At 39.1% G+C, this 60,948-nt stretch overlaps 4 protein-coding genes and 1 pseudogene across 5 annotated transcripts; 1 reads left to right on the forward strand and 4 right to left on the reverse strand.

Annotated features, from left to right (window-relative positions):
• Positions 1-7,702: 7,702 nt before the first annotated feature.
• On the reverse strand, positions 7,703-9,366 carry LOC136671655 (granzyme K-like). The gene is made up of 3 exons (XM_066647424.1): positions 9,309-9,366; positions 9,008-9,158; positions 7,703-7,842 (listed from the first exon to the last, which is right to left on the reverse strand). Exons 1-3 carry the CDS (start codon positions 9,364-9,366, stop codon positions 7,773-7,775), a joined length of 279 nt encoding a protein of 92 aa, XP_066503521.1. The 3' UTR covers positions 7,703-7,772.
• Positions 9,367-10,620: 1,254 nt separating this feature from the next.
• On the reverse strand, positions 10,621-14,711 carry LOC136671652 (mast cell protease 1-like). 2 transcript variants are annotated; one of them, XM_066647421.1, is made up of 5 exons: positions 14,636-14,711; positions 13,116-13,263; positions 12,687-12,834; positions 11,479-11,709; positions 10,621-10,943 (listed from the first exon to the last, which is right to left on the reverse strand). In XM_066647421.1, the coding sequence occupies exons 1-5, from the start codon at positions 14,691-14,693 to the stop codon at positions 10,791-10,793; spliced, it is 738 nt and encodes a 245-aa protein (XP_066503518.1). In that variant the 5' UTR covers positions 14,694-14,711; the 3' UTR covers positions 10,621-10,790. The 2 variants fall into 2 exon arrangements, with proteins under 2 accessions (XP_066503518.1, XP_066503519.1); XM_066647422.1 differs by having other exon boundaries at positions 10,625-10,943; positions 12,687-12,831.
• A 9,438-nt stretch (positions 14,712-24,149) lies between these two features.
• On the reverse strand, positions 24,150-27,764 carry LOC136671654 (complement factor D-like). The gene is made up of 4 exons (XM_066647423.1): positions 27,525-27,764; positions 27,103-27,241; positions 25,386-25,607; positions 24,150-24,424 (listed from the first exon to the last, which is right to left on the reverse strand). The coding sequence occupies exons 1-4, from the start codon at positions 27,614-27,616 to the stop codon at positions 24,278-24,280; spliced, it is 600 nt and encodes a 199-aa protein (XP_066503520.1). The 5' UTR covers positions 27,617-27,764; the 3' UTR covers positions 24,150-24,277.
• A 4,309-nt stretch (positions 27,765-32,073) lies between these two features.
• LOC136672196 (mast cell protease 1A-like) lies at positions 32,074-34,520 on the reverse strand. Its single transcript, XM_066648164.1, has 5 exons — positions 34,462-34,520; positions 34,161-34,311; positions 32,855-32,999; positions 32,388-32,636; positions 32,074-32,281 (listed from the first exon to the last, which is right to left on the reverse strand). The coding sequence occupies exons 1-5, from the start codon at positions 34,517-34,519 to the stop codon at positions 32,126-32,128; spliced, it is 759 nt and encodes a 252-aa protein (XP_066504261.1). The 5' UTR covers position 34,520; the 3' UTR covers positions 32,074-32,125.
• A 5,427-nt stretch (positions 34,521-39,947) lies between these two features.
• On the forward strand, positions 39,948-58,659 carry LOC136671361 (granzyme B-like; annotated as a pseudogene).
• The last annotated feature ends 2,289 nt before the right edge of the window (positions 58,660-60,948 follow it).

The raw sequence follows: 60,948 nt of genomic DNA on the forward strand, positions 1-60,948 counted from the left end.
TCTGGCTTTGCTCATTTGTTAAATGTGGGCTACACACGGTCAAGAATAGAACTGATCCAGGGCAGGAATGCAGATATTTTGGCAAAACCATTTGGACCCTGGGGTTCCTCACACGTACCAGTAATGAAGGATGCAATACCCACTGCAGTGTTCTTAAACACTAAAGGACCTCCGGAGTCTCCCTGTTAACAACACACAAGGGCATTAGTGTCCTACTAGTGGTCAGAGGTTAAATCACTGCCTATGAGTGTTACATTTAGGGTTAAGTTTAAGGGTTTTAGATTTAGGTTTTAGATTTAGGTGCTAGCGATAGCATTTAGGGTTATATGGAAATTTATAAGCTTTATTTTTCATATTTTGTGGTGCCAGAAATTCACATTAACATTCACAAATATCATTAGTACACAATTACAAGTGTTAATTATATTTCATTTACATTTTATGAATTGTGTAAATGTTTTGCAGTAAAATATGCTCAAAGTAGCCTTGAGACCAGCAGTAGTTCAGAAGGTGTGGACAACAAGTAGACGCATGATTAATTTGCTAAGTCTGATCAAAACAATATTTATGAGAAGAAACGCATACATCAGCATTTTTTACTTACAAAGCATGCTCCTCCTGGATGAACTGCACACACTCGCTGTTTATTTACACTGTGCTTCTTACAGTCTATGACTCTGATACTTGTTTCCATCAGACGGTTACTTGTGGACTCATTGTCCCCATCCAGCTACACTGCAGATCGTACCGACTGGGATGTCCTTCTCTTTTTTGGGGATGCGGATTGTTGTGATTGTTGTGCCCAGTGGTACTTTTTCCTTGAGCTGTAGCAATGCCAGAAAGTTTAAACATTACACTGCAACTGTCTCAGTGTCTGTTCACATAAATAGTAATACATTGACTGAACTGTATTTAGCAATGATGAATCTTTATCTTAATGAACCAAGGTCTACAAGTGCACTGCGCCAGTCCAAACCATTAATGTCCCCACAAACCAAAATATGACACCAGGCTGGTAGTGTGAGATACATGTTTTCTGATTCATATATATATATATATATATATATATATATATATATATATGAATATGTATAGCAAGCCAAACAGGAAATATTTAATGAACTTTGATATATATAGAATGAACATTGATATATATAGAATGAACATTGATATATATAGAATGAACGCTGATATATATAGAATGAACATTGATATATATAGAATGAACTTTGATAAGTTCATTCTATATATATCAATGTTCATTCTATATATATCAGCGTTCATTCTATTCTATATTACTAGACAGCTCAGCACCCTTGGACAGCACTAACAAATTTGACAAGGCAAGTGAGGACTCCTGGACTCCTGATGCCTGAGTCATCACAAGGGGCTAAAACTGAATTCTGGATCCCTAGTTTGGGAGTTTATGTTGTGCTTGGAGTTGTTATGGAGGGCTGGTATGTTTCATGGTACTTGCTTCTGTGTTGGGCTCAAATACTGCCTGTACCCTTGCTCAATTACTGCTCACATGGCTGTGTCTCAATACCTATCTTTCTTTCAAGGTCTTTACAATATTTTTTGTTTTGGTGATATTTTTAATCATTATTAAATACCGGTATTAATCAGTTGAAAAGAGAGCTGGAGGAAAGATTATGTCAGGCTGAAGTAGAGGTTAGTAAGGCTAGCCTTTTTCAAAGACCTAAGGCAAACAAAAGTTTGAATATAGCCAAAACGGACATTGCGGAGCTTCAAAATTTTAAAATGGCGTTTCTCAGTCTCCTTCCGCAGCTCGTGGTATTGAAAATACCAGGTCCGTCACCTTCGAGCGCTATATCACTCACTGCCGTGAAGCCGGAAGTGGAAATTGCCTATACGAACCACAAGGGGGAGGAGCCTACAGCTCCTACAGCTCCGCCTCCCCCATATAACATAGGTCACGTCACACCAGTTTATAATGTCCCACCAGTTGATAATATCCTCCCTGTTTTCAGTGTTGATTCCGGCAAAGTGAGCGTACAGACAGACACAAGAGACCGGGATTTTGCTTGTGAGCAGCCAGTTCAAAGTGACAAACACACAAACGCACACACAGACGACCCATTCCAATTGCGAAAGCCACATGAGTCAATTTTAAATACACACACGGATATTAATACCGACTGTTATGACATTATAGATACCACAGGAAATTATATAGAACAGGATAAACCGTGCCTTGTCGATAAACAAACACTGACAAATCCATTTGAGAACTAGATGCCACGTAAAAATAAACAAAACATCAGGCTTAAAGCAGATTTAGAGGGCCATGTCATAACGGCTGACTATGATCAGGATGACGGACATATAGCAGATGATGAGGACAGTGCGAATGGACGACGTGGTGCTAGACGGATTACTGATTTGAACAAAACATTGCGTGCCATGGAAAAACTTATACTAGAAGAACAGAGACAATTGGACTTAAAACAACAGTCTTTAGAATGCGACATGCACATCTCAGACAAAACGGACATTTTGAGACGTAGCACCGGACTTCGACACCCGCCTGACAGATATACGTCTGACACTAACGTTGACACTATGTTTCCATTAGTGGCCACTTGCACAGGAACATATAAATATGTACCATTATCATTAACTGATGCACAGACTTTGGTCGATCAGCTTCCGCCTTTCTGTAGTGGAGCGGCTGCTTGGATTAGAAAGCTGGACAGTCTGACTGGTGGCATGACTCTAGCACTTGGGGATTTTAGAAATATTATTAAAAGATCAACTACTTCCATGGAAGCAACTGAAATAGAAAAACAGGCTTTGACATTTATTAAACCTAACTATGATTTTTTCTATATGAACAATTATAAGGAAAGATTTGATAATAAAGACAAGGAGATATTTAAGTTACAAAGAGACCTACTAACTGTTATACTAGCAGAAGCCAGGAAATATATAAATGATAATAAAAAGCAAACAAAGTCTGACACCATGATGCCTATGACTGCACTGCCACATATGCAATCACCACAAATATTTATGAACAAAAACACATACATGCTTACTCAATCTGGGCCACCACAAAACCCACCATATAATTACATATTTCTAATATCAGCCCTACTCATGGGGCAGGGGGCGTGGTAATGGTAGGTGGAGGGGCAGGGCCCGCCGTCGGACAGGGGCGTCTCTAAGATGTGGAGCTTTGGACCACTGGGTAGCACAATGTGAGGCACCACACCCACAGGCGGCACCAAAACCGGAGCCATCACATCTTCCTGCTGGCCAATACAGCATGGAGCCGTGGGGTGGACATTGACGGGGCCAAGAGGAGCACCAGGACAGCAGGGCCAGGGCAGAACCCATGCTGTCATTAACTGTGGGGGCCTATGAAATCATTTTTCTGGTAGACACGGGAGCCACATGGTCAGCCATCAACACAGTATTACCTGCACATCTGATGAGCGAACACACTGTGCAAGTAAGGGGCTTCTCGGGGACATCTACATCACTGCCAAAAACAAGACATTTGCCAGTCAAGTACTGGTACACAGACTGTGTCACATTCATTTTTAATTGCACCACAAGCACCCTTGAACATTTGTGGTAGAGACTTGTTGATGGAAATGGGAGTCTGTATTTTATGACAACCAGATGGGATCACTCTTACGTGGTTGGACGGACAAAAACTGTGGCAGTGGTGGGGTACACTGATGGTATGTACCTGATGAGACCTCAGCAGGATGAGTCGGTAGACATTTATTGGGGTTTAGTGACTGGACAGACGGACCCGTCACCACGACTCATTGCCTTGTTCCACCACTGGTCGACTTGGATTACAACCATGGCACCCTACGTTCCTCTGCCCGACCCATTCCATGTCACCCTGTTCTATGATGTAGGGGGAGATTTAACTTATTATGAATTTTTCAAACAGAATTAGAGGGTACACAGTGGTCGGTTGACACCACAGGGATTTATGTGGGTCCTGAAGGGGTGGCTTCTCCTGTTTCACTAACATGACAACAACATTATTGGTAAAAACTGTCTGACAAGGCGGCACCACACATTTCACTAGCTCTCCATCAGAGACAAGAGGCCAAGCAGTTGGGCCCTATGGTAAAAAGAGCAAATGAGGCCACGGATTGGGTCTGGACCTAGCTGCCTGGTGTCATGTTTTCAAAGTCAACATAGACATATCACATCACTGATAACTCACCCATCTTAGTCACATTGCACCATCAATTGCTGCCTAGACACCATGGTTGTGAGGACTGTGATTATCTACAGATGGAGGTATTATTAGCATCACTACCTGACACATTGTGGTCCACAGGACCAGATGATGTATGATAGACTAATCAGACACTTGTCTATTTTTGTATGAATATTACACAACCAATTTGGATTGCCCAATATAAACAAAAAACCAGAGACTGTGTAAGACATGTTAGCATTTTTAGAACTGACTGGTTACAGCAGACAATACATTACTGACTTTGTCGGACGAACATAACCTTTTAGGGACATGGTGAAATCTATAGGGATGAGAAATTTGTCTGGTAAGCTGAATTGGACAGTGGAGTCTGAACAGGTGTTAATAGATGTTAAATAAGCCTTATCCGTTGCAGTTGACTTAGCCAGACCTGACTATTCATTACCTTTTTACATGGATGTTTCTGAAACAGACACTGTGATTAATGGTGTACTGTTTCAGAAAAAGGGGGATGGTAGAGCAGTACTAATGTATTTAAGTGTCCCATTGGACCTTATAGAGAGGAGACAACCACAGTGCACAAGACATGTAGCAGGACTGACTAAATTAGTTCAGAAAACAGCACATTTAGTAGCAGGATATCCATTGCGCATTCTAACCACACATGGAGTAGTAGCGTACATAAACTCACAGATGTTCACACTCACTCCATTGAGACAGAGACGCATTCACAAAGCATTGACTGCACCCAACATCACCTACACACAAAGGAGTTAATATGGCAGATGGGATGTTGGAAGGTCCACCACATGAATGCGAGGAACAGGTGGAAAGGCAAGGAAAAGTAAGACCAGACTTACAAGCCACACCCATTCCAGGGTCATGGAATTTATGGACGGATGGGTGTGGGTACAGGGCAGATACAGGTGAAGTCAGAGCAGGATACGCAGTAGTTCAGGAAGCAAAGGGGGAAACACATGAGTTTCAGACAGTTATTGCAGACGAAGTGAAACAAAACCCATCGGCGCAGAAGGTAGAACTGCACATATAGGAAAACAACAAAACACTGGAAAATTAAAAACAATGGTGGCACCCATACATGTCAGCATTAGTGGTTGATTACATCACTAAATGTCAGATTTGTAACACTCAGAATGTAGCAAAAGCATTTAAACTAGCTCCAGGAAGGTTTCCACTGCCAGATTCTCATGAGATTGAGATTAAAATGGATTACACAGATATGATTGACCCCATTAGGAGATATAGATATCTCCTGGTCGTGGTAGATAGATTCTCGGGGTGGGTAGAGGCATTCCCCACTCTGAGGGAAGATGCAAAATCAGTCTGTAAGTTTCTGATTAATTGTTGAATTTCTAACCATGAGTTTCCTAGGAAATTTTTATTTATTTATTTATTTATTTATTTTTTTAATATTTTTTCAGATAACGGGAGTCATTTCACGAGTAAAACACTGCAGTGGGTGGAGCAGTCGTTGGGGCTGCGCCATAGCTATGGTTGTGTGTATCATCCTGCCTCACAAGGTCAGGTGGAGAGGATGAATCAAAATTTGAAATCTAAATTAGCAAAGATCAAACTGGCCACGGGCATGAATTGGCTTGATGCCCTTCCAATTGTTTTAATTAGTGTCCGTAGTTAAGTGAACAGAAATACAGGGTTCACTCCTTTTGAATTAGGGAGGGGCATACCTTTTCAAGGCCCCTCCAGCGCACTTGCGTCCCCCCAGAAACTACCTCAAGCAGAGTACCGACAGCTATATGAGAACTAAAAGCTGTTTGTAAAGATTTCTCTATACAGGTGCAGGAAAGGAGAGAAGGAGAAGAAACGGAGGAGAAGGATCCAGAAGTGACAGTCTCACCTTGGGTCCTCCTGAAGGTTATCAAGCGGAAGTGGTATGAACCTCGCTGGACAGGACCTTACCAGGGGACAGAGAGAACCAGTTGTGCAGTCTGGCTGAAGGGTAAAGGCTTATAGTGGTACCACCTCACACAGTGCAGAGCCGCACCGACAACTAACATCAAACATTCACTGAAGGAAAACAACACCTCAGAAGAGGCTGATCAAGCAGCCTCAACCAACATAGGGGCAGAATAATCCCCTGAGGCAGGGGCACGACAAGGAAAGTCTATCCTTGCCCCCAGCGCAGATCCCTACCAGCGGATGAAGAATACACTTTAACACATACACATATAGGGCTCATTGTAATCTCTTAGTCCAGAGAGTGAGTGGTAGGACAGAGGTGTCCACTCCTAACAGGAGCGGTGTAATTGCCCGCTACCACCACAATCTGCCATCACGCTCTACCTAAGTCACTCGCCAAGCCGGGGGTGACCTAGGCAGACCAATTTAACATTAATTGCTTACCATTTATCTAAATGTATTGACCTGTCAGTTGGACAGGTCAAAAGGGGAAATTGTTGTGAAAAATAATTTTATTACTTTGTATTAGTGGACAAATATCCTTAAATGATTAGTTAAAATTAGAAAGTATAATTACATATTCATTGTATGAAACCTTGTATTCATATGAATGATTAACCAGTATTTTAACCATGCATTTAAACAGTTTAGAATCTGCACACTAACTGACATGCTGACTCAGTGTTTACACCTTTCTAATTTCTTAGATCTTTACCAGATCTGCACTTAGGCTTGTAGTATAAATTCCAAGTGTTAGTTAGGACAGTTGAACTTTAGGGCATCTCAGTGACCTTAAGTCCATTAGTGACCCCTCTGAATCTTGGTGACAGAAAAGGAATGTGGGTAATAAAACCTACAGAGTCAGAAGGGCATGATGAGTGTTTTGGGGTCATAGGTGCATGTGAAACATGCACGCAGAAACCTGAGTACTAACATGTCTAATTATGCATATTAATATATGTTAATCAGCCAGAAACGCCTTGCCAGCAGGGTATACGTCATTTGGGGTATAAAACTATGGAGTCAGATCCCAAGAGTCAGAACTTTGCGTGGAAGGGCACTAGGTTGCGTTTCTTATGTATTAGTTCTCCTGGTTCCAGTATTAAAATAAATACTTTGGTTTGCTTTGAACTTCACTCGACTGGTCTTTGTGAAACTTCCGGAACGAGCACGCCTCCCTCAGGAGAGAGGGTGTATTTTGGATCTTTTGGAGATCTTCTAAATTTTAATTACTTTGGGAACGGTCCAAAAAGAACATTTAATTCTTCAAGATCCACTTCACACTCTTTTTAACAGTTCTTTTTTGACAGTTCCTTGTAACTATGAGATAATCAATATTTGCTGAATTATCATCAAGGTCAAACAGATATATATATTATATTGCATCAATGTGACTCATATGATACAAAAGGCCAATTATTAGGCTATTTGATTAAGACAAAACCTTGACAACTCAATGCATGTATTTTTATAGTTGGAGTCAAGTTTTACTTTGTTTAGTTACTTCAACTAAAGTAGCTATTAAAGATGAAGTGGCTGTTTACCTCTAAAGTCAGGATATCATAGTCAAATGAATTATCGTCAAGGTACTTCGGATGCACATGGTAACTCTTCACTTGCATTGTTATAGAGCGTTCTTTTCTTTTCTGTCTTTCAGGTTATGAGCACCGAGGACAGCCGTGAATATCAATTTCCTGTTTAGATGAGCATACCAGATATTTAGATTTAATTGGTGTCACTGCAACACATTAAAAATTTACAGAAACACAACATACCCTGGAGTAACAAATTCTTCTAGCAAAAAACGCCTAATTGGTATTAAACTACCACATTTTTACTACTTATTAAAGAGTAACTAGGATAAATAAGGAATGACTAACAAATTTATTTGCTCATGACTATTTCAGTATAAAACCATATGCAACAAATAGCTGCTAACTTATTATCAAGCTGAAAATATTTAAATAGCTGCTTATTACTACATAATTAAGCAGTAAAAAGGTTGAATTTACTGTGCTATTTATGATTTTATAATACACAATAGGCTACTGAGAGGATTAATGCAGAGCACAGAACTGTTTGAAACTCATTACAAAAAAGAAGTAAATACAAGTAAATAAAAGAAGAATATAAGTAAATAAAATATTGTTTACATGTTACACATCTGTAGTAAATGTTTAGAAGCAAAATGTTATGTTAGATTTCTTGTTACTGCTTTATAACTTTGTGGAATATTTGGGTTATTACCTCAAAAACTAATAAGTAGTCATCAAGATACTAAGAATGTACATGCTATCAGTGCTATCAATGCAAAATAAAAATAGTTGTTGTTACTGTATCTCACATTAGGTGATAACAGCTTTTTCAGAGTAATGAGGGTAATTTTCGTAGGAAGTTGTTACTGTATAAAGTAGAACGCATTGATTTTACACAGTCCCCCAACCACATTACTAGGGTTAATTTCCCTGCTTGTTAGAATGGTACTGCTGATGTTAGAACCTTATCTGAGATGCAGTAAATATCTCCTTAACTGTAACCGACCATTGGACTGTTGCTGCTTTGTCTCTGATCCATAAGGTGTTCATTGTTATTTTTTGTTGTAGATTGTTCATATTTTATGCACAATTAACAAAGCATTAATTATTTTGACTTCTGGATTCGAATAATGGCATTTTAATGGCACTTAATATTCATCGAAGTAAGCACTCTGGAGATGACTATATTCACCTTTATTACTACTTAATAACATAGTAATAAATTGTCTACAAATATTCTATGGCTATTAATATGCCTCTTGTATGTAAACATTTCCAATTATTATCATAATTAGTAAACATTAAACACTTAATTCAATCTTACTTGTTCCAGCAGTGTGCTGCTGTCATGACAAATCTTTTGGACACAAGGAAGCCCCCACATTTGTGCCCTCCACTTGTCTGGACAGACACCATATACGGCCTAGAGTGGGGTTTAGCTTCTGTGCCATTCACTATACCAACATCAAAACTGTCTGAAAGAGAAAGACATGGAAGAGTTGTAATCGGAATGCAATATTCACCTTCATACATCCAGGCCATTTGAATCATTCTAACTCCTGTCTAACACTAGCTAGTGTCCTTGAATAGAAACTTGTGTCTCACTTTGTTCAGGCAGCACTTACCAGAGTGGATGAGGATTGGCAGCAGAGCAGCCAGCAGGAACACAGAGAGGAGAGCCATGATGCACTGCAAAGTGTTCTCTTTGAAGAAGAAAAAGGGTTTAAATAGCAATGTGGAAATCTTCAGTTCCCCAAAACCAGTCTTTCTTATGGTGTGCTCCTTGTGTTTAACACGGAAAGGAGAACCAACAGAAAGCTTACCAACTTCTGTGACCTTCGCAAACTGTCACAAAAATAACTTTATATTACTTTATATATATATATATATATATATATATATATATATATATATATATATGACACTATTAATGAGTTATGGGCCTGGTGTTGGCTCCTTGAAAAATATAAAAGCAACACATTTTCTGGGAATTTCAGTTGCTGCCTGGGCTGGTGCAGGCTAACTCAAATTAATAATAGTAAGGACTTATTCTTAAATAAAGTAATCATGTGTATTTCTGCAGCCAGTTCTGGTGTCAGAATCTAATTATTTTTAATCCTGAGTTCAGAGTAAACTGCTCTAGATTTAACCATGACATGTAGCAAACGACTTGCCACGGTGATTCTTAAACTTTCTTACCTGTTTGCAAAAGCTGAAAATGGTAAGGGCCTACACACACACACACACACAAACACACTTTTTCTCTTGTCATTACTCCTTACATGTCATTTCATATTGTGATGAGATCACACACTCACCAAGTCAATCAGACTCTCACAGCTATGAATAATTTCCCACAGACTTTCCACCTAACAACATGGGTTTTTGGACCGTGGGAGGAAACCGGAGCACCTGGTGGAAACCCATGCGGACACAGGGACAACACACTCCTCACAGACAGTCACCCAGAGTGGGGCTCAGAACCCACAACCCCAGGACCCTGCAAAATGTGTGACAGCGACACTACCTGCAGCATCACTGTGCCGTCCCTCCATTATAAGTCTAAATTCCAAAATTGTGTTGATTTACTTTGTTGAGTTATTTTGAGAATTAAAACGTATTATAATTTAAATAGACCTGTAATGAAAGGTTACAAATATTCACCCCTCCTTCTAGAAATGTAATGTACCTTAGAGAACACAACTGGACTTTAAAAACACTGTTGTATCTTTAAAAGTATATTTTAATTTGTACTTTTAGTGAAAATAATGTACCTGTACATTGTATTTTTTTTTCTGAGAGTGTAGAATTGAGCACCATGTGCCACAGTGCTGCAATTGTACTGTGAATGAAGTCACTAAATAGGTAAGTCCACTTTTTAGACATCATTTAGACATCAGAATAATCAGACATACAGAAAACCTGCTTGCTTCATATTTATGTTTTATTTAAATGTTTAAAAACATTGTTTGCTTTTTTGCTTCATTTAGTTCATTAGCTAAAAAAACAACAACATTTGAGACAAGAGAAATCATGCTTGAGAAAAATGCTTTTATTGAGATAAAATCTGCCAAATGGTCTGGCTTTGCTCATTTGTTAAATGTGGGCTACACACGGTCAAGAATAGAACTGATCCAGGGCAGGAATGCAGATATTTTGGCAAAACCATTTGGACCCTGGGGTTCCTCACACGTACCAGTAATGAAAGAATCAATACCCACTGCAGTGTCCTTAAACACTAAAGGACCTCCGGAGTCTCCCTGTTAACAACACACAAGAGCATTAGTGTCCTACTAGTGGTCAGCGGTTAAATCACTGCCTATGAGTGTTACATTTAGGGTTAGGTTTAAGGGTTTTAGATTTACCTTTTAGATTTAGGTGTTAGCGATAGCATTAAACAAACACAAAATGTAGCAGTTTCCTAATGTTTTGGAGCTTAGATTTAGGTTTAGTTAAATTTAGGGTTAAAGCCAGCATTTGGGTTAAGTTTAGGGTTATAGATTAGAGTTAGGGTTATATGGAAATTTATAAACCTGATTTTTCTTATTTTGTGTTGCCAGAAATTCACATTAACATTCACAAATATCATTAGTACACAATTACAAGTGTTAATTATATTTCATTTACATTTTACGAATTGTGTAAATGGTTTGCAGTAAAATATGCTCAAAGTAGCCTTGAGACCAGCAGTAGTTCAGAAGGTGTGGACAACAAGTAGACGCATGATTAATTTGCTAAGCCTGATCAAAACAATATTTATGAGAAGAAACGCATACATCAGCATTTTTTACTTACAAAGCATGCTCCTCCTGGATGAACTGCACACACTCGCTGTTTATTTACACGGTGCTTCTTACAGTCTATGACTCTGATACTTGTTTCCATCAGACGGTTACTTGTGGACTCATTGTCACCGGTTTGTCCCCATCCAGCTACACTGCAGATCGTACCGACTGGGATGTCCTCCTCTATTTTGGGGATGCGGATTGTTGTGATTGTTGGGCCCAGTGGTACTGTTTCCTTGAGCTGTAGCAATGTTAGAAAGTTTAAAAATTACACTGCAACTGTCTCAGTGTCTGTTCACATAAATAGTAATACATTGACTGAACTGTATTTAGCAATGATGAATCTTTATCTTAATGAACCAAGGTCTACAAGTGCACTGCGCTGTCTGGACATGGATAAACTAAAAAGTTTACCTCATGCACAATATTTATCATATATATATATATATATATATATATATATATATATATATACATATATCATTTTTTTTATTTTATTTTTTTTTCTCCTCAACATAGATGTTGCCAGTCCAAACCATTAATGTCTCTACAAACCAAAATATGACACCAGGAAGTTAGTGTGAGATACATGTTTTCTGATTCATATATATTTTTTTTTTTTTTTTTTTTTTTTTGTGAGCCACTAGACAGCTCAGCACCCTGGGAGTACAGCACTAACAAATCTGACAAGGCAAGTGAGGACTCCTGGACTCCAAGCCACGGATGCCTGAGTCATCACAAGGGGCTGAAGCTGAATTCTGGATCCCTAGTTTGATGTATTAGGAGTTTATGTTGTGCTTGGAGTTGTTATGGAGGGCTGGTATGTTTCATGGTACTTGCTTCTGTGTTGGGCTCAAATACTGCCTGTACCCTTGCTCAATTACTGCTCACATGGCTGTGTCTCAATACTTATCTTTCTTTCAAGGTCTTTACAATATTTTTTGTTTTGGTGATATTTTTAATCATTATTAAAATATGTGTCTTGAGGGATTTACACTGAAGGCAAACATTTATCATGTAATATGATTCAGATTGTTGTAAGATTCCTTGGCATGTTCTGATTAAAACTTGGTTGCTATAGTCATCATTTTTGTGTTGTACCTTAAAATTTTTATCTATGTGCCCATTTTTTAACTTAAGGGTCTTGTCATGGGCCTAAAATGTGCCTGTCATCTCATGGTGTTTGAGTTTATTACTATCATTGCTGTTGTTTCTTACCTTTAAGAGCATGATATCATAGTCCACGTTTTGCCAAGTTTGGTAAATTGGATGGACATAGTAAGTCTCCACTTCCCTGCGCAAAGCACCTTCTCCTTTGTCTGACAGATCATGAGCACCAAGCACTGCTGTGATCTCCGAGTTTCTGCTGACACCAAAATGGTTGACGCTTAACTGACTGAATATATTTGGTAATAGTAGCATGTAATGATGAACAAAACATTGCATTAAATATGACATTTTACAATTAATAATATGGGGCCTGCGGGGGGCTGCCTTCGAAGCATCTGTGTTGTCTAAAATTTGCCAGACAACCAGCTTGTACATTTTTGAGATGTTCTAAATTTGAAGCATTAAAATGCAATTTATATCATTACATTTGTATTTACATACAGTGATTTAAAAAAAAGAAAGAAAACAACAACTCACTTATAGCAGTGCGCAGCCGTCATGACAAATCTTTGAGACACAAGGAAGCCACCACATAAGTGTCCTCCATTTACTTGGAGAGACACCATATAGGGTCTGGAGTGGGGTTTAGCCTCTGTGCCATTTATTATTCCAACATCAACACCAGCTAAGTGTGAAAAACGTGGAGAGCTTATGATCACACATTCTACATGACTCTTAAAATATATGTCAATTTACAACAGTTATATATAGATTATTGTAGAAATTGCAGCTGAAAACTGCACACTAGGATTAACAAGTTCAAACAACATCAGTAAACGCAATCAAATTTGGAATTTGGTTTGTTTCTGGGATATAACCCCTGTTTTCAGGATCGTTAGAAGTTCAACTGCTAAAAATTACAATAATGAAATACAAAATTGTTTAACTAAAAAAGAATTGAGCATATAAATACATGACAACGTTTTAGGGCACATTAAAAAATCTAGAATTTGTATCTTTATATATTTATTTAAACAAATGTTCTTAAAATGTCACTGGGATGGTTCAAAATATTTTCAAAAGTTGCTAGTTAAATGAAATATGAATTAAGAAGCTTGGATTCTAATGTGGGATGGCACGGTGTTGTCGCAGTCACACAGCTCCAGGGACCTGGAGGTTGTGGGCTGAAGTCCCGCTCTGGGTGACTGTATGTGAGGAGTTCGGTGTGTTCTCCTCGTGTCTGTGTGGGTTTCCTCTGGGTGGTTCGGTTTCCACCCACAGTCCAAAAACACACATTGGTAGTTGGATTGACGACTCAGAAGTGTCCGTAGGTGTGTGTATGTGAGTGAATGTGTGAGTGTGTGTCACCCTGTTAAGGACTGGTGCCACCTCATGGGTGTTTTCCACCTTGCGCGCAGTGATTCCTGGTAGGGTCCGAACCCACCGCGACCCTGAACTACAATAATCTCTCGCTACTTCGCGAGTTTTTCAAGGGGGCTTATGGCTGCTATATCGCGGATATTGAGAGACAATCTAGGAAAACCGTGAAAGATGAATAGCCAAAATATTTCTTTAAATCCATTAAAATTTCATAGACTAGGCCTGTAGGTGACATAATATATCATTTATTTCATACAGTACATGTATTGTTCATGTCCACATCCGAGTGAAACTTACTTACGCTAAATCACAGCTTAGGAATTACTCTATTAAAGAAACTGGTAGGATATCACATGTAGTTCCAGCTGAAAAACATTATAGAATGACTGTTTACTGCAAAGGGTGGGTTGTTAACAGCACAGGGAGGGTTTTAAAAGTCCAAATACTCATTAAATACATAAAAAAATATCTTTCCTCTACTTCGCGGAAATTCGTTTTTCGCAGGTGGTCTTGCAACGCATCCCCTGTGAAAAATGAGGGATCACTACATAAGCAGTTTCAGACAATCAATGAATGAAAAAAAGGATTCTAATGTGATATCATATATATATGCTGCTGAAATTTTCTGACCCACTAAACACTTTCCCACATTCCTGTTTTGTTTAAACAACTCTTACCTGAGTGACTGAGGTTTGGCAGCAGAGCAGTCAGCAGAAGAAGAGAGATGAGAGCCATGGTGCGATAAGGAGGGTGTGTATTTTCCCTGGAGAAGGGTTTAAATAGCCCGCTGGAACACTTCATTTCCCAATAACCATGATTGCTTATGGTAAATGTGGGGCATTTACAGAGAAACAAGAACTAAAGGAAACCGTATTAACCTCTGCTAAAAGACACGTGTAAAAAATGCACCGTACAAAATTTCTGAAGCAGTACTATAGTTGAAAAGTTTCCCCCAGATCAATATGCATATATCACTTCATATATCAAAATCATATGTATTTCAGCAGTTTTTCATATTGAAATCAAACAAAAAATGAAAATACACAATGCCTTATACCCAGTTTCAAGCCCCATTTTCAGAAAACTTTGAGTATTTGTTTTATTTTTTAATTATAGTGAAGCTTCATTAATTGACTTTCAATTACTAAACATAGAGGTGTTTGTCAATATAAAACAGTTTTAAAATTTAAATCTGCAAAACACTAAATAAAAGTTAGGACAGGGGCAAAATGATAGTGAAAAATTTATTAAGTATCACATCACACCGTTTTGAAGAATTATGGTCCAAATACCAAAATGTGCTATGGTCAGAGGAGTCCATGTTTCGGTTTGTTTAAAGAAAAACTAACATTGTTTTTTCTGTAATAAAGATCAAATGAAACATCCCGACTGTTATCAGTGATAGGTGCAAAAGCCTACATCCCTCAAAGTATGTGGGGTGCATCTGTGACCACAACATGGGTGATTTACATATCTCAGAAATTTCCATTGATGTGGCGGCAAACAATGGGGTTTTAGAAAGTTATATGCTGCCATCAATGTAATGTGTCATTCTGGGAAGTCCATGGTTATTTCAGCAAGACAAAGTGAGGCCTCATTTTGTACATGCTACAACAACATGGCTTCGTAGTCACAGAGTACATGTGCCAGCAGTTCAGATCTGTCTTCTATGGCACATCATGAAGCGCAGAATCAAGCAGCAGTGACCACCGACTGTTGAGCAGCCGAAGTCTTGTCTCAAGTTAGAATAGGTGAAAATTCTACTTACAAAATTTTAACAATTGGTATCCTCAGTTCCCAAATGATTAAGCAGATGTTGTAGCACAGTGAAAAGCATGCCTCTGTCCCACCTTTTTTGGAGTGTGCTGCAGGCATCAATTTCTAAATCTGTTAATAATTGGAAAGTTAAATCAAGTTGTTCAGTAAGAACATCGGAAATATTTTCTTTGTACTTCTGTCAATTACATAAAGCTTCAAGGAAATTAACCAATAACAGACTGCCTGTCTAGAAGAGGCATTTGTGCTTACTGACTGACTGACTGATACTAATGTTGAAACGCACATGTGCGAATAAGAACTGTTAATTCAGCTGTATTTCACAGACAGAACTTAAGGTGGTGCCACTACACCACTACACTGTCTGTTGTTAGTTCAGCCATATTTCACATTCCAGTTTGTGAACTAAATTTGGAACTGTTTGGCGGTAATCAGAGGTCCTCTTTTCCCTGGACAAGTACTCTTTTTGGGACCTAAAAATGTGGGTTTAAGTGTTCAAGGGGTCTGAGAGTTGAGAGTTGAATTGGGACACAGTCGCGCCGCTGACCTGGCCAGGGGTTCGTTTCCCAAAAGCATTATTGCTAACTACGTTAGCAGTTTACATAGTTGGAACAATAAAGTTGCAATGCAAGGGTTTCTCAAAACAGTCGTTGGAAATATCAAGGTAACTACATTGGTAACTTGCATAGTCCGAACCATCGTTAAACGACACAGGTGTTTCTCAAAACCGTAGTTCCACCGAACGTTCGCAACACTGTCGTTGAGTTGTGTAGTTGGAATTACAACTTCAGGCCTGTGGTTAGTGGTGGCCAATCTTCATTAATACTGTCATCATTTAAACCCTGTTTTTAAATACCTCATCATGATTTTTTTTTTATGTATACCTGATGTTTTGAACTGTGAATGACCATTACGAAATACATTGTGTGAGCTTAGAGATAAGGTTTAATAGAAAGAACAGGAGAGCAATACGTAAAGATTAGCAGCTTTCATTCGCTCAGCACTGTGTTATGGTACTGTTTTCCAGCAATACTCTTTCTAATTTAGACCCACTTGAAGCAATAAAGACATTACATGTTTAAGTTATATGTTGGGGATATAATAACTTTAATGTAGTAGTTCAAGATGGATTTGAATATTATTTAATCTTCAGTTCACTGAAGGAATGTCAACATGTCTTTTAAACAGATAGAGATTTATAAATTCATTTGTCACTAAATAAACCACACATCACTTTCCCTGCAGAACTGTTGGACAGAATACATCTATTTCCTACACCCCACCTCTAGGATGAGGAGTTGGGGCAGCATATAGGCCTGATTTACAGGCCTTTTTTGAAGTAGGGAATGGGTAGAAGGGATTGGATGGAGAAAGGAACAATCAACGTCTATAAAAGTGGAAAAAATCTACTCTTCATACAATCAGTACATTAATGCAAATAAAGAGGTATATTACTATATTAGCTATATTACTTTTATTAATCTTACTATATTAATTATTGTTGGGTGGGAGACACTGGGGATCTGAGGAGCTATTCATTGTACTGGCAGCAGATGCTTCAAAGGCAGTGGGTCTCGGTGTGAGGGCCTCTGTGTTGAGGCAGCAGGGTGGGCAGATGAGCTTCCAGACTGAGGGGATTCTGGGGTCCACGGAACAGCCCAGCCCTGGGGGGGGGGATTATTATATATAAAACACTTGAAGAACCTGTAAGATTAAAGGTTTCTTTGTGTCATGAAAGTGTTCTTCAGATTGATGGAGAATGTGCTATGGCTCTATATAGCAACATTTAGAAAAGGGTCCTATATGGCACAAAAAAGTGTTCTTCTACTATAATGATTTCAAACTTGTAACAATAAAGGAACCATTTATGGTTCCATACAGAAGTGTTTACTACAAGGTGCTCTATAGAACCATCTATAGCACATTCTCCATCAATCTGAAGAACACTTTCATGATGCAAAGGAACCTTTAATCGTGCAAAGGTTCTTCAAGTGTTCTATGTAGAACTGTTTTCTTTACTAAAAGACCCTTGTAGAATGATTATTTTTAACTGTGAGATTAGGGTCATAAACATATAGCAGATGTTTTCTCACAGATTTCCCCCCTCTCCCTCTAAACTGTTTAATTACTACAGGACTCATTCACAGGTAAAAAAAAAAAGTTCAAACAAAGGATGAAAAAGACAACTTATACAACTGGCACTTTAACTGTACCATTTGTGTGTGTGTGTGTGTGTGTGTAAAAAGATATTATCATGTTGGTATATACTACAAATATATATATATATATCAGAAGCAGAAGCGGATGATGGTCTTTCAAGGAGGGGAAGTTCAATTTCGGCCTACGTCATAAAATGTGTCGGTTTATTTATACGTAAATTCTACCCTCCGTTCCTTTTTAAGAAAATGATATGTGACCCTGTCGTACCAACAAGGCGTCTTTTCCAGGGACTTGACTAGTGTCCTCTCAATGGCCAGCAGAGCTAGGCTGCTTAAACGGCCTTGGCCCATGTGAAGTGTGTCCGCCTGTGAGTGCTTTGTGACGGTGGAGGGGCTCAGCGGCACCCGCTGGACAGAAACTGCAATAGAAGTCAGAAAGAGTGATAGAAGTCAGTCTCCAAACACAAGCAGCTACAAAAAACTCCACCAGAAATAGAAGCTGGATTTGTCGCTAGTCATTTTTAACAAAGAAAATGTTGCTAAGAGGACTTACAAAGTCTCCGGTTCAACTAAGAACAGAATGAAAATGTAATGCTCCCACGGATCTCTACACCAAAGGATCGCTGATTCGCTCATTTCGCTGTCAATCAAAAAGGGATTCAGCCTCAGATAGATCATCCAATCATCATGCAGAAGCTGAGCGTCCGGGCCAGCCGAGGCCAGCCCACTGCCCCATAGACCCCCAGAGACGCTGAGCGTCCGATGGGCGGGACAAAGCCCAGCATTTATCCAATGACTCATCTCGTTTCGCTGTATTTCACTTCTTCGCTATTGAAATCTGTGGACGCTCAGCGTCCTCACTGTTTAAAGCACCGTGAAGGGATTGATTGAGAGAAAAGTCGCATATTTACCAGTGATAAGAAGCTGAATCTGAACAAAAATTGAGCGCGTTGTAGTGCGTATTTATTCAATGACATGTACACACAACAGTATATATTTGATCACTTATTTTTTTACATTTTAGGGGAAGCTGAGCTTCCCTTGCAGTCTTAGAGCAATCGCCTCTGATCAGAAGAGGCAACATAAAATACTTTACACAACTTTAGTGAATCAATGTTTCATCACTGAGAGCTTTAGTTGCTGTTATAAAAACAACACAATGAACTCTGTCGGGTCTCAAACCCACTTCTGCGTGACACAGAACTGCAGGGTTTTCACATGTAGCCCACTGCGCCACTGAGGAACACTGCTGAGAGTTCTCGCCGTCATATTTATGAAGTTTTCTAATATACTTAATATCTATTTTTTATAATAATAAATACACAGAAATATTATTTTTTGTTACAAAACAATCTAAACAGTCTATTATCACTGTTACAAGGGTTAGACAATGAAACTGAAACACCTGTCAATTTAGTGTGGGAGGTTTCATGGGTAAATTGGAGCAGCCTGGTGGCCATTCTTCATTAATTTCACATTGCACCAGTAAGACCATGTGCATCCAATGGTTCAAACATTGTGTCCTGAAGGCGGTGCCATGTATCAGGATGACAATTCACTAATACACACAGCAAGACTGGTGATAGATTGGTTTGATGAACATGAAAGTGAAGTTGACTATCTCCCATGGCCTGCACAGTCACCAGATCTAAATATTATTGAGCCACTTTGGGGTGTTTTGGAGGAGCGAATCAGGAAACGTTTTCCTCCACCAGCATCACGTAGAGACCTGGCTACTATCCTGCAAGAAGAATGGCTTAAAATCCCTCTGACCACTGTGCAGGACTTTTATATGTCATTCCCAAGACGAAATGGCGCTGTATTGGCTGCAAAAAGAGGCCCTACACCATACTAATAAATTATTGTGGTCTAAAACCAGGTGTTTCAGTTTCATTGTCCAACCCCTGTATTTCTTTTGTTTTATTTTAAAACATGCATTTATTTTTAATTCAAGTAACATTACTCTTTTTGCTGCTGATTATATATGATAACAATATGAGAAATTTCTAAAATTTTCACATAATTTTACAAAATGCATGAGTTTTTGCAAGTTTCCCGCTGTGAAAACCAGACCAAACACGTCTGGAACCATTGTAGTTTGGACTACGGTGGTTTAAACCAACATGGTTCCAACTTCTGTGGTACTAACAAAGTATGACGGTTTTGGGAAACTAATGTTGGTTAGTTTAATGATGCATTGTACCACATCAGTTCATTGCTAGCTCCATCATTGTATGGGAAATGCACACCAGGCTTAGCCTGAAAAGGCAATGTGGGAAGATCATGTGGGCCCACCAAGATCCAGAGTAGAGGTGCAATGCAATGCCCATTGGGCACGGAACAGGGGAGACAGAACCCTTGGCATCATAGAGAACCTACCCCAAGTGAATGAGTTTAAATATCTTGGAATCATGTTCACGAGTGATGCAAAGAGGGATTGTGAGGTTGATTGTAGGTTAGATGCAGAGGCTGCAGTAATGCTCTCAATTTACCAGTCAGTCTATGTCCCCACTCTCACCTATGGTCATGAGCTCTGGGTAATGACTGAAAGAATGAGATCAAGGATAAAACTGGTCGATATTAGCTTTCTCTGACAGGTTGCTGGGTGAACTCTCCGTGATTGGGTGAGGAGCTCAGTGATTAGGGAGGAGCTCGGAGTAGAGTCACTGCTCTTTCGCGTTGAGAGAAGTCAGCCGAGGTGGTATGGGCATCTGATAAGGATGCCTCCTGGATGCCTCCCACTGGAGGTATACCAGGCATAGGCAACTGGAAGGAGGCTGGCTTGGGAATGCCTGGGGATCCCCCAGGATGAATGGGTGGAAGTTGTGGGGCACTAAGACTTCTGGGCCTGCTTGCTCGACCTGTTGCCACCACAACCCTGAAATGGATTTAACGGAAAAGATGTGGATGATGATGATGATGATGATACTCATCCATTTGTTTGTTAAATGGACATTTGAATTCCACCACAATACGGTCTCAGAAATTGTTGAAGTTCCAACCTCAAACATTGCTCCATTACTAGCTACAGAAATTGCTTAAGGTTTACTGTCAGAGTCTTCTCCACTTCTAGCCTCAGAGATTGCTCCAGCTCCAGCCTCAAATTCATTTTTCTAAACTTGCACAAAGATGAATTTGCATTTCTGTGGATTGTTATTTTTCACACTGATATACATGAGGATGTGTCGGTAAAAAATGCATGAGAACTCTAGAAAGAGAAAATCTCTTGGTCTTTAACAGTTGTAGCAGGTACTTTAAAGAGGCTAGTGTTTTACACTGGAAATAGTGAATGAAAATCTAAATATGAGTCATTACAGCTTGCTTGTCCTGAGATAGTTTATTATAGCACTAGTATCCAGCTTTTAATGCATCTACCATATTTAAATAGACCTTTATTGAACAATCGTTTCAGGTTCAGTATCACTGAATTTAGTAGTGAATGCCTGAGAGTACAAATACAACAAATCTTGTCAAATCTGGTTTGTACACATATGCTAGGGGTGCATTTCTCATCGTTGATTTGTAATTTCTACTGTCACTAGGGGCACGCTCCCATTAAATTTTTCTGATGCCTCAAATGTATTGATTAGATAAATGTATTGAACACACTAAAAGCAGGCTATAGAGCAAGGCGTTGGCCAAAAGGAGAGATTGCGCCAGTACAAACCTCAGATATTGCTCCAGCCATAGCCTCAGAGATTGCTCCAGCCATAGCCTCAGAAGTTGCTTCAGCCATTGCCTGAGACACATTCACAGCATTTGTCAGGCACTCTTGTCCAGAGCAAGATAAAGTTCTATTCATATTAAATGTGGTGGTCAATTGTAGTGTTATGAGTCTTGTATAGTCATTTCTTGCACAGTTTGCTGCAATGAATCTGGATTGATGGCATTGTCCCTTCTTAAGTCTGAAGCTTTTTATAATGAATGTATAAATGTAAAGTAAACACAGTTGAATTATATTTATGTTATTTGTGTCAATCAATAAAAAAAATAAATAACAAAATTACATTTAAAATGCTAGCACTGTTATTTTGAGAGGGAGACGTGTAGTGTGATATGCATGACAAATTGAATAGAGGAAACAGTGCTTTATTACTATAATTTCTCAGTGTAGTTTTGATGATTTTGAATTATTTAATTTGCTAAGTACATGTTTCAGCTTTAATGGAGAAAATTAGTGATACAGTGCAGCTCAGACTCAAATGAGGTAAGAGATGAAACAGGAGCCCTGTGTGTGTGTGTGTGTAAGGTAAGTGTGGGTTTACAGATGTAATGCTAATGCTGGAACTCTGTGTCGGACTTTGGCTGGACCAAACACTGAGGCAAAAGCTTAGCCATTGCCTTAGGCTATGCCTGGAACAAGCACATCAAGCTATGGCTGTAGCCATCTCTGAGTTTGGACCATTTCTCAGACTACAACTGTCATGAGTTCGGCCATACACCCTGTTAAGAGAGTTAACTTATCTTTTATTTTTCTAAACCACACACAACATATAGTCATTATTGTTCACTCAAGGTTTTTCAGTATTGTAGTAGGGATACTTATAAAATACATATGTCACCACAGCAGCTAGAGCAATATGTGTGGTTAGGTCTGAAGGAAGGCCTGCCATGCTGGCTCCACGGTGTGTTCCCGCCATGCGCCCAGTGATTCTGGGGAGGCTCTGGATCCACCGTGACCCTGAACTGGATAAGTTTATTATTTTAGAATTAATGAAGGCCTAACATTTTAACATTGTCAACAGTTCAGCAAAGTCATCTGGACTGGGAACAGAGAAATGGATCAGGATCATTTTCTAACATTCAAGGCACATATACAATTATAAAAAATGCCAACATGTTCAAAAGGCATTCTCAGAGGAGATTAACTTAACTGAGAAGAAATTAAGCAAAAATACCGGAATAACCTTGATTTAATATGATACAATGCTGTAAAAGAGATCTGAAATGATCTTACAGCGGGTAGGAAATTTATTCACAGTGATTTTATTGAAAAATGGGGTCCTAATTGGAACCATTCCAGTGAATGATATACAAAGAGGTTTCATTACATTTTTAAAATGTCTTGATAGACTTTTGTTAAAATGCAAACTAATAAGAATATACTATATAGTATGTAGATTAAATAATCACAATGTACAGAATATCTAAACAATTAGTGAGAGGGGTAAATATTAAAGAGCATTATGAGATCAGTATTGAGGGTAACATTATACATTGTAACACACATGCAAATATTTGTAAATAATTTATTAAAAATATTATTTAATTAAATGCAATTTTATATATAGTGCTTTTTACAACTGGTGTTGTTATAAAGCAGCTTTCCAATTCCAAAAATTCCAAGTCTTAGCGCCAACTGAGCAAGCCGAAGTTGTTAGGATCACGGGATGCGGACTGACGGAGGGCGGACGCAAACACTAAAACACAACAAACTTTATTAACAAGAGATAGACAAATCAAGCAACTGGAAACACAACGAGACTGGGAACTGGAATCAAGGGAAAACGAGAATGACGGAACACGACGAAACAAAGGTGAACATTACAAAGAACAAAAGACATAGCAAACCATACGAAGAACAATGAACGACACCAGGAAGTGAGGGAAGGGGACTTAAATACACCAACAAATGAGAAACACCTGAAACGGACAACGAGAGTGATGAACAAGAAGGCGGAACAAAGGCGGGGCGTGAACGACAACAAAAAGCCATGTGCTGAGATCAGGAAAACAGACGAGAAGAGGGCGTGACAGAAGTGACAGTGGATAGAACTAATTTTATCCCATGTTTTAATGTATTAGGTAGCCCATAAATAACTGACTGTTCTTGTTGTTGTTATTTTCACACTTTTCACGTGAGAGTCCATATCCCCATATTAATATGCACATACACCTAATAAAAGATTTTTGTTCCATAATGTGCCCGCTTAATTATATTTATTTAACATTTATTTATTGTGTTTATTTTTAATATGTTTAATTTTTGCACTAGAGTTGGCTAATAAGCTAGTTTCTATCTGCTGTGCCTGGGCAGGTACAAATGTATCTACCCCAACCAATCCAAATGTGTATAAAAACAAACACATAAACAAACAAAGAACTTGTAGAAGGTGTTTAATTACATAAGCAAAGGTCTTACAGTAGAAGCTCATCCAAAAACATGTCCTTCGTACATTCATATTCTTACATTAATTGTGTGGCTGTTGTTCTGAAATTCAATAAAAAGAAAAGGAGAAACAGCCAGGAATATGCTTGAGAAATGCTTTTTTTGTAATTGTAAAATTAATTATAAATATATAATTTATATATTTATATATAAATTGTAAATGTAAATGAAATTATAAAATAAGGCAAGTGCTTCCTTTTAGGTTCTCTCTCAGACTAACCAATGATGGACCTGATCCAAGGAAGGAAGGCAGAGATTCTGATGTAAACATTGGGCTTTTCTTTATGGTCACATATACGCTCACCAAAGGAAACAATACCCTCTGCTCTACCTCCACAGACCAAAGGACTCCCAGAATCCCCCTGTTAAAAAACAGATGATTGTATTAGTGGAATGGGTAACTGTCTGAATGGAGAGAGTACTGTAGGTCATTGTTTAAAAGGCTACATGACAACTCACCTAAACCTACAAAACATATGTCTAAAGCCTTAGTCCACAAAGTGACAGATGTCATAAAGGTTGGTTTAAAATGTTATGGAAAAACAACTTCTTTTAGAATAGAGGTCTCCCCCCCCCCCCCCATGAATCACAAAACATTACAGTTTGAGATATATTTAAAGTGCAACATGTGACATAAACAAAAAGATGAAAATACACTGTGACAAAAACTGGATAGTGATGATAGTGATGTAGACAAAGAGACAAAGAGACGTGCGATAGAGTGTATCCCAATTCTGCTCTCAGCTCTCTGAATAGGCGAACACTTGCACCCCTTTTGCACACCCTTATATGTCATCAGCACACTTGAAAGAGGGCATTAGATCTGGACCTGGGACAGAGGTAAGACAGCTCTGTCATTGGTGGCTGTGACGGGGTAAATTCTGCATTCTATAACTCTGTGGACGTTTACTTTTCCTGAGGAAACTGTGTGGTTGACTTCAGGCCTAGATTTTTATTTTTGAGATCTGAATTTGAATTGAATTTTGAATCTGAATATTTCACCACCTCACAATTTCAAGTTTATCAAATGATGTATATATATATATATATATATATATATATATATATATACAATGTTTAAATGTATTTTTTTAAATGTAATTTACATGTATGTCCGTTTCAGTGATTTTTCTCCATAGTATTACATTATAATTTACAAAATAACATTTGTTCTTCTGTGAGTCTACAACTGACGCTAATGGTAATAATCATTAATGAAGGTTTATGTAGGTTTATTACAGTGTCTTGTACTTTTAAAAGTAATGGACAATAAATTGTTGTCTTTTTTCTTACATTACATGCTGCAGGAGATCTTGCACACACCTTCCCCTCGGTTACAGGATACGTAGAATTCCATAGCTTACTGCACATCATCCTGTTCATGATTACAGTGTGTATCTCCAAAAGACAATCACTTGGATGTCTATTGCTTCCTCTTTGCCCCCAGCCAGCTACACTGCAGACTGTGTTGACCGGGATGTCCTCAGGTTCTTTAGGGATTGAGATCCAGTTCACAGTGCTGCTCCTTGACAATGTTACGCCCAGCTGTGGGAAGATCATTGTTGGCTCTGTCATAAACAAGGCTGAAAAATGTGACTGATTAACAGTTGTCTGTTAATTACACTTGACCTAACAATAAATGTAAAATTATTCAGAACAGCTAAGAAAAATGAATGCATTCATTCATTGTATATAAGCGCTTATTCAGTTCAGAGATTGCAGTGGGTCCAGAGCCTACCCAGAATCACTGGGCACAAGGTGGGAACACACCCAGGAAGGGGGGACAGTCCTTCACAGGTTGAAACACACTCACACAATCACTCACACACTCACACCTATGGAGTCACCAATCTAACACGTGTTTTTGGAACGTGGGAGGAAACCGGAGCACCCAGGAAAAAAAAACATTTTTATTATTATTTTTTTTTTAATGACTGTATTTGGTAACAATAAACATCAGTGAGGTTAAGTGCCAGTGTTGAATAATTATCTTTATTCATAAATGCCATGGCCTAATGTTTAGAGAAGAGGGCTTAGGACTAAAGAGTCATTGGTTTGACTCCCACGACTGACAGGAACATTAGGGGCAGTGGGAGTGAAGGAACAGTAGTGTCCTCCTCCCTCATCTGAATCCCCCAAACTCTCACAGGGTGCTGGGGATGGCTGCCAGCCGCTCTGGGTATGTGTTCACAGCGCCTAGTGCACTATTGTGTGTGTGTGATCACTGCCACAGATGGGCTAAATGCGGAAGACACATTGTAATTGTAATTGCACATTTCAATGACCAGTACCCCCATAGAGCAGGTATGTTTTGGGAGGAGGATCATTCTTAGTGCTGCAGTGTGATGGTAAGCCCTCAGTGTCACTGCAGTCCACCAATCAAAAATATCCACCCGCCAGGGTCCTGTGGGCAGTGTCCTGTGATGAAGGAGAAATGAGGTGGCCACATCAGTGTTACTGCAGCACTGGGAATAATCTACCACCCAAATTGTACCTGCTCTCTGGTGGTCCTAACCATTAGGAAATAGGGTAAAATGGGGATAATAAATTTTGCAGAGAAACCCGTAGACTACAGTCTGTAATTGTAGAAATACAGTGTGCTCTTCCATGGCGAGTTCTTGGGAGAGATTTCATGCTCACCTCCAAGAGTTACATAGCGCAGTTTCTACTGAGCCAAGCCCAGGGTAGCAATGACAGTTGCACTATGCTCACTGTTTATGCTTTAGGGCATTAAACAAAGACAGACACTGAAAATGCTTTGATGGTTTTAAAAAAAATGAAAAAAAAATTACAATTTGTGAAAATATGTTATAACTATATGATCTCTGATGCTATTTTTTTTGTTAAAGTATATTTATTAAATTATAATTTTGTGTTTTATATATATATATATATCATCTTCTTTTCTGCTTATCCACTTCAGGGCTGCGGTGATATAGTATTTATATATATATAGTGTATATATTCCACAAAGTCGTCACCTCCACTAGGGAATAACTGGCCAGAAAAGTATTTGAAATGTTTCAGCATAGTTATTTACCTTCAAAAGCATGATATCATTGTTCAAAGTTTTTGCATTGAACTCGGGGTGGAGATGGTAATACTGTACTTCAATGCGGCGAGAACCTTCATTGTTGTTTGTCAAGTCATGGGCTCCCACCACTACCGTAAACCTCATTCTGGTGTTTAGAGTAAACAGAACAGATACTTATTAAATCTGAGCTTACAATAATTACAATATATTTCATATCATGCAACATATCAGCTATATCAGAAGCTGTAGTACAGAAGCTAAAGTCATGGCACAGCAGACAGGGTAAAGACATACTGGTTGACATTTTTATCACATTTATCACAACTATTTTATATTTCTGGCAAGGCTGCAGGCGCACTGGGTCCCTGATCCAGATAAAGCCGATACAGAATGCAAAAGAATAAAAGAACTGTGAATAAACATCTTACCTCTTATAGCAGTGTGCAGCTGTCATGACAAACTGATTGGACACAAGGAAGCCACCACAATGGTGTTTTTCATTAATCTGGACAGAAACCATATAGGGCCTGGAGTGGGGTATAACCTCTTTGCCATTCACTATGCCAACTTTAACACTGGCTGAAAAACAGAAAACAGAGGTTTTGTCATTAAACTTCCTGTCAGTGATGCACCAAAATGAAAATTCTTGGCTGAAATCGCAAGCAGAATTAAGGTCACAATTGGTTGAATACAGAAACTGAAATCTGATCAAATAAATGTTTAAAAAGCATTAAACAAACATAGAAATGTTACAGTGTGATATAGGTTACAGTATATGCCACCAAATGCAATGGTTGAGCACAAAGAACAGTCATTCAAGGATGTGAATTGCATCATTTTCCAAGCTACTGTTTAACTGCTTTTATACATTATTCATTCAACTAAAATGTTGCGGCAGTTATATTCTGAGCTGCATTTCAATTCCAATTGTCATTTGATTTGCCTTTGCCCACTTCCACTAACCACTCAGTTAAGCACTTAGGTCTTAATTGGATATAACGGACGGTCCAATAACAATGGACTGTCTACACTCTCATTTCAACAAAAAGATGATCACAAGATTTTAAAGCATGATCACCAGTGCGGAAGATATATATTTTTCTATGTTTATAACATATCCATAGTACATATCACTCAAAAAAATAAAGGGAACACTAAAATAACACATCCTAGAGCTCAATTAATGAAATATTCCATTAGAAAATCTTTATTCATTACATAGTGGAATGCGTTGAGAACCACATAACATAAAAACGATCAATGTAAATCAAAATTATTATACTTGGAGGTCTGGATTTGGAATCATACTCAATCAATCAAATTACAGGCTGATCCAACTTCAATGGAAATTCCTCAAGACAAGATAAAATGAGGCTCAGTGTGAGTGGCCTCCACGTGCCTGTATGACCTCCCTACAACGCCTGGGCATGCTCCTAATGAGGCGACGGATGTTCTCCTGAGGGATCTGCCATTCTTGGTGTTCTCTAGCAAATGTCAATCACCCTGCACAGTGTTGGGCTGTAAGCACAAGCCCCACTTGTGGACGTTGGGCCCTCATACCACCCTCATGTAGCCTGTTTCTGACAGTTGCTGGGTTGTTACCTTCCTACTGCCCCCTCCATGTCTCCTGGTGTACTGGCCTGTCTCCTGATATCTCCTCCATGCTCTGTACAACTGTACTGACAGACACAGCAAAAGTTCTTGCCACAGCTTGCATTGATGTGACACAGCCAGTTCTGCAACTATGTCTCTGCTGCTTTAAGATTCTGTATAAGAGGAAAGTGCAAGATTCTCAACTGTTAATTTCTGGTCAATATTTTCAATATTTCTCATTCTGAGAAAAAGTGTTTTATAAGATTGTTCAATCTGCATTTTATCAGCCTGGTCTCAACGGGAATTGGTAAATACTTGACTATGAGAGAGTTCCCAAGATTTATACAATGTGTATGAAATATAGCTAATACTTTCTGAGAGTTTAAGTGATTTTCTGATGCAAAACCTGCTTTAACCATAACAATAAACAAAAGCCTAAACTGAACCCTAAGCGCCAGATATTTAATATATTTATTCATTCATTCATTGTCTGAAACCGCTTATCCAGTTCAGGGTCACAGTGAACTAACCCCATGCAGACACCAGAAGCGGATTTGAACCCAGAACCTTTAGGTTCCTGGAGCTGTGTGACTGCAACACTACCTGCTGCGCCACCGTGCTGCCCATATATGTTTATATAATTCTAAATAGAATCATAATGAATCAGTGCAAAAATGTTGGAAATTTGTAGGATGCTTTTGAGTTTGGTTATGAATGCACACATTTTTGGAGATCTCAAATTTCTGTATATACTTTTTCCCCTCCCTTTTTCTTCACTTTATTTAGTGAAAAGGCAGATTGGCAGATGACTGGAACTGACTCAAGAATTAATAGAGGATATGCATCGACCCAAGCTGACTCTTTTCACTCCCTCTTGCAGCGATGAGGTTTGGGAGCCAATGACCCTGTAGCCAGTTCACCCATTGTCCCTTCTTTTTTATTTCAGTGACAGGAACTGACTGTGCATGTGGACACTGTGACTTTATTTAATGCTCATTGGTTATTTGGTCATTGCTTACAAAGCCAAAAGAGACAGTGCTATTTAAATGTGGTTTCCAGTCAAACAAAGCAACCAAATTATAATGGAGAATAGTATATACGTCCTCTGAGACAGAATTTTTCTAAATTCCATTGGGGCAACACTGCTGGCTTCAGCACAAATAAAGAAGAACACTTAATGCTCAAACTGACTGCAAGTCCCCTGAAAAGAACTGAAGCTACAAGTCGCAGAGTGGATACAATTGATTTTGGGGGAAACAATTTATTTTGTGTCATTTTATTTAAATATATCTTCTTTGCTTTTTATCCTTGATAAATAAATGTTACAAACACATATGTAATGATTAATTAAATTGGAGATAAAAAGTTCATTGTTGAACTTTATTGTATAAACAACAGCATACAAGGACCACCACACGAGACTTTGTAAAAGTACTCAGACCAAAAGGATATGACCATCACAGACTGACCCTTGTCAAAATCATTCAGATTCATACATTGCCCATTTGTACTGTTTCAACAACGTCACCAGAACTGACTGTTCACTTGCTGCAACAGGTGCCACTGTAACAAGAGAATGAACGACATTCACTGACTGCTCACCTGTCAGGGGTTTGAATCTTTTGATTGCTGTGTCTTTGAATATTCTTACAACAATCCCTTAAAATGAAATATGAGCCGTGTTAAATAGATTTAAGATGATTGTGTGTGTGTGGAGATTATGCCCAGAAATACATGCTCTCTGTCTTTTGTCACCACGTGGCCTGTGCTATTTTTCCAAGCAATGCAACCAGGCAGTAGCACGCACTGCTTTTTCACAGACTGGAGCTGGAGAGGTATGTTTTTCCTCCCGTGCTACATGCTTTAAGGTATCTTTTCATCACCTGGACACATTTGATATTACATTGATTTATGCTGGACCAGCCAATTAAGATTCAGCTCAAACTGTCCGGCTTGTCATTATCTTTTTCATTCAGGAATGAAGATAAGACCAAACCGAAGATAACCCTGACTCGGCCATCTTCTGTGATGTTCCTGTCGATGACAACATCATTAAATGATATTTCAACATTATAATCAATCAGAAACAGACTGTATTAATTTTAATATTAGTGAATTATATCAACATAAAGTAATGTGGTGAAGACTATGTGGACATTCAGGGTTAGTTGTCAGTAACAAAGCTCCAGACAAAACAAAAAGTGGGGTCCTTATCTATAAAACATCCAATTATAGCATTAGTGGATCATCTATCTCTATCAAGATTTTATCCCAAAATAATTTTTTTAAATATTGACATCATTTGAAAACACCAACCTTGATCCTGAAATGGATTACGTGGATAAGAACATGGTGAAGATGATGAAAACACCAGCTAGCTTTTAACTCTGTGTCAAAATTACATAACACACCTAGAAGTGCTGTAAAATGGCTTATAATTCATAATACCTTTATCCTCTTATCTTCTTATTTTTTCTTGGTCTAGGTAATGAGCTATTCCTCAAGCCCTTCTGTGGCTCCATCTTCTGGGAGAATGAGTGAATTACAAAGCTAACGCTCACTAGCGCCCTCTAGACACCCTCAGTGTAACAATGCAGATTTGGAAGTCTGGACAATCATTAAAAAATAATAAATAAATAAATAAATATGTTTGTTAATGCAGATGTAGTTTGTTATGAGAACAAAACAGAATGTGTTATTTTGAAAGTGAATGGAAAATTCCAAACATGGGGGAAGATAGGATGTTCATGAACAGTGTGTAGCACACAATACATCTGTGATTAGCTCATGGATGTAACACCTGATAAGTTAGCATGGCTGACATGCCCCTCTCAAACCTGGTCTAAGTTTTGACCCCAGTGATGCCCTCTACGGTCAGGACTCTCTGGGTGAATAGGATGACCACACTCTCCCCATCACGAGCACAATACTAGCCAGTGTGGACACATATTAGCTAGCATATCAGGCCTGGGAAGTCTGTATTATCCTAAAACATATATTGAGCTGTCCTGTGGTGCTGTATTAGCAGCAGTCTGAAAAGAATTAGTACTAGGCTAATGGGTGAAATTGGCAACTACTTTATTGATATAGCTGCATCCCAGTCTTGATGTCTCATGTACTTCTTTTTGGGCATTTGAGGCTGAGGCCAACAGCAATTTCTGAGGCCATGTCTGGAGCAATCTCTGAGGCTAGAGCTGAAACAATGTCTGGGACTGAAACTGGAGCAATAACTGAGGTTAATGCTGAAGCAATAAGGTTTAGTGTTCTGGTCTGAAAAACGTGCAGAACTGACATTTTACTTTACATGTTAGTTGTGATCTACACAATAGGAGAAATAACAAAACAAAACAAGAACATCATTTTGAAAATTACACTTCAGACATGATTTTATTGAAAGAAATCTATGAAGACACTTCAATTTCAGTGTAAATGCAAGCTAATACTTTCTCAGTACAGACTTTATCCAGGGCAAAAGTTCAGATATTTTGGTAAAAACATCTGGCTTTTTAGGATTGTCACATGTGTACGCATCACCAAAAGAAACAATACCCACTGCTGTATTGTTGCACACCAAAGGACCCCCAGAGTCCCCCTGTGAAAAACAAAGAAATGAACAGATTATCATCCGGCTAGATTTGACTCTCATTAATTCAAGATATGAGAAGGTGACCTATTCAATAAACCATATTTTTTCCTACCCAGCAAGTTCCTCCAGGATGAGCTGCACACACCATTCTTTGGCTTAGAGGCTGGTCCCAGAGATCCTTGCATTTCTTCTGATCTATGATACTGACCTGTGTCTCCAGTAGGCGACTACTTAAGCCTTTATAGGTTCCTTTTTGCCCCCAACCAGCTATGCTGCACCTGGAGTCGGCTTTGATGTCCTCTGGTTTTCGAGGGATGGAGATCCACTTCACATTTCGACTCTTTTTGACAGTTCCTTGTAACTATGAGATGATCAATATTTGTTGAATTATCATCAAGGTCAAACAGATGTTATATTGCATCAATGTGACTCTTATGATACAAAAGGCCAATTATTAGGCTATTTGATTAAGACAAAACCTTGACAACTCAATGCATGTATTTTTATAGTTGGAGTCAAGTTTTACTTTGTTTAGTTACTTCAACTAAAGTAGCTATTAAAGATGAAGTGGCTGTTTACCTCTAAAATCAGGATATCATAGTCAAATGAATTATCGTCAAGGTACTTCGGATGCACATGGTAACTCTTCACTTGCATTGTTATAGAGCGTTCTTTTCTGTCTTTCAGGTTATGAGCACCGAGGACAGCCGTGAATATCATTTTCCTGTTTAGATGAGCATACCAGATATTTAGATTTAATTGGTGTCACTGCAACACATTAAAAATTTACAGAAACACAACATACCCTGGAGTAACAAATTCTTCTAGCAAAAAATGCCTAGTTGGTATTAAACTACCACATTTTTACTACTTATTAAAGACTAGGATAAATAATGAATGATTAACAGATTTATTTGCTCATGACTATTTCGGTATAAAACCATATGCAACAAATAGCTGCTAACTTATTATCAAGCTGAAAATATTTAAATAGCTGCTTATTACTACATAATTAAGCAGTAACAAGGTTGAATTTACTGTGCTATTTATGATTTTATAATACACAATAGGCTACTGAGAGGATTAATGCAGAGCACAGAACAGTTTGAAACTGATTACAAAAAAGAAGTAAATACAAGTAAATAAAATAAGAATATAAGTAAATAAAATATTGTTTACATGTTACACATCTGTAGTAAATGTTTAGAAGCAAAATTTTATGTTAGATTTCTTGTTACTGCTTTATAAATTTGTGGAATATTTGGGTTATTACCTCAAAAACTAATAAGTAGTTATCAAGATACTAAGAATGTACATGCTATCAGTGCTATCAATGCAAAATAAAAATAGTTGTTGTTACTGTATCTCACATTAGGTGATAACAGCTTTTTCAGAGTAATGAGGGTAATTTTTGTAGTAAGTTGTTACTGTATAAAGTAGAACGCATTGATTTTACACAGTCCCCCAACCACATTACTAGGGTTAATTTCCCTGCTTGTTAGAATGGTACTGCTGATGTTAGAACCTTATCTGAGATGCAGTAAATCTCTCCTTAACTGTAACCGACCATTGGACTGTTGCTGCTTTGTCTCTGATCCATAAGGTGTTCATTGTTATTTTTTGTTGTAGATTGTTCATATTTTATGCACAATTAACAAAGCATTATTTATTTTGACTTCTGGATTCGAATAATGGCATTTTAATGGCACTTAATATTCATCAAAGTAAGCACTCTGGAGATGACTATATTCACCTTTATTACTACTTAATAACATAGTAATAAATTGTCTACAAATATTCTATGGCTATTAATATGCCTCTTGTATGTAAACATTTCCAATTATTATCATAATTAGTAAACATTAAACACTTAATTCAATCTTACTTGTTCCAGCAGTGTGCTGCTGTCATGACAAATCTTTTGGACACAAGGAAGCCCCCACATTTGTGCCCTCCACTTGTCTGGACAGACACCATATACGGCCTAGAGTGGGGTTTAGCTTCTGTGCCATTCACTATACCAACATCAACACTGTCTGAAAGAGAAAGATATGGAAGAGTTGTAATCGGAATGCAATATTCACCTCCATACATCCAGGCCATTTGAATCATTCTAACTCCTGTCTAACACTAGCTAGTGTCCTTGAATAGAAACTCGTGTCTCACTTTGTTCAGGCAGCACTTACCGGAGTGGATGAGGATTGGCAGCAGAGCAGCCAGCAGGAACACAGAGAGGAGAGCCATGATTCACTGCAAAGTGTTCTCTTTGAAGAAGAAAAAGGGTTTAAATAGCAATGTGGAAATCTTCAGTTCCCCAAAACCAGTCTTTCTTATGGTGTGCTCCTTGTGTTTAACACGGAAAGGAGAACCAACAGAAAGCTTACCAACTTCTGTGACCTTCACAAACTGGCACAAAAATAACTTTATATTACTTTAAAGTCACTTATATATATATATATATATATATATATATATATATATATGTGACACTATTAATGAGTTATGGGCCTGGTGTTGGCCCCTCCTTGAAAAATATAAAAGCAATGAATTTTCTGGGAATTTCAGTTGCTGCCTGGGCTGGTGCAGGCTAACTCAAATTAATACTGGTAAGGACTTACTCTTAAATAAAGTAATTGTGCATATTTCTCTGGCCAGTTCTGGTGTCAGAATTTAATTATTGTTAATCCTTCAGAGTGAGTTGCTCTAGATTTAACCATGACATGTAGCAAATGACTTGCTTAAGTGATTCTTAAAATTTCTTACCTGTCTGCAACAGCTGAAAGTGGTAAGAGCCTACACACACAAACACACACACACACACACACACACACACTTTCTCTCTAGTCATTACTCCTTACATCTCATTCCCTGTTGTGAAGAGATCACACGCTCACCAAGTCAATTACACTCTCACAGGTATGAATAATTTTCCACAGACATTACAACTAATAACATGTGTTTTTGGACCGTGGGAGGAAACCAGAGCACCTGGAGGAAACCCACGCGGACACAGGGACAACACACTCCTCACAGACAGTCACCCAGAGTGGGGCTCAGACCTAACAACACCAGGACCCTGGAAAATGTGTGACAGCGACACTACCTGCTGCATCACTGTGCCCCCCCATTATAACTGTAGATTTCAATATTGTGTTGATTTACTTTTGTTGAGTTATTTTAATTTAAACTTATTATTACTTATGCAGGGTGGCACGGTGGCGCAGCAGGTAGTGTCGCAGTCACACAGCTCCAGGGGCCTGGAGGTTGTGGGTTCGTTTCCCACTCCGAGTGACTGTCTGTGAGGAGTTGGTGTGTTCTCCCCGTGTCCGCGTGGGTTTCCTCCGGGTGCTCCGGTTTCCTCCCACAGTCCAAAAACACACGATGCAGGTGGATTGGCGACTCAAAAGTGTCCGTAGGTGTGAGTGTGTGAGTGAATGTGTGTGTGTGTCTGTGTTGCCCTGTGAAGGACTGGCACCCCCTCCAGGGTGTATTCCCGCCTTGCGCCCGATGATTCCAGGTAGGCTCTGGACCCCCCGCGACCCTAAATTGGATAAGCGGTTACAGATAATGAATGAATGAATATGCTACAGTGCTGCAATCCTAATGTGAATAAAGTCACTAAATAGGAAAGTCCATTTTTGGACATCATTTAGATATCAGAATATATCTTTGAAAAAAACCTGCCTGCTTCATATTTATGTTTTATTTGGGTGTTTAAAGCATTATTTGCTCTTTTGCTTCATTTAGTTTGCTAGCTATAAGAAATAACAGGAGACAGGAGAAATCATGCTTCAGAAAAAATGCTTTTATTGAAATAAAATCAGCCAAATGCTCTTGCTTTGCTCATGTGTTAAATGTGGGCTACACACGGTCAAGAACAGACCTGATCCAGGGCAGGAATGCAGATATATTGACAAAACCATTTGGACTCAAGGGTTCCTCACACTTTCCCACAATGAAAGAATCAATACCCACTGCAGTGTTTTTAAACAGTAAAGGTCCTCCGGAGTCTCCCTGTTAACAACACACAAGGGCATTAGTGTCCTAGTAGTGGTCAGAGGATATATCACTGCCATTTTTAACCATCTGGAGCTTGCACTTAGGTTTATAGTTAAGTTTAGGATTAGTGTTACATTTAGGGTTAGGTTTAGGGGTTTTCAATGTAGGTGTTAGCGATAGCATTAAACAAGCTTAGAATAAGCTTTAGTTTTAACCCTAACCTAACACAGCATTAGGGTTAGGTTGGGTTAAGTTTAGGGTTAGGGTTAAGTTACGGGTTAGTGATATATGGATTGTTATAAGGCTGATTTTTCATGTTGGGTTGCCAGAAATTCACATAATTCACAAATATCATTAGTACACATTTCACAATTGCCACCTATATTTCATTCACATTGTACTAATTGTGGAAATGGTTTTCAGTAAAATATGCTCAAAGTAGCTTTGAGACCATCGCTAGTTCAGAAGGTGTGGACAATAAGTACACAGATGATTATACTCTGATAATGTGCAATAAGTTGAGCTAATATTCTAAGATCAAACGCTGGAGCACCTGACTGACTTGGATTATGTGTGTTTTGACATCTGGGGAGTAAATCAAGATGTCATCTATATATGCTATTACAAATTTTCCTAACACATCTCTGAATATGTCATTAATAAATTCCTGGAACACTGATGGAGCATTTGCCAGCCCATAGCTCATCACCAAATACTCAGTGACCTTTGGTAGTACTAAAATCAGTTTTCCATTCGTCCCCTTCCTTAATTCGAACAAGGTTGTAGGCACTACGAAGGTCTAACTTAGAGAAAATTGTTGCACCTCTTAATTGCTCTAATGCGACCGGAATAAGGGGTAGGAGGTATACAATTTTTTTTAGTTATATCGTTCAGGGCACGATAGTCTATACAAGGCCTTAATCCACCATCTTTTTTCTTGACAAAGAAGAACCCTGATGCTATCGGAGACTTTGATGGTCGTATAAACCCTTGTGTTAAAGCTTCTTCAACATATTCTTCCATGACTCTCTCCTCTTCCAAATTCAAGGGATAAATACGTGATTTTGGTAAAGTAGCACCTTCTATGAGTTCTATGGCACAGTCATATGGTCTATGTGGAGGTAATTTTGTAGCTTTGGTTTTACTGAACACTTCTGAGTACTGGGAATATTCCACAGAAGTGGAATGGATAGAAATGTGATTAAGGGCTAAACAATTGGTTTGACAGAAGGTGGACCAGGACATGATTTCGCGCTGACTCCAAGAGATAACTAGGTTATGAGTTTCTAACCATGGTAATCCTAAAATAATCTGAAAATCCGCCTTGGGTAATACCAGAAACGAAAGCCACTCATGATGCAGGAAACTTGTTTGGAACCAAACAGGAACTGTCTCTTGCGAGATAAAATCTCCTCAAATGGGAAGGCCATCAAAAGCTCGGACTTGGATTTATTTGCACAACAGTTTCGTCTTGATTTTCAGCCGGGTGATGAGGGATTGTTGAATGAAGCTTCCCTACAGCTCCAAAATCAATTAATGCTGGATCCTTGGCAGTACACTTTGACAGGTATGAGAAAGGATTTTGAAATGAACTCTTTTGTGGGTACACTCACCAAGTTAGCATATGAAGTCCTCTCCGGATTTTGAGTCGGGACTCGCTGAGGATGTCATGTACAATCACGTCGAATATGATCAGATCCTCCACAGTATAAACATAATCCACCATGGAGACGATGAAGGCGTTCCTCTTGAGAAAGCCGCAAAGTGTCGCACTGCATAGGATCCGAAGGGAGACTAGGACAGGGAGCTTGACTGGAACTTTGTAATGGGCGGAAAGAAAAACCAGGAACGGATTGTCGCTTGACAATGTTTTGTCTCTGACATGGCGTCCAGGGCCGTTTCTGCAGGAGCTGGTCTAGGCGGATGGATAAAGAGATTAACTGATGCAGGGATAATCCGTCATCTCCACAAGCCAGTTCTGTAAGTATCTCTGGATTGAGACCATTCCGAAAAACATTAATTAATGCAGGTTCATTCCAACCACTTCTAGCCGCAATAGTCTGAAACTCTAACGCATAAGCAGCTTCTGTTCGAGCTCCTTGCTTAAGTGTGAGAAGAATCTCACCACAAGAAAGTCCCTCAGTAGCGTGGTCAAATACCTCACGGAATGTAGTGACAAATTCGGGGTATGTGTTATTGACAATATTGTCCCAAATAGTGGTGGCCCACTCAAGTGCCTTACCAGACAGACGGGAGACCAGAAAAGCGATTTTTGCCTGATCGTTACTGGGAGGTGAATTCTCAAAAAATATAGAACATTGTAATAAAAATCCGCTACATTTAGCCGGATCACCCTCAAAAATCTCCGGTTTACTGACAGGATAACGTGAAGTCGAATTAACAGACACTGTAGGAAGACTGGGGTTAGGGCTAGGAGAAGGAATACGGGCTATAAGGGCGTTCACACTTTCCAACACTTGTTTAAGTTGGAGCTGTTGACTCTGTTGTTGTTGAGCGAGAGAGTCGACAGATTGGGTCACACTAGCTAACATTTGCTGGTGTTGACCAAGCATATGGCCCTGACTAGTAATAGCCGTTCTGACGGCATCTGTGTCCGCTGTCTGCATGGTGGCCGAGTATTCTGTCAGGACAGGACAGAGAGCTGACAATTGCGGAACACAGTAAACAGTTTTTTTAATGATGTTATCCAAAGGAGTAATCACAAGGCAAGCAAGGTTCAAAAACAGGGAGCAAACAGTACCTCAGAGGATAAGCGAAAACCGTAGTCGAGAAACCAGGCAGAGTTCAAAAACCGAAGAATACAGACAGTACCAAAAGGGACAAGGCAGGAGACATAAACCGGAATAACAGGCAAGAAGTAGGCAATAAGAAATCATCAGACTGATAACAAGAGAATGCGTTGTAAGCTGGGATGAACCACTGCAATACTCAGCAGAGAACAGTTCAGTGATAGGGGTATAAATAGGGAAACAAACAGGTGTGTAATTAGAATTCAGGCGAGGGGTGGGTAGTCATGTGACTGACGGGTGCATTCTGGGAATTGGAGTCCTGGGATGTAGGCGTGACAATCTCACATTATTGCATTCAGTTTTTATTCACAATTTGTTTAGTGTCCCAACTTTTTTGGAATCTGGTTTATACACTTATCATTCATATTATCACCCCCACTTACCATACAGGTGCATTAGTAAAAACTCAATTTCCAGAAAAGTTGGGATGAACTTTTTGTAAAAAGGAATAAAAACAAGAACCTGTATTTAACTGACAAAAGCATGAAGAATAATTTCCAAATATTTCTCTGACCAACTTGATGTTGTTTTGTACGTATAACATTTTGAATGTGGTGTCTGCAACCCACTCCACAAAAGATGGAACGGGCAAAATAGGAGTGAAAAGCTTACAGAAAATGTGTGTAACAATATGTGAAAGAAAATAAGCAGGTGAATATAAGAGGTATAGAAACTAGTAAAAATCATTAATTGCTCAATAATTTATGCTGCACTTCATGAGGGAATTGTCAAGAGTTCAAACAAAATATTTTTCAACACATGATTGCAAATAGTTTCAGTATTTTATTATTTAAGATGATTCTGAAAATATGGAGAACTACAAGTCCATGTAAGGTAAGGATAGACACCAATGTTGAATGAGCATGAGAGCCCTTAGACTGCATGGTACCATAATACACATTGCCACTTGATCTTGGGGGTACTTAAAAAAAAAACTTTTGTAACTTAACATAGTCTGCCACTGCATCAAGAATTTTTAAAAGACTTTAATGCGTCACTGCTGGACACACTAAATTTGAGCAGTGTTTTCCACTACACCAAACCAATTGTAGTCTAAAGACAATATCAGTGTATCTCTTATTTGCACTGAATACAAATAATATAAATATCTATGGTAACAATTTTTTGCTATTTGATAGCTGGTTGTATATCATAGTAAATAATCTGCTCCCTACCCAACAAAATAGGGTTTGGTTCTCCCTCTGGGAAAGCTTGAATCCCTGGGGCAGACTCCCAACACTAAGCTACCTCTGTAATATGATTAGAATGGATGTTGTTCTCGATAAAATTTACCCCACCACCAAATGAGACAGACACAAACAGAGCTGTTGAAGTAGTGATACCAACTTTAAAGTCTGCATGAAATGTGTTGGAATTTGAGTGATTTATACATTTTATTGTTACAGTGAAAGTATAATTGTAATCTCTCCAGTTTCTCTCTTTCAGCTAGTGTTGATGTTGGAATAATAAATGACACAGAGGCTAAACCCCACTCCAGACCCTATATGGTGTCTCTCCAAGTAAATGGGAGTCACCGCAGTGATGGCTTCCTTGTGTCTGAGAAATTTGTGATGACAGCTGCACATTGCTGGAAAAGGTAAGCTTTGTTTTTACAACATTTCCAATTCAAAGCTTTGGCATTTCTGTGCTGATTAGGGATATTCTTCTACACAGTTAGGTCTGTGTGCTCCTTCTGTTTTGTCCCTAAAGTAACCAGCAAAAAGCATAACCCAAGAGTGTAAAGTGTTGTAATGTGTCTCCTTATGTGTTCTTGTCCCTGTTAGTTTTGTTTCTAACCTGTGTGTTCCTGCTTAATACACTTTTGTGTGTCATGGTCTTTCACCTTGGTGACTAATTGTTTACTTCATAGAAACACAGCATTTTTGTGAAAGTTGAATATTGAATATTCTGTTGAATATTCAATAAAGCCTAACGCCAATAATTCAAACCAATGTCAGTGTAGTTGCTTAGTTCTTAGTTTTCTTATGGCCACTTATGACGTAGGGCACTGTAAACATAGTTCTGACTCATAGCCATTACATTGCACTTCCAAAGTTACTGCAAAGCAAGCATTCACTGACTACAGAAGTACTGTTACTTGGTGATTTATTTGAAGACTTCTACTCCATTCAAAGTTATTTCCAAATCTACAGCAGCATATAACTTTCCAGTATATAAAATTGCAGACTAATAAGAATAATGCATGGCTTATGTGGCAAATGTGTGGTTTAGGTCAAAAGCTATGATACACAACGATCTTCTTGAATCCTTCTGCTTGACCTAGCACTTGCACATTAGTAATTGTGACTAACAACCAATAGGAAGCTGTCACATATATGAATACTTAGAAACAATCAATAGGAAAACAACCATTAAGGATCATTAAATAAAACAAACATTTGGCTCTTACAGTCTGATTAACAAAACATGTCACTCCATAAAACATCAGAAATCCCGAGGACAGCTCCTAGATCACTGTGGTGTTCCTTACCACAGATCTGGTACAGAGTTCAGAATGGTGAAATATGATTATTATGATTATAAATTAAAAAGTGTAATAATGCATAATTGTGGTTCATGAAGATTAATCCAGTTTACATGAACTGTTTTGGATCAGCCTGCCGGTGTAACGAAACCGGAATGGGGCAGACGCTTGCAGATGAAAACAGGATTTTATTGATACAGGGAAGAATATTCATGAGGCAGAACACAATACACAGGATAACTGAGGACAAGAACAAACAGTCTCAATAACATAACCCAGATGACAACAGATGGCAAGAAATGGGACCAGTCAGCCTGATTCTCAAAACAATATATTCTTAGAAATTTTCCCAACTCTTGGTTCATACGCTCACACTGACCATTAGACTGGGGGTGATACCCTGACGTGAGGCTAACGTTCACTCCTAGCATCTCAAAAAATGCTGACCGCACTCGAGAGGTAAACTGGGGTCCTCTATCTGAAACTATATCTTCAGGGATACCATAGAAATGGAAGACATGGTTAAACAAAGTCTCAGCAGTTTGGAAAGCCGTAGGCCGGTTAGGGAAAGGGATAAACCTGACTGCACATGAGAACCTATCTATTATCTTGAGTATAACTGTGTGGCCTTGTGACAAGGGTAAATCAGTGATGAAATCTACAGTTATGTGTGACCAGGGGCGAGATGGGACTGGTAAGGGCATAAGCTTGCCAGCATGGAAGGTTGTAGGAATTTTACACTGAGAGCATGTGGAGCAAGAAGAAACGAAGTGATGCACATAAGAAAACATGTTCTCCCACCAATATCTACCCTTGATTAACTGCATGGTATGTGTCTCCCCTGGATGGCCTGAAGTAAGGGCTGAGTGGGCCCAAGTAATGAGTTTGTCTCTACACTGTTTAGGTACAAATTTTCTCCCCCTAGGACATTGAGTAGGAATACTACTATGGGAAAGTTCCTGATCTATCTCCTCATCAATCTCCCATCTAACAGGGAAAACCGAAAACCGAAACCGACGGGGGAGTAGTGGCCGACTCTGAAGGCATGTATATTTGAGATAGGGCGTCAGCCTTAACATTACGGGTGCCCGGGAGATAGGATATGGAGAAATTAAAACGAGAGAAAAATAGAGACCAACGAGCCTGATGAGGATTCAGTCTTTTAGCAGATTTCAAGTTTTATAGATTTTTGTGGTATATGAGCACCACAAAAGGGTGTAACGCCCCCTCTAGCCAATGGTGCCATTCCTCTAGAGCTAGTTTAATGGCTAGGAGTTCTGTCACCTATACCATAATTACGTTCAGCAGAAGACATTTTGTGCGAATAAAAGGCTATGGGATGCAATTTCTTAGGTTCACCAACCCTTTGTGATAAAATGGCATCTACCTCAACAACAAAGGGCTGAGAGGGGTCCGGATGTTTTAAAACGGGAGCGGTCGTAAACATTTCTTTTAAATTCTCAAATGCCTCCTGAGCTTCCGTATTCCAAATCAGACCTTTAGGATTACCCTTCAGCAAATTAGTCAAGGGTGAGGCCTTGCTGCTAAAATTTCGTACAAACCGGATTCCAAAAAAGTTGGGACACTAAACAGATTGTGAATAAAAAATGAATGCAATGATGTGGAGGTGCCAACATCTAATATTTTATTCAGAATAGAACACAAATCACAGATCAAAAGTTTAAACTGAGAGAATGTATCATTTTAAGGGAAAAATATATTGTTTCAAAATTTCATGGTGTCAACAAATCCCAAAAAAGTTGGGACAAGGCCATTTTTTACCACTGTGTGGCATCCCCCCTTCTTACAACACTCAACAGACATCTGGGGACAGAGGAGACCAGTTTATCAAGTTTAGAAATAGGAATGCTCTCCCATTCATGTCTAATACAGGCCTCTAACTATTCAATCGTCTTGGGCCTTCTTTGTCGCACCTTCCTCTTTATGATGCGCCAAATGTTCTCTATAGGTGAAAGATCTTGACTTCAGGCTGGCCATTTCAGTACCCGGATCCTTCCCCTACGTAGCCATGATGTTGTGATTGCTGCAGAATGTGGTCTGGCAGTATTTTGTTGAAAAATGCAGGGTCTTCCCTGAAAGAGATGACATTTAGATGGGAGCATATGTTGTTCTAGAACCTGAACATAGTTCTCTGCATTAATGGTGTCTTTCCAGATATGCAAGCTGCCCATGCCACAAGCACTCATGCAACCCCATACCATCAGTGATGCAGGCTTCTGAACGGAGCGTTGATAACAACTTGGGTTATCCTTGTCCTCTCTGGTCCGGATGACATGGTGTCCCAGTGTTCCATAAAGAACTTCAAATCATGACTCATCTGACCACAGAACAGTCTTCCATTTTGCCACACTCCATTTTAAAAGACCCCTGGCCCAGTGCAAACGTCTGAGCTTGTTCAGCTTGCTTAGAAATGGCTTCCTCTTTGCACTCTAGAATTTCAGGTGGCAACAGCGGATGGCACGGTGGATTGTGTTCACTGACAATGCTTTCTGGAAGTATTCCTGAGCCCATTCTGTTATTTCCTTGACAGAGGCATTCCTGTTTGAGGTGCAGTGACGTTTAAGGGCCCGGAGATCACGAGCATCCAGTAGAGTTTTACGGCCTTGACCCTTACGCACAGCAATTGTTCCAGTTTCTCTGAATCCTTTGAGGATGTTATGCACGGTTGATGATGATAACTTAAAAGTCTTTGCTATTTTACGCTGGGTAACACCATTCTGGTATTGCTGCACTATCTTTCTGCACAACGATGGTGGAATTGATGATCCTCTTACCATCTTGGCTTCAGAGAGCCATTGACACACTGAGACGCTCTTTTTATACCCAATCATGTTGTCAATTGACCTAATTAGTGTTAATTGGTCTTCCATCTCTTCGTTATATGCTCAATTTCCTTTTTCCAGCCACTTATTGCTACTTGTTCCAACTTTTTTGGGATTTGTTGATGCCATGAAATTTTGAATCAACATATGTTTCCTTTAAAATGTTACATTTACTCAGATTAAACTTTTGATCTGTCATCTGTGTTCTATTACAAATAAAATATTGACATTTGCCATCTCCACATTATTGCATTCAGTTTTTATTCACAATTTGTTTAGTCTCCCAACTTTTTTGAAATCCGGTTTGTATAAAACAGCGATAGAAATTTGCAAACCCTAGGAACCCCTATAGATCCTTGATGGACGTTGGAGTAGGCCAGTTCAAAATAGCATCAATTTTATGATCATCCATGACAATCCCCTCAGAGCTATGATGTAACCTAAGAATGAGACAGAAGAGAGATGAAATTCACACTTCTCACCATTCACATACAACTGATGTTCCAGGAGACGGGTAAGCGCATTTCTCACATGTTGAACATGACTTTCCCTATCGTGGGAGTAAATTAGTATATCATCGATATACGCAATTACATATACACCAAGCATCTCCCTTAAAACATCATTCTTAAAGGCCTGGAACACTGCTGGTGAATTTTTCAACCCAAAAGGCATTACAGTGTATTCGTAGTGCCCCCTAGTGGTAATAAAGGCCGTTTTCCACTCATCACCTTCACGAATTTGGATTAAGTTGTAGGCACTATGGAGATCTAATTTAGAAAATATGGTAGCACCACGAAGCTGTTCTAAGGCGACCGGGACTAGGGGCAAAGGATAAGAGTAGGTTCTTGATATCTGATTCAGATATCGGGTATCAAGATGTTCTACAGGAATCTGGAGCTTCTCTACCAGCCTGGAGTGAATAAAATTTCCTTCCGTCCTGGAATCTATTAAGGCTGAAAACACAAATAGATTTGGAGCAATCAAACATTACAGGGAGGAAAAAGAACTTAGATACCAACCCCAACATGGGTGCACTCACCGCATTATACCATAATCTATTCCACATACTTTCCTGGGGTCGGTACCATGGTTCTACGAGGGCAACTCCTACACTCCCGTATTACATGACCGAGAATCCCACAGTACAGTCACAGACCTCCCTGCAGACGACGGAGCCTTTCCTCTTGAGACAGGCGAAACCCATCCCATTGCATAGGTTGGGGTGACTCTGGATCTAGGTGAGAGTCCTCAGAGAGATGCTGATGCACAGGGATGATCCGATGCGGATTACTGATGGCTATAGTGGATGTAGGGAGTTTACGTGAACCTCTATCACGTCTCAGTTGATCGAGATGAATGGCCAGAGGTATGATCTCGTCTAATGACAAGCAATCATCCTTACATGCCATCTCAGTCCGAATGTCAGAATTTAATCCATTTCTGAAGGCTATGGTCAAGGCAGGGTTGTTCCAACCACTACCGGCTGCAAGAATATGAAATCTTAGCGCATATTCCGACATGGATTGAGTACCCTGTTTAAGTTGTAATAGTAGTTCCCATAAAGAACGTCCCTCATGCGGATGATCAAACACAGTCTTGAATTCTTGGAAAAATTTCTTGTACGTGTAAGATTGAACGGTGGTCCAAACGGCCATTGCCCAGTCTAACGCCTTGCCTGTTAACCGAGAAATCATTGATTGCATTGATTAGGGGAACCGTTAAACATCTCTGGTTTACTGACCAAGAAAGGACTTTGCTCAGTTGTAACAGGGGAAGGAGGAGGATGAGCAGGAATAAGTTGTCCCATAGTATTTGTTAAAGCCGTTCGTTGTTCTTGCTGTTCACATTGATGTTGAGTAAGAGTGTCATGGGACTTAGCGAATCCAGAAGTTGGTGGTGTTGTCCCAGTAATAGTCCTTGGTTACTAATGGCAGTATGAATCCCGTCGGTATCCGCCGTCTGCATAATGAGGGCAAAGTATTACTGTAACGACACCGGAACAGGGCAGACGCTTGCAGATGAAAACAGGATTTTATTGACACAGGAAGGCAGAATACAATACACAGGATAACTGAAGACAAGAACAAACAGTCTCAATAACATAACCCGGACGACAACAGAAAACACGATCAGCCCAAACATGATAGAAACACAGTAATCGAAGTACAAAGATAGCAGCTCAGTATACCTAATGCGACCGAAGGCAATACTTCACAACGAGCAAGTAACAGGCAGTCCTAATATACCCACATGCTGAGTTATCCAGGTGACACAGATTAGACATGGGGGATGATAAACGAGGAAGCTTTCCCTGACTGGCTGACCGTGGGCATGTGACAGGAACTTGGGACAGAGTGGGATCCTGGGAATTGAAGTCCACCCTGTTTTGAGGATTCATAGAGGGGTGGGGAGACTCAATAGGTATGACCCCTGGACCAAATTATAGTAAAAAACTGATGTTCCACTGTACAAGGACAAATCTACTGCCTTCCTCACTGTCTTCTGTGGGAATGCTACAGAATATTATCAGTTAATCAGTTTCGTGTTGAACTCTTTCTCTGAACAGCAAACCAGTGCTAACAGCAGTGTTGGGAGCCCATAACCTGAAAAACAACAAAGACGGATCTATCATGATGGAGGTGGAGAACTACACAGCTCATCCACATTACAATAACAACAATCAAGACAATGATATCATGCTTTTAAAGGTAGGTGCCTGAAGAGAAACAACAGAACATGACACAAATGACTTGAAGGAGCAATCAGTAATATTCTCCAATTATTTTTTTCACATTTTAAAACAACTACTGACCTTAGTGGCCTGGACGTATTAGAGATCCTGTACTAAATCAATTTTAAAAACAACCTGTTCAATATGGATTTAACCACTCTATGGAGAATAAATGTGCTCCATCAGGGAATAAAGATGCAAATTGTTTCTTCATTTCATGTGCAATGAAATATACAAATAATAAATGATCATATTCATAAATACCGTTTCCTGTATTTTTCATGGAGAAATGATATACTGCTCCTTTAAAATGAACCATTTGAACACTGATAGCACAGTCTCAGTGTATCTAACATTTAATGACAGCTGACTCATTTAACTGAAGATTATGAGTTACTATCTTATCTTATCTGAATTTGTATTTTTTGAACTGTGGACTGGATCGCCATTCCTCAAAGAGAGGAGGACATCAAATCTAACACTGACTGCAGTGTTGCAGGCTGGGGAAAAATAGGAGCCAAAAAATACCAGAGTGACCGTCTTCTGGAGACAAAAACCACAACTGCAGACAAGACAAGCTGCAGTAATCTCTATGACAGAGCTCTGACCCCAAACATGTTCTGTGCAGTTTATCCTGGAGGAGCGTGCATGGTGCATATGAATAAGAATTTTAAATATAGACAATCTGTTGTGGTGGTGGCACAGTGGCGCAGCAGGTAGTGTTGCTGTCACACAGCTCCAGGGACCTGGGGGTTGTGTGTTCAATCCCCGCTCCAGGTGACTGTCTGTGAGGAGTTGGTGTGTTCTCCCTATGTCTGTGTGGGTTTCCTCCAGGCTCTGGACCCACCGCGACCCTGAAGTGGATAAGTGTCTGTTGTGACATTTTTGTTTTGACCTGTTCCAACAAAAAACACATAGAAATCTGTCAGTAACCAAATATCTGCATTTTTGCCCTGGATCAAATCTATTGTTGGAAAGATGTAATCTGAGTTTAGCCAATGATGGGGAGAAAAGAAGCATCTGCCTGCTTTAATTTCAATAAAAACATTTCTCAAGCATGCTCCTATCTCTCTGTGCTTTCAAAGATGTGATATTTTATATAAAATGTTCAGGAAGACAGATAGTTTTCATTTTTATTCATTTTTTGCAACTGCAGTGGGACCCAAACCTATGCCAAGTTGTAGAAACCCCTCAATCCAGTGATTTCTGCTACTTCATGCTTAATATATTATGAACCTCTAATCTCTTTAGAAAAGTGTGAAATTAAATGGGATGCTCTGGAGCAAGCACATGAACATACGCATAAGCTCACCACGCCGAATTCCAAGCATAGTATTGAGGTGTAAAAAATCCACGCAGTACTGGGCTTTGGAGTTGAATTGCATTCTCTGGAGCTATGAAGATCCATACAATATATCTGGGGTGGCTGAAGTCATTTTCGGATACAGAACTAATCATCCAACATCAGTACTTGAAATCACTTTTCTCTTGTGCCAAAATGGTGTCAAATTCTCACAGAAATATTCCAACATCAATAAAAATATTCTTAAAAGAGCAGAAGCCTTAAATACAGTAAAAGTTTAATAATAACAACAATAATCCATCCATCCATCCATTATCTGTAACCGCTTATCCAATTTAGGGTCGCGGGGGGTTCAGAGCCTACCTGGAATCATCGGGCGCAAGGCGGGAATACACCCTGGAGGGGACGCCAGTCCTTCACAGGGCAACACAGACACACACACATCCACTCACACACTCACACCTACGGACACTTTCGAGTCGCCAATCCACCTGCAACGTGTGTTTTTGGACTGTGGGAGGAAACCGGAGCACCCGGAGGAAACCCACGCGGACACGGGGAGAACTGCTCACAGACAGTCACCCGGAGCGGGAATCGAACCCACAACCTCCAGGTCTCTTAAACAATCTCAGTTTCTTAATAAGTGGCTGAAATAAAATCTGTATTTGGTAGTTTTCTATAAAAAAGCACAAAGGTGCCATACACATGTAAATAGGTTCTGGAATGTAGGCACTCCAAATATGAGAGGTGCTGGATCTTGTTCCGACAGGATGTGCCTCAAATTAAAACATGCTTAGGACTCTGTTTTTGTGGCTGCACGCTGGGGATAAACCCCCTTAGCAATGCTAAAATTCAGAAAAAGTGTCTATTCTGCCTATTGCAGGTCAGTGGAGCATCACAATGCAGCTCTTATTTGGGTAACATTTTAATTACAGCCTGCTAATTACTGGGTAAGTACAGAGTAAGTACCTGTTAATAAGCTGTAAGATAAAATAAGTACTGAATAAGTAAAGAGTATGATGCTCGAAATGTGTGGTTATTACTGAGTATTTTACAAATAAGGAAGAAGAGCAAAAGAGAAACACCCATTTCATCATTAGTCAGCTATGTACATAAAATGGCTTAATACATATAGGCAAAAAAGTGTAAAATATCTCCAAAGTATGTAATGATGATCATTGTAAATCACATGTCCTGAACCTAATGAGTACATAGCACCATGAAACTCTGCTAGTGTCTGTAATTAAAGTAGCTGACCATGTCCTTCCCTGTATGTGCATTGTAAATAATTTTAAATGATATAGAATTACATTCAGAAGTACAGTGATGTCATACTTTTATTCAATTTTGTAATCTATAATTATGCTGAGAACTACAAATGGATTCAGAACGTAGTTACATGCCTTATTTGTAAAGTATTTGTAAGATTATTACCCAGTAATAAGCACATATTTCTACTATACCATTTGTTTACTCAGTACTTATTTTATCTTACGCCTTACTTAACAGGTACTTACCCTGTAATTTTGGTGTGCCTTATTTGTATAGTATTTGTAAGATACCATGGGAAATCCTTTGAAGTTGGCAGCATGCAGCAATGATCTGCCCCGTCTCTATCAAATCGTAACTTGCAGTTATATCCTAACATAAAAATAAATCAGACCATTAATATGTGCGTCCTGAGGTGCAGAATAACACCGGAATAATTTCAAAATTTCCAATACATCCCCCATCTCAGAATACACACAGATTAATCAGGGGATGAATAGATATTTAAGAGAAACACAATTTGGTTAATTGGCGCCTCACTGTATATGCAGGCACCACTTAAGGTGGGGAGAGAGGGGGGAAAAAAACGAGATGCTGGTGAATAACAAATTAAGCTTTTCAAAGCATATATAATAAAAGGATCTCAGACTGATATCGGCACGAGTTACTCGTTGTTCCTCAGTTTTTTAATCGTTTAATACTCTTCGGTTCTTTGTCGAAACTAAAACATTAAAATCTTCTGTGGAAAACCTCCCTCACCACACGTTAGAGTATAACTTACCGCCTATACGTATATCCCTCTGGTGTGCTTAAAGTAGGAGAGCTATGCAGCGGAAAAACGAATTCCGACGGTAATGACTGAGCCAATCAACAATTATTTGAGGCTTGGATAAACAGAAAACCCATGGTAATGTCTACTATGCAGAACATTTCTCTTTCCACCACGCAAGAACTTAGCAACACCATTATGCTACATTTTATCAGCACAAATTCACAAATATAAAAATACACATATTGCTAGCTAGCTACCTACTCGCTGCCTTTGTGTTTTCAGCGGGAATTCCCCTTACTTCGCGAACATTCCACACAACTCTCAGCGTAGTAATCTACAATCTGCCTCAAATTAGTCCGGTGTGTCCATCCGTCACTGGAATCCGATGGTAATGACAGTCAGCAACAAATTAGCAGCAATTAACAATTATTTGAGGATTGGACAAACAGAAAAAAAAAAACCATTGAAACGCTAACTAACTAAATTATTCTCCTTTCAACACGCAAGAAAGGGGCAACATCATTATTTTATCAGCAAAAAATACATTCTCCTCGCCGTCTTTGTATTTTCAGCGGGAATTCACCTTACTTTCCCGAACATTCCCCACAACACTCAGCGAAGTGATCTACACTCTGCCTCAAATTAGTCCGGTGTGTCCCTCCGCCACTGGAATTACACAACTACTCTTTTCTACACTTTCAATTTTCGGATTAAAATCTGTGGAAAATCTCCCTGACTTCAGAGTATAACTTGTATAACACTGTATAATTCTCTGGTGTGCGTAACGTATTCAGAGCAAAAAACGGCGAGCTGTGCAGCGGAAAAACGAACACCGATGGTAGCAATTAATTATTCGAGCAGCAGTCAGCAGCAATTAACAATTATTCGAGGATTGGACAAACAGAAAAAAAAAACATGTAAATGCTATCTAATATGAGGAATTATTATCCTTTCAACACGCAAGAAAGGGGAATTAGCTACTTTGTCAGCAAAAAATACTATAAAAATATATATTCACCTCCCCGCCATCGTGTTTTCTGCGGGAATTCACCTTCCTTTCGCGAACATTCCACAACGCTCAGCGGAATAATCTGCACTCTGCCTCAAATTAATCCTTAGTCAGGTGTGTCGCTCCGCCACTGGAAGTAGTCAACACAGTCCATATTTTATCTGAAATATTATGTAATTATTTAACTGGAATTGTGAGGTTTATCCGGTGTGAAAACTGATAAGCATAATGTTTTAATGGTTTTCTACTAATTGTTCTGTAGAGTGAAAAAATGGCGCCAAGTGTTTAATAGATCATCTGCATTGCACCTCCTCCCAATTTTCATTTATTTTTTTCAACGTGTAACTTACAGACATGAGTTAAATGAACATTGACAACGCAGACAAAACTCACAAATAGTCAAGACAATAGATTACTCTAATTTTAAATTTGGAAAACCGAAAAACTTGAGTTCATTATTAAAAACTTGTAATGACATGTCAAACTGAAGAGAAATAATAAGTTCATGTAACTTAATGAGGCTATAATGTTTTACAGTGCAGTAATAACCACATATTTCTACTATCATACCCTTTACATATGGCTTACTTAACAGTACTTAAACGTAATTTACTTTTACTTTAATTTAAACGTGTTACCGCTATTTTGAACTGTGCCACTCTGCCTTAGACTTTCATCTCTACTCCCAGGTATCAATCTGCAACTGCATGGAGTCCTGCACAAAGATGATAGACCACTCTTCACTTATTTAATTTACAGTTCCAATGGATGCTACATATTTTCAGGAAATAAATTAATTCACAAAACCAAGTACAAAAAAAGTAAAAAAAAAAAAAAATAATAATACCCAGGCCTTTTATTTGCTACTTTACCAATGGTGGCAATCTCAAAAACAAAGAAAGAGACTTCCAGCTTCTTATGAACAGCATGCTTCTCCTAGCTGCCCCAATCGTACCCAAACATTTGAAAAAATCTGAGCTAGACACATCACCTTATCTCTAACCAAATAAGGTTTTATAAAACTGTGAAGTTCCAATGCTACCTATATATATTAGAAGGCTTGAGAAGACTTTTAAAAGACTAAAATGTGACACCCCTTTACCTTTAAGGACAATGTTAAAGTGTGTTTAGTCACAAACTTCAATTTTACAAAAACTGAAAATCCTGCAGCGTCACTAATTGCAAGACTGCTACACGATTCTGTCTCAGAAAAAAAAAAAAAAAAACTCTGTGGTGGTACTCTCAAGAGCACATATTCAGTACATTTTTAAGTTGTGTACAGATTTTTAAGTTGTGTTGATTCAAATGCACCATTTATCTCCAGGACTTATAATGTATTATTTTATTTTGCAAAATAATATAATGTAAATACAGTATAATGCAGTGTTTATTGGTAATTTACAATGTTCATGTCACGATTTGCATGAGCAAAGACTAAGGCTTGTGATATATTAAACACATTTAATTGGCATGTCAAGACAAGAAAAAGACTAAATCAAAACAGCTCTCCTAAACACCTCACACCAAATGATCAAAATGCCACAATTCCATCAATATTCACATTATTTTATTCCTACTTTGAAAATTTGTCTGCAAAAGTGAAATCACTTGAAAAGTCATTTGGTGTAAGGTTGACATAACCAGATTTCTATGGTGGCAAGAGGGCCAATACATTATTTTTAGACATTTCTTCTAATTATTGTTAGGTGCACATATTATTGATACAAGCTTCTGTTGTGAAAAATAATTTTATTATTTTGTGTTAGTGGACAAATATCCTTAAATGATGATTAGTTAAAATTAGAAAGTATAATTACATATTCATTGTATGAAACCTTGTATTCATATGAATGATTAACCAGTATTTTAACCATGCATTTAAACAGTTTAGAATCTGCACACTAACTGGCATGCTGACTCAGTGTTTACACCTTTCTAAATTCTTAGACCTCTCTGTACTTAGGAAACACATAAATTACAACTGTTAGCCAAAAGGGGGAGTTGAACTTTAGGGCATCTCAGTGACCTTAAGTCCATCAGTGACCTTAAGTCCATTAGTGACCCCTCTGAATCTTGGTGACAGAAAAGGAATGTGGGTAATAAAACCTACAGAGTCAGAAGGGCATGATGAGTGTTTTGGGGTCATAGGTGCATGGGAAACCTGCACGTGAGGAACCTGAGTACTAACATGTCTAATTATGCATATTAATATATGTTAATCAGCCAGAAACGCCTTGCCAGCAGGGTATACGTCATTTGGGGTATAAAAACTGTGGAGTCAGATGGGAAGGTCACGCCTCCCTCAGGAGAGAGGTTGTATTTTGGATCTTTTGGAGATCTTCTAAATTTTAATTACTTTGGGAACGGTCTAAAAAGAACATTAATTCTTCAATTGGTGACCCCGGACGTGCGGAAGTGTGAGAACAAGACCGACTTCGGACTCCTTTCCACTCGCGGCCGCAATTTATTGAGGTGGGTGAGCAGACCCTGTTTTATTCAAATTCTGCATATTGGAATTTCTAAATCAGAGTGGTGCGGAGGCCTGAAGGCGGTCTAATTTATTTTAAATATGTTTTTATAATTTTTTATTGGTTTATACATTTGGGGTTGCTTGGTTATGGAATTTAAAAATGGTATAGATGGATGTTGTGCCCATCATGGTATTTAAAAATGGTATAGATGGATGTTGTGCCCATCATGGTATTTAAAAATGGTATAGATGGATGTTGTGCCCATCTGAGATAGAGTGGTGGCGTCCTCAGCTCGGAACCTGACGAGGTTTCATGTTAATAGCCTGGTCTAAGGGTAGGCCGTGAGAGTTCGTCTCCTCAGAAGTATATTAAAAATAGCAGCGGAAGTTGTCCCCGCGAAATGATTAAAAGAGCGGATGTTGTTCCCGCCACAATTTGTTGTATATTTTAATGAAATTTGATTGTGTATTCATGTTTTATGTCTGTTATGAGACATGACTGTCGTGTATGTTTTTGCTCGCTAGAGGGCGATAGAGGAGTGTCTTGCTGTGTATGTGTATGTGTGTGTGTCAGCTGAAAGAATTTTTTTTTTTGGGGAGAAAATGGAGAAAGTGGGGGACTGATCAACCCCCTTTTCTTCTGCGGTTGCTTTTGAGTGTGTGTGTGGAGAACTATCAATGTGCTGTAAAGAGCCATAAATTTTATGTGAGTGTGTTTAGAGAAAAGGGGGGAATGGACATCTCTGCCTAGAGAGTGTCAGAGAGAGAGTGTGTTTAAAGAGAACGGAAAGTGTCAGAAAGAGAGATTTAGAAATTAATAGGGAAAGAAATTTGTAATGGTATAAATTATGAGCTTCGTTCAAGGACAGTTATTTAAAGAATATGAACCTCAATAAAATGAGGGGTTTGTTTATCTATGACAATGAGCCTGAACGGAAGACGTTTTAAAACAAAATATATAAAGTAAATTAAATGAGCTTTCTTGGAGACTATACATTAAGAAAATATAGACAATGAGCTCCAGAAAGACGTTTTTAGAGGTTGAGAATAGGAGAAAGGTGAGCAAGGTGTAAAGCTGAGTAATTAATAGGATACATTGGGGTAACTGTAAGCTTTAAACATGGGGAATAAAGGGAAAATTGTTAATTGAACACTTGCTCTAATTTTGAATCTGGTTTCTTTGATATTGTTAATTTAGACTTGTGGTGGATAAAATATATTTTGTATTTTGTTTACTGCTTATTGTCCTAAGAATATTATTTTCCGGTTTAGTTTGTATTTTTTAACTATGGTAGTTAGTCTAAAAATTATTAAAAAAATTATTTTCTGCCATGGTTTCAATTTTTCGTTCATCAAAACATATTTTGTAACTTGCTTGCTAAATTCAGTAGTTCATAAAATTTTGTTTTTGCTTGCTATAATATATCTTGTGATTTAACTGTGGCTTGTGGACTGTTGAGTGTGTCTGGAAATTTGTTTTCGTACCTTAAAAATAGTCTTTTGTTTAATTATGTGTTGTGAGCTCACTGTCCTGTCTTCCTAGCTTTTTTGTTGAGTACAAATTTTATTTCATATATTGGCGTGTTATTAGCTTTTGACTAATAAGCTTTTTCGGTCCGTGGGTCGGTTTCATACTTCATGAAATTAGGCTTGACTTGCTTTTAAATTCAATACTGTGTTTGAAGACGAACTTATGTTTTCTATCCACCTGTGAAATTCTTCACAGGGTTGAGGAGGTTCTGCTTTTATTGGCTGAGTTTGTAAACTTGACTGTAAAACTTTGGACTTTTTCTTTTATATAAACTAAGGCGGACTGTGCTGAGAGCAGCGGCGGCTGCGTGGGCGATTTGCGTGGGTGCTGGGAAACTGTTTTGGTTCACTCTGAATTGCAATGAAACCTAGCGGTGATAATTGATTTGCAATTAAAGGGTGAACTAGAACGAAGACCAATTCAGTTAAGGTCAAATTTTTTAATCAGCTTCTTACAGACAATATGGCTACTACTAGTGATTCACATAATGAATTAAAACACCATTTACGGCGTGGGGAATTGGGAATGGAAATCGTTTGTACAACAAATTGAAATAATAAATGAGGGATTAAAACAGGGAGAAATACATTTTAAAAAGCGGGATATTGTGCACAAAAGTGTGCTCCAGAGATTTGAAATGTGGGCTAAATTACATACAGGGGAGAAAACTTATTTAATCACCGGTATTAATCAGTTGAAAAGAGAGCTGGAGGAAATATTATGTCAGGCTGAAGCAGAGGTTAGTAAGGCTAGCCTTTTCCAAAGACCTAAGGCAAAGACAAGTTTAAAAATAGCTAAAATAGACATTGCGGAGCTTCTAAATTTTAAAATGGCATTCCTCAGTCTCATTACGCAGCTCTTACTTTGACAACAACAGGTCAGTCACACTGGAACGCCGTTTAACTAACTGCCGTGAACACGGAACATAAAGGTATACAATACAGATACACTAGATTACCTCAAAGTTTTGCGTTGTCTCTAGGATTGTTTAATCAGGCCCTGAGGTGGAGTCTGGACTCATGCCAACTGCCAGAAGGTTCCTTATTGATACAATATGTTGATGATATTGCTTTGGCGGCTAAAACACCAGAGATCTGCCTTGAAGCAACCAAGGTGGTTCTTCAATGCTTAGCAGACGCAGGGTACAAGGTATCTAAACAGAAATTACAGTGCTGCAGATCTAGGGTTACTTTCTTAGGGAGAGTAGTTACACAGGGTTCCATGGGCTTGTCTGCCACACACCGGTCCGCTATACTGTCACAAACAAAACCTGAAACTGTGAAAGACATGTTAGCATTTTTAGGACTGACTGGTTACAGCAGACAATACATTACTGACTTTGTCGGACGAACATAACCTTTTAGGGACATGGTGAAATCGCTAGGGATGAGAAATGTGTCTGGTAAGCTGAATTGGACGGTGGAGTCTGAACAGGTGTTTATAGATGTTAAATAAGCCTTATCTGTTGCAGTTGACTTAGCCAGACCTGACTATTCATTACCTTTTTACATGGATGTTTCTGAAACAGACACTGTGATTAATGGTGTACTGTTTCAGAAAAAGGGGGATGGTAGAGCAGTACTAATGTATTTAAGTGTCCCATTGGACCTTATAGAGAGGAGACAATCACAGTGCACAAGACATGTAGCAGGACTGACTAAATTAGTTTAGAAAACAGCACATTTGGTAGCAGGATATCCATTGCGCATTCTAACCACACATAGAGCAGTAGCGTACATAAACTCACAGATGTTCACACTCACTCCATTGAGACAGAGACGCATTCACAAAGCATTGACTGCACCCAACATCACCTATACACACGAAGGAGTCAACATGGCAGATGGGATGTTGGAAGGTCCACCACATGAATGCGAGGAAGAGGTGGAAAGGCAAGGAAAAGTAAGACCAGACTTACAAGCCACACCCATTCCAGGGTCATGGAATTTATGGACGGATGGGTGTGGGTACAGGGCAGATACAGGTGAAGTCAGAGCAGGATACGCAGTAGTTCAGGAAGCGAAGGGGGAAACACATGAGTTTCAGACAGTTATTGCAGACGAAGTGAAACAAAACCCATCGGCGCAGAACGCAGAACTGCTAGCAGTAATTTCAGCATTAGAAGTGGCACATATAGGAAAACAACAAAACACTGGAAAATTAAAAACAATGGTGGCACCCATACATGTCAGCATTAGTGGTTGATCGCATCACTAAATGTCAGATTTGTAACACTCAGAATGTAGCAAAAGCATTTAAACTAGCTCCAGGAAGGTTTCCATTGCCAGATTCTCATGGACATGAGATTCAAATGGATTACACAGATATGATTGACCCCATTAGGAGATATAGATATCTCCTGGTCGTAGTAGATAGATTCTCGGGGTGGGTAGAGGCACTCCCCACTCTGAGGGAAGATGTAAAATCAGTCTGTAAGTTTCTGATTAATTGTTGGATTACGAACCATGGGTTTCCTAGGAAAATTTTTTATTTTTTATATTTTTTCAGATAGCGGGAGTCATTTCACGAGTAAAACACTGCAGTGGGTGGAGCAGTCGTTGGGGCTGCGCCATAGCTATGGTTGTGTGTATCATCCTGCCTCACAAGGTCAGGTGGAGAGGATGAATCAAAATTTGAAAATCAAATTAGCAAAAATCAAACTGACCACGGGCATGAATTGGCTTGATGCCCTTCCAATTGTTTTAATTAGTGTCTGTAGTTCAGTAAATAGAACAATAGGGTTCACTCCTTTTGAATTAGGGAGGGGCATCCCTTTTCCAGGCCCCTCCACCGCGCTTGCGTCCCCCCAGAAACTACCTCAAGCAGAGTACCGACAGCTATATGAAGAACTAAAAGCTGTTTGTAAAGATTTCTCTATACAGGTGCAGGAAAGGAGAGAAGGATCCAGAAGTGACAGTCTCACCCTGGGTCCTCCTGAAGGTCATCAAGCGGAAGTGGTATGAACCTCGCTGGACAGGACCCTACCAGGTGACAGAGAGAACCAGTTGGGCAGTCCGGCTGAAGGGTAAAGGCTTACAGTGGTATCACCTCACACAGTGCAGAGCCGCACCAACACCTAACATCAAACATTCACTGAAGGAAAACAACACCTCAGAAGAGGCTGATCAAGCAGCCTCAACCAACATAGGGGCAGAATAATCCCCTGAGGCAGGGGCATGACAAGGAAAGTCTATCCTTGCCCCCAGCGCAGATCCTTAACAACGGATGAAGAATACATTTTAACACATACACATATAGGGCTCATTGTAATCTCTTAGTCCAGAGAGTGAGTTGTAGGACAGAGGTGTCCACTCCTAACAGGAGCGGTGTAATTGCCCTCTACCACCACAATCTGCCATCACGCTCTACCTAAGTCACTCGCCAAGCCGGGGGTGACCTAGGCAGACCAATTTAACATTAATTGCTTACCATTTATCTAAATGTATTGACCTGTCAGTTGGACAGGTCAAAAGGGGGAATTGTTGTGAAAAATAATTTTATTACTTTGTGTTAGTGGACAAATATCCTTAAATGATGATTAGTTAAAATTAGAAAGTATAATTACATATTCATTGTATGAAACCTTGTATTCATATGAATGATTAACCAGTATTTTAACCATGCATTTAAACAGTTTAGAATCTGCACACTAACTGGCATGCTGACTCAGTGTTTACAGCTTTCTAAATTCTTAGACCTCTCTGTACTTAGGAAACACATAAATTACAACTGTTAGCCAAAAGGGGGAGTTGAACTTTAGGGCATCTCAGTGACCTTAAGTCCATCAGTGACCTTAAGTCCATTAGTGACCCCTCTGAATCTTGGTGACAGAAAAGGAATGTGGGTAATAAAACCTACAGAGTCAGAAGGGCATGATGAGTGTTTTGGGGTCATAGGTGCATGGGAAACCTGCACGCGAGGAACCTGAGTACTAACATGTCTAATTATGCATATTAATATATGTTAATCAGCCAGAAACGCCTTGCCAGCAGGGTATACGTCATTTGGGGTATAAAAACTGTGGAGTCAGATGGGAAGGTCAGAACTTTGCGTGGAAGGGCACTAGGTTGCGTTTCTTATGTATTAGTTCTCCTGTTTCCAGTATTAAAAGAAATACTTTGATTTGCTTTGAACTTCACTCGACTGGTCTTTGTAAAACTTCCGGAACGAGCACGCCTCCCTCAGGAGAGAGGTTGTATTTTGGATCTTTTGGAGATCTTCTAAATTTTAATTACTTTGGGAACGGTCTAAAAAGAACATTAATTCTTCACTTCCAGCTGCACACACAGTTATGTTAAGTGCAGGGCACACTGTAAAACCTAACACTCTATGCATTTAAAAAATCAAGTCGACATTACTCATTTTCTTACAATTAGCAGACATCACTTAATCTTGGTAAGTAGTTTGTACTATCTCTTTGAATGACCATGTGTACTTGATGTTACAAGAAAAAACAACTCAATAACCCAAGTTTTAGCTTTCTTGTCTGTCACGTGAACACCCCCAGTCTCAGAACATTTCAAATGGCGGGCACGGATTCCAACAGAGCTGTTCATGTTGGCTGATGGAGATGTGAATTTTCCTCACTTCCTTTCTCGTATTTAGTAAGCATTCCCATGTATAGTTGTATGTAAGTTTTTTTTTCTGAAAACATATTCAAAAACTGCCTGTCAACAAATGTTAACAAACAGTTAAAACAGATAGCTAGCCGGATAAGTTCTATCTGTTGGAGCCTAACCTAGCTAGCGATAACTAAACAAGCGCTAAAGTGCTGCGGTTAAATGGTTAAAAGGGTTTAATTTGACACGTAGCTAGCTAATTAAATCTACACCGCTCATGATTCCTCAAGACATTTGATATGTTTTTCTGAGTCAGTTTTTTCGTGTTCGCCCTTTTGATAGACTGTGCTCTGTTTCGTCTGATTCAACTGATTCATCATACCGCTGCTCATTCCCAATTTTCGGCGGGCTGTGAAGCTGAGGTCTCACGACGCACAAAGTAAGCCAAGCTAACCCTGGACTGCTAGATATTGACCATAGATATGTATTTGTGCCATCGTTTTAAGCCGCTTTAACGACAAACAAGACGTCTCATGCAAAAAACGCAAACTCTTTGACCCGTTCTTTCTTAACTGGAGCTGTAGTTTGCTAGTTACAGTTTGATGCTCCGTTCCATTTTATTCATGCTTCAATTACATTCGGGTGGCTTTAACCGCTTTTTTCAACCAGACTCATATAGTCTTTATATTAGTACGGCATTCCCATGTGGCTTTATAGGAAGGCAGACTGAACAGCTTGTTCGCTCACGTTTGTCTATCTTGCAGACTGAGAAAGGATGTTGTGGAAATGTAAATACTGTCAATTCAGCACTGAAAAAAGAGCACAGCTACTAAGGCATTATCGCTTAAAACATGGGGGCTACACAAGAACTGTCCCCTTCCCCTGCCTT

Source organism: Hoplias malabaricus, chromosome 16 (assembly GCF_029633855.1).
Source record: "Hoplias malabaricus isolate fHopMal1 chromosome 16, fHopMal1.hap1, whole genome shotgun sequence".
NCBI lineage: Eukaryota > Metazoa > Chordata > Actinopteri > Characiformes > Erythrinidae > Hoplias > Hoplias malabaricus.

Coding starts and splice junctions, on each gene's coding strand:
- LOC136671655 (XM_066647424.1), bottom strand. CDS start 9,366: ATGGCTCTCCTCTCTGTGTTCCTGCTGGCTGCTCTGCTGCCAATCCTC. Junction 9,159..9,308: donor GCCAATCCTCATCCACTCTG/GTAAGTGCTGCC, acceptor TTTCTCTTTCAG/ACAGTTTTGATGTTGGTATA. Junction 7,843..9,007: donor GCAGCACACTGCTGGAACAA/GTAAGATTGAAT, acceptor TCATCTAAACAG/GAAATTGATATTCACGGCTG.
- LOC136671652 (XM_066647421.1), bottom strand. CDS start 14,693: ATGGCTCTCATCTCTCTTCTTCTGCTGACTGCTCTGCTGCCAAACCTC. Junction 11,710..12,686: donor ATGATATCATGCTCTTAAAG/GTAAGAAACAAC, acceptor ACATTGCTACAG/CTCAAGGAAACAGTACCACT. Junction 10,944..11,478: donor ATCCAGGAGGAGCATGCTTT/GTAAGTAAAAAA, acceptor TGTTGTTAACAG/GGAGACTCCGGAGGTCCTTT.
- LOC136671654 (XM_066647423.1), bottom strand. CDS start 27,616: ATGGTTTCTGTCCAGATTAATGAAAAACACCATTGTGGTGGCTTCCTT. Junction 27,242..27,524: donor GCTGCACACTGCTATAAGAG/GTAAGATGTTTA, acceptor TCTAAACACCAG/AATGAGGTTTACGGTAGTGG. Junction 24,425..25,385: donor ATCCTGTAACCGAGGGGAAG/GTGTGTGCAAGA, acceptor GTTTTTTAACAG/GGGGATTCTGGGAGTCCTTT.
- LOC136672196 (XM_066648164.1), bottom strand. CDS start 34,519: ATGGCTCTCCTCTCTGTGTTCCTGCTGGCTGCTCTGCTGCCAATCCTC. Junction 32,637..32,854: donor ATGATATCCTGATTTTAGAG/GTAAACAGCCAC, acceptor ATCATCTCATAG/TTACAAGGAACTGTCAAAAA. Junction 32,282..32,387: donor ATCCTGGAGGAACTTGCTGG/GTAGGAAAAAAT, acceptor TGTTTTTCACAG/GGGGACTCTGGGGGTCCTTT.